This window comes from Agelaius tricolor, unplaced genomic scaffold (genome assembly GCF_023055355.1).
Source record: "Agelaius tricolor isolate 1412-34295 unplaced genomic scaffold, bAgeTri1.0.p SCAF_1, whole genome shotgun sequence".
NCBI lineage: Eukaryota > Metazoa > Chordata > Aves > Passeriformes > Icteridae > Agelaius > Agelaius tricolor.
The window spans coordinates 44,492,614-44,552,136 of NW_027269261.1; the positions used below are offsets into that span (position 1 = coordinate 44,492,614).

Below are 59,523 nucleotides of genomic sequence, written 5' to 3' on the forward strand. Positions count from 1 at the left end.
TCTGAGCTAGTTCATTTCTTTAGTGTTAACACAATCCTACAAATAACAGGTAATTACCTTTCTACAAAGATATGGCACAACTTGGAATATAATAGGTGTGAGGAGAGAGGAGTTGGAAGAAGCACGCTATATATATATAATTATATAAGACCATATATGTATATAGATGGGTGTGTGTATTTATGTACATATATGCAGCCCTCATCCCCACTGGACCCATACCTCTTAGAGAAACCAAGCTGCTTTCTGGATAATGTCATTGGTAAACCCGATGGCAAATATACGTGACATTACTTTTTCCATGACATAAAGTGCTTATCTTGATAAAACAGTTATCTATCAGTTATTCTACCTGTATATACCAAGATCATTGGATAGATATGAATACTTATTGCAACTCTAAGGAAAATTATATTTGCACTGAACAAGGATGACTCACTCAAGAAAGAAATTGTGCCTGACGATGCATATAAACTTCCTCGATTCTTAACACTACTACCTCATGATGCAAACCTTTCCCTAAATATAGGTCCAAACTTGGCACATTAATTCTTCTGCTATCACACAGCAGTGGTCTTAACCTTTGTGGACAGCGTTGCACCATAAAGTAAACAGCATAAACCAGGTTTTTTTTGAGGAAACCACTAAATCTCAAGCCTTCTCCCTTCCCTCTCAAATAGAATTTAGCCAGGCAGGTTTTGTTGGAAATGGCATGAACACGGACACAGAATTTGCTGACTCTTTTTCTTCCATAGCAATATTATCTACTATCACGAGTATGCTGCTGATAAATTTTAAAGACCTAAATACATCTCTTATTCCATCTCCATCCTCCTGCCAAATTAAGACGGGAATGCATCCCCTCTTCACAGGTTACTTTTTTCCCTGAAAAGTCAGGGTCTGTTGTTACAACTTTTGTAAGTTTTACTTTATCTGACCCAAATCTATATGATTCCATTTAGCCAAAATAGAACACCTTACCCATTGGAAACATAACACATGGCAACCCATCTGACTACTTCTCAACTTAACTACATTTGTGTTAGTGCCTGTGAGGATGTGATTCTTATAAATTCACATCCTGTCTGCCAACAGGGCCATGACATTCAATCAGAGCCACTAGCCAACCTTGTACTAAGTTCTGTAAAAGCTGGCAAATGGGGTATTTAGAAACAATTGATCAGAAAAATTTTCTTCTATAAAAGGAAATGTATTATGTTCCAGCCTTCGCTTAACAGATAGACCAAATCATGAAGGATTCTACTTCTTATCAGTGTCATTAAAAAATATTCTAGAGGCAGAATCATTAGGAGAAGTGAATTCAGAGAATCTCACATTTATGGCAATCTTTCTTCATGTATACATAATTTAGGACTGATCAGACTTCAAACTTGTCATATCCACTGAATTTATATCCATGCCAAATTTGAAGAAAGGTTCTGAAGGACAAATTAGTTCCCTGCTGCTATTCAATATTCAGCTGTCAGGGTAACACAGCTTTGATACTGCCTCATATTTTCCCCACTTAAGTTTCTATTGCCTCCCACACTGTCCTGGTTCATCCCACCATTCCTCACCACCACCTCCTCTGTTCCCTGTACTGTGAGTTCCTGCTGTACCTATGCCAGAGCAGAACAGGTTTGGCAGGATAAGTATTGCCTGGTAACTAATTTTATTTACCCAGCTTCTGGGACTTAAGGTTCTTCAACGTAATGAGAGGAAGGGCTTTTTCTTCCAAGACTGATGGGAAAAGTTTTGTGATCTGGCTAAGAGACTACTCTTTTGGGGGAAAAAAAAGGAAAAGAAATAATCTTTTCAGTCAACTTGAAGCTTCTGTGCATATGAGTAATTTTCACTTTTCTTTCTGGTGCTGAAAATATTCTATAGTCTTGATAGAAGTAACAGTGCCAAACATGGGTGTTTCCCTTTCCCCAGATTCATTCCTGCTCACTGACTAGAGCTCAGTGATTACAGCAGCAGAGTCTCCATGTCAAATCTCCTCTTTGGCCTATGCCACCCAGCACAGACCAGGCTCTGGGCACTGGAGCACTGCTGTGAGCTATTCTTGCTTTTCACTGAAGCTACTATTTTTATCCATTGTCATTTTCAGTCACTGGACAAAAGACTAGAGTCCAGTGATCCCCCTCTGGTTGCTGTCTGCCACCAGGCTGTCCTCCTCCTCTAGCCACCATCTCCTTATCTTCTGATGTCTCAAGCCCTTCAGCGTTTCATTGGAAATATTTCTGTAATTAAAGATTATTCTAGTTAACCAAAAACCTCAAAGAACAGACTGCCATTAACACAAAGCTGCTTTGCTTCAATTTCACTTCTCCCAACAGAAAATGTCAGTGATTCATACAGCTCTGAAAGAGCCTTACACTTACATACAGGAGAGGGTTTTCTCTGCCTCTGGACTATGCCATAGAAGCTGCTAGCCCAGCGATGTGACAGGGGAGTTGTCCTACCTCCCTAGGCAGCAGAGTTGGAGACTACTAATTTTCTCTGTGGTTTTCTAGCACCCCAGGACACAGCTGTTTCTGTCTCAGTTCTATGGTGGATTAGAATGTCTGCCTTCTTTTCTGCCCCTGTAGACAGGCAGCTTGTATTTGCATTTTCTGTAGCTCAGAGGGAGTTTTGTGTAATGGAGAGCACCAGTACCTACCAAGAGTGGGTTTCTTCACTCTGCTTGCAGCTGGACTTCTCCAATAGTAAGGAGCCCAGTCACCACAGAGCATTGCTGATGGACAAGCAATGTGATGATGTTTATTAACTGGATAATCCACTTATTAACTGGATTTATGTTTTACTAAGAGGGATGATCACTGTAGAATAAAACTTCTGCTGGGGAAAGGCTGTTCTTTAACAGCATGCTCCCCAGTTCCAGTCACTGCCTGCTGAAGATGTTGTGATGTCCTGTTATACAGGATATAACACGGAGTTCAGTACACTGAATCCTTGACTAGCCTAATCTTTGACTAGCAGAACATGTAAATGGATATAGCATGCTGTGGAATGAAGCTGGAATGCCATAACTGCATTCACATGTGATATTACAATGGTAAATATCATCACTCAAAATTAGAAAACTGAATATGAAAACACTTTCCTATCCCAAAGAAATCTATAATTAAGTTATTCGTTGTGTTAGGCACTTTTGAGTTAAAATATGGATATCAATAATGGTGGCTAAAACTCAGACTGTCCAGATGTTTGCTTTGGAAACAAGAACTGAATGCTTTGGTGACACAGCTGTGATGCTCTGCCATTGTTCCCCTCAGCCCGTGCCTCTAAAAAGCTTTGGAGATAAAATTTGAGTTAGGAGAGTATTGCAGGCTCTGTTCAGCAGAGTCCTCCTTTTCTCTTCAGCCTAACAAACCTCCAAGTGTGAGAGGCTTCTAAAAATGGAGAGTGACTGATTCATAAAAATGGAAAACTGAAGGAGGCTGGTTCAGCTTACCCAGCCACAGTTTCCTATAACTGAAGAGAGGTGTGTTCTTAGGCAAACATTTTCTAACCTTTAAACAAATATTTGGCTTGAAGGCTAGGAAAATTCTGTTTCAGAGCAAAGACATGACCACTGCCTGTCATGAAAACCACACATGTGTTCTCCCAGCACGTCACCGAGAGTCTGCCTGCTCAGCCTGCCCCTGTGTACCTCCCACATCCCCCCAGTGCTCTACTGACCAACCATTCAAGCAGCTGCTGTTTGCATGCAAGAGCACATTTACATTTTAATGAAACACGGGGGTGGGGGATGTGTTCAAGGCCCTGGAATGACCCAGCTGTGGCGGGCAGTGGGGAATAAACCAGGAACTGGATGAGCTGTTCTGTCAGGCCAGATTTATCCCATAGCTTCATGCAGCTGTTGGATAAAAGGAAATGATGACATATAATTTTAAGTTTTTTGCCTGAATTTTTTTTTCCTTTCATTTTTCTATTATTTTCCCACAGTAGTCCTTAAAGCTTAGAGGGGTACCTCACAGCTTAAGATAGGTTGCTGGATTTTATTTACTCTGTCCAAACTCCCTGGCTCAGCCCTAGTAAATTTCTAATTTGCAAGTTACTCCTTTGTGTCTGTAAAAATTGCCATTATCTGAGAGGTGGAAGGGCCATGGCAGAACTTGTGACCAGGGAACCCTTTTTCCCTCCTTTACTAGAAGCTGTCTTTATTCACCCTAAGGGATAGTTTGGGAAGCTGTAATTTTTACTGCTCTTTTTCATCTGGTGGGGAGCCTCATCTGGCAAGTTTACTGTGTGGTTGCTGGTTGGAGTTTGAGTTGGATGAAGAAAGAAGCATTCACAGTGAAACTTCTGAAGATCTCTGGCTGGGGCTACACAGAGGGCTGGCTGCACAGCACATTTGTATTCACCGTGGATGCTGCTCTGAGCACTAGCCAGGCACTCCACACTATTAAAAAGAAAGTGTCTCACAAGAGCAAAGACTCCTTTAGCTTGTTTGGGGAGCTGCTAGAGGTCGCCTGGTTCAAACCGCACCCCCAGACAGGCCCCATTTTGAAGTTATAGACTTGAAGGAGGACTTCAACACCTGACATCGGGGTTTCTCCTTGAACTCGTCCTGCACTTTATGAAAGTCAGCCTCCCGCTTCACACTGCGTCACCTTATGCTGCGTGGAAATGTGAATGAATGAATAAATAAGTAAATAATAACAACAAATAGTGGAAGGAATTGCTGTTTTGGGGGTTTCTCACCGCAGGGGGCGGGGAGCAGCGGGGCAAGGAATCTCTAGAGACTTTTGTGCGGAAAGGGGAATAAACCTCCGCCGCAGCGCGGGGCGGGGGGAGGCTCTCGGGTGGCTTCTCGGAGCGCCAGGGGGGGATTCCACGCGTTACTCGGACACAGGGAACAGCAACGAGAGAAAGCGCCCGCGTCCCAGCACGAGGCGGCGGGAGCAGCAGGAGGAGGAGGAAGAGGAGGAGGGGGGAGGCCCTTCCTCCCTGCCTGCGTCCCTCCCTCCGCCGCGGTACCTGCGCCGCGCGTCCACGTGAGCGCCACATCAGCGCCGCTCCGCGCCCTCCAAGTCAGCCCGCGGCCACTCGGGGGGCAGCCACCGGCCGCACTCCCCCTTCCCTTCCCTGTTTCCTTCAGCCCCCGCTCCCCTCAGCGGCCCGGCCCGGCCCGGGGCTCAGGCGGCCCCGGCTCGGGAAGATGCTGCAGTCGCTGGCGGGCAGCTCCTGCGTGCGGCTGGTGGAGCAGCACCGCTCCGCCTGGTGCTTCGCGCTGCTGGTGCTGGGCTACCTGCTCTACCTGGTGTTCGGCGCCGTGGTCTTCTCATCGGTAGAGCTACCCTACGAAGACCTGCTGCGCCAGGAGCTGGGCAAGCTGAAGCAGCGCTTCCTGGAGGAGCACGCCTGCCTCTCGGAGCAGCAGCTGGAGCAGTTCCTGGTGCGGGTGCTGGAGGCCAGCAACTACGGCGTCTCGGTGCTCAGCAACGCCTCGGGAAACTGGAACTGGGACTTCACCTCCTCCCTCTTCTTCGCCAGCACCGTCCTCTCCACCACGGGTAAGGCAAAGGCGCTTCTCCCGCTGCCGGAGGCCTTCCGGGGAGGCCCGGACCCCCGAGGGCCCCGCGGCGGCGGCCGGGGCGGTGTGGGGCAGCCGGGGCTGCGGGCCGGGGCCGGGGCCGGGGGCACGGAGCGACCGCCGGTCCCGCAGTCCTGGGAGTGAGGGGGGCTCTGGAGGGAGCCCCCCTTCCCAAACGCTCCTGTGCCACAGGCGTGTTTTGTCAGGGTGCATCACCCATCACTGACCCCCCGTGAATTCGGCGCCAAGAGCCAGGCTGCCCATTCCCTCACCCTGAAATCCTTGGCGGTCTCGAAAATCCGGCGAGATGCCCGGCTCTTTCTTTGAACTTTTAAATGCTTCTAGAGGTGACTCCTTTGCGTTCTCCTTTGGTGGTGGTTTTTGGTGTTTTTTTTTTCCTGGCTGATTCTTTCCTGGGGGGGGGGATACACACACAGGGATGGACGGGGATAGACTGCTAACCCGGTTATAATGAAGTTAAATTTCATTTTCATGTTTTACTGTCAATTTCCATTTAATATTTGCATATAAGTGATTGAAAGATAATGCTGCCTTTCTTCCAGATAGCAGTTTGTATTGGTGTTTTGAAAAACTCGAGGAAACGTTCCTCTGACCATAGTTTCTACAAACACTTATTTTTACAGTAGTTACATTTCACATACCATCACAGTGAACAGCCTTCTAAAGGATGAGTGCAGGCATTTGTGCTGGGAAGCTGGCTTCTGGTGATTTGAATGCAAGTCACTGACACAAATAATAAGGGCTTGTCAAATAAGAAAAGCTTTTAAAAAATCACCCCAAAATTTGTCCAGCCAGAGAGGGCTTTGTGTCTTGGCGGTACATTGATATTGCTATAAAAGATGCACTGTTTCTTTATTTTTTTTTTTTCCTCCTTGCCCCCAAGTTAGCACTCTTTCTATAATGGGAAATTTAATCAGCTGATACTAATAATGACATTTAATAATTTGCTTACCTGTTCATAAGTTAGTGCTTCCTGAATGATCTCAAACAGGCAGTGCTTGTCCTATAAATAGTTGCCACTGAGCATACAGACTAGGGTTATAAGGAAGTTGTGTTTTTAAAGAATAGGACAGGGTTATGGGTGTCCCCCCCCCAACACCTCCCCTCCCCACTTCTTAATTACTAGAGTTTGTAAGAAGAGAGAAAGTTACACACTTAAAGCAGTTAAATGCTTTCAGTGAATAAATTTCCAAGTATTAATCAACATTATAGGAATACTGCTGATGAAAAAAAGCATAGAACTGTGATAGTACTTCAGCACCCAAATTTTTTCTTTCGTTTTCTTTCAGTAAAGCTATAAAGCACTTAAAACTTAAGGAGCTGAATTGACCTGCTTTTTTCATCTCTAATCAGTTGTACTGTTAGGTACTATAAAATGTAAATTATTTTTCCAAGAGCTATTTTTATATTCAAATTAGTTTTTCTGTAGTGTAGTAACTCACATTAAAATAATAATAAAAAAGGAATGAAAAAAGGTCCTACTTTTCTTTTAAAGGACTCAGTCAAAAAATGTTCACAGTGGGGAACATGGACAGTGGGGCTGGGTCTGAGTTGGTAACACCTTACCACTTCCTGCTGATGCACAGCTAAGGATGTTTGGCTTGAGTAGTACTGCTCAGGCAGGGATATCTCTTTCCCACTGCATGTCTGCTGAAGGGCAAGGCATAAGCTGGCCCTGCATGTTTAGCTGGCTTGATCATAGATGCCTTGCCAGGGAAGAAGACTCAATGTACCATTGTCCAAATGGAAAACCTTTTAGAAAATGCCACTTACGTGGCATGCGTGCAGAAAACCCGGAGGTCTGTCATGCATGAGGTGAGTTTTGTTATTTCTGTGAGCTTCATAAACTGAGGTCATCCAGTTTGGTCATCCAGATGTGGTAGACTAGGCATCAAGTGGTGGTACTTCCTTCTGTGTCTGATAGTCCTTTGACTTGGGCCCTTTTTAACCAAATCCATCTGTTTCTTGTTTTATGCAGTGGCCTTCAGCTGCTCTTAATCACTATTTAATATAAATTAGAGTTTGTACAAGTAGACAAGTATAAATCCAGACCAGTACAGTACCTCCAATGCTTGTTCAAGTTCTCCCCAGAGCACAGGTATTTCTGGTGAGGTGCATTTTTTCCCCTCAATTGACTCTGCACCTGTGCAAGAAATCTTTCAAGTCTCTTGAAATGGTCATTAAAAGCGATGACAAGCACAAGAACCCGATTGGCCACCTCAAACAGTTGTTCAGAAGTGCTTGAACATTGAAAATATGCTGTATTGTTGTAAAGTGTACACCTGAAATGCCCTCCCTTTTCCAAGTACAGTAAGGGCAAAAGCAGAAAAGAGAACCCTGCTACTGGTGGTGCCAGCTGAGGGTTGTTTCTGTGTGTAATTGAAATTCCAGGGAGCAGCTGGATGCTCCGTATGTTCAGCTGACTGTATTTGTCTCTCATATGTAAATAAATGCACACCTACCCCTTGTACAGACGACAAGGCTTCTTTCATAGCCTTTCAGTTTTCTATATAAAGCACGTGGGGAAGTGTTTAAATTTGGCAACCCTGACTTTTCTTCTTGTTCCCTCCTGTCCTTATTATAGTCTTTGGCTTCTTACTCACTAGAGAAAATCCATGAAGAAAATGATAAAGCCAGTTACAAATTAAAAAAAAAAATCTTAAAGGAGATTGCAGAATAAGGCAAATTGCTACTTGAAAGCAATTAATGTTGCTGTGCACATGGGCTGTCACAGGACTGTCACAAGCTGCCTGAAGGACGGGCAAGCAAAGGGCAGTGAAATGGACTAGTGGTGAGGCTTCAGCAGATTGTAGCAGTGACAGGTAGCAAGTTTCTCTTCTGACTTTATTCCTCCCTATGCAACTTAAGCAGTTGTGCAGAATGCCATATGAGCAATGTGTAAGGTGAAGCACTTTGGTCATTAATAATTGACAACTAAACACTAAGAATATACAGTTGTGTGCATTTAAGTAGTATCTGCCTTGGAAATGCCCTGTAATTAATACCTGACACACATCTATGGTCTGCTTGTCTCAGTGCTAGATGCCATCAAATCATTATGCTGAAGCAGTTCTTTCTGGTTGGCTTTGTTGTGGTGCCATCTGTACTAAAGTCTTTTATTTCTAACAATAAAAATGAAGTAATTTTTTGCGCTCACCCTTGCAGGTGGTGTTTTCACTCATCTTGGTGTGCTGTCAGTGTCTAACATCTTATCCCATATTGGTACAGTATGGAAATACTGCATTACACGAGTTGTAAGCAGAATGAAGCAACCAAGGAAATTGATACTGGTTGTGTTGACAGATATGAAAAGTACACTGACTTCTGCTTGTTGAAGGAAAGTAGGGAGGGAAAGAAGCTGCCAGTTTAGGAACTTGGGGCCTGTAGTTTTATGTTTGTTTCTGGAAAGTCTTCTCAGTGCAAGGATATTCCATGGCATTTTATACAAACGGGCTGTAAGACTTAATCTGACTGTCCAGCTTTGAGTATTTTTGCCTTCATCTGCAAGCCTTGCCACCTACAAGTATGGCTGGAGGTTTTATATAACATTGAGACACCAGAGGGATGCTGAGGAACAGCTGCTTTGTATCCTTCTCTGCTGTGATAGGCTTGGCAAGATACCCATTAGAAGGAAGTGAAGATAGCCTTGTCCTGATGTAGGGATTTGCAGAGGAAAGGTGAGAAGTTGCCTCTTCTATGATGGCAACACATACATTAAATTTTTTGATTGAGGTCAGCTGACCTGTCATTTGAACCACAGGAGTTAAGGTAGTGAGAGAGGGGAGGATTGTCTGTATTCAACCACTTCTGAAGCCTGTAACATGATTGTCTGCAAAGTGGTTTGTGAAAGCAGCGTTTTCTCCGAAATTCAGCCTGTACCAATCTCATTGTTGGTGCTGAGCATGGGTGTATTGTGCTGCATTCAGAGACCATCACCCAAGATCCACAGTGGGCTGAATTTGGGGTTCTGCTCGCTGTATTTTGAATGGAGTAAGGAGCAGTAGTAATTCAGTAGTTGCAGATAAATGCTGAGCAGAGGCTGCTACTTTGAAAGTGTTTGGTTGAAGGGCTAGTAAAGATACAATATGGCTTTCAGGAAAAGTTTTGCATTCAAGTTATTTAACTGCCAAGCTGTATGAGGAGTTAATGCATCTATCATTTGATTTATAAGGGTGTTCTCTGTTAGATCTAACTCTCATAAGCATTGCTACTGATGATTTGCAAGAGAAACTAAACTATGCCTTTATTTATGACAAGTAGCAGGCTGTGAGGTTGTGATGTACTGCAAAAGAAAGTGCATTCTGTATGAAGAGACCAGGGAAAGAGAAGCCTGCAGTCTGCATAATTTTCTTCATGTTCTTCTCACAAGTGCTTGATTTTCTTGCCTTTCTTCTCCCTCAGGGGAACAGGCCCCACATCCAGTGCATATTTAGTTTGCATTACAGATCTGAACAAATCCATAGAAGATGAGTGAAGGCCATGAAAGCATCACAATGGAGCATTACAAAGACAGCATAAGGTTTGTAGGCTCTTACAGTAGAGAGGTACATCTTCAGGTGGAAGAAACTACTGGGTTCTCTCAAACCTGTATAGAAAGATGTGAATATAACTTAAGGTAATAAATAATAAATAAGAGGACAGTTTACAGAGGCTTTAGGGAAAACAAGGTTTTCTGTCCCATGCTTGAATTCAATGTAAAATGCTTATGTTATTTTTGCTGCTGTCAGAATATGTGGGCTGTGTCCCTGGTGATGCCTGTATTATCTCATTAATACACACCAAATAAATGTGTTTCATAATTCATACCAAATGTCTGTCTAGAGACCTGACATAAGAGTCTCTGTTGCCTCTTATCTGAAAATATACAAACTTGGTGATGGATTAAACTCAGATCTGTCTCACTGGTAGTCACCCCTGACTCCAGCAGAACACTGAAGCTCCATTGTGCTGTTGCTCTGACTGCAGCACTCATAGATTATTTAAATTGTTGTGATGAATTGCAGCTATTCACCAGGGTAAGGATGCCAAACTTTGGGAACTTTGTTTTTCTTTTAAGAGTTGTTTGTTACTTGGAAATAACATCTACAGGAAAAGGTAATTTGCTGGGGATGATCTCGGAAGCAAAGGGAGGTTGTGCTGTGCTCTGCAACAGAGTGGTTTTTATACGGGAGACATTCTAAGAGCAAAGGTAGGTTGAGAAAGATGCCAGAGGAAAAGGATTACATTCAATAAGCTAACTGTTTGGATCTGAAGCCAAGTGGTTGAAGCCTACAAGGTTTTCTGGGACAAGGTAATCACAGCTACTGGCCCCAAGGCCTCCAGATCAATAGACTGTCCTGGAACCAGGCATCCTACCTCTTGCATTAAGTGCTATAAACACAAAGAGTCATTCTGTCTGCCCGTGTGTCTGCTTTCTTCTCAAGGGAAGTTCCTTCATTCTATACCCATGGAGCAGTTCCAGATTTGCTGCTGTCATATTTTAGTCTGGCCCCAGGGTCAAGATGCTGTCTCCTGGGATGTGGGAGATTTCAGTTGAGTTAGGCATAGTGTTATTCTCAGTACAAGGATTTGAACTAGGGTTTTCTAGAACTCCTTAGGAAGAAGAGACAAAAAGACCACCATCTAGGAAATTTCTGAAAGTTGAGTATGTATGGAGTCATTCTGAGAAAATAGCTTGGATGCTTCTGGTATCTCTGCCTTACAACACAAAATAATGGGAAAGTTCGATGAAATAGTAAAAAAGAAAAAAAAAATCACATTTACAACAAGAAAAGAGGGGACTTGACAACTTAAAAAGCCCAAGCAAACTGAAAAAACCCCCTGAAAACACAAAACCAAGCAAACCTACCAAAATACACATACCAAAAATGTGTGATGTGAATATCTCCAAAACCCCTGTATTTTGTCAAAATCCATGTTAATAAACATTTTTGAGAAAGGCATTAGGTTCTGGACTTCAGGACAGAAGGCACTCAGTTACCAGAGATGAGTAACAGAGATCAGCCAGCAGATTGGACACGTTATCTCTTGTATGCCCAGGACAAAGGTCTTGTTTTCTTCTACTGCAGTAAGCAGTGGCAGAGAGGAAATCTGGGTGTCTCCCTGTCTTGTGTTCCAGGCAGGGTGGTAGTTCCTGGTTTCTCATGGGGCTAGAGCAGTCAGCTAAGCCAAAAATCCTGCTTGTGCTTGCTGAAACAAAGGGCGTTGAGTCACTCTAAACCAATATTTGGCCTTCTTTACAGGCCAATGAGTAGGAAAAACATCTCCTGACAGAAACTGGGGAAGCCATGGATTACCAAGACTGTATTATTGTATTACCAGCACTGCTGGCTGCTGATGGGTGGAATGTCTTTCTTACACACTCTGTCCTCACTTCTGTATCCTCCAGTTCCTCTTGCCTTGCTAAATTGCCAATGATGAGGAGCCCCACCAGCAGCTCTCAGCAGGTGAAGGACTGCAACTGCTGCCTCTGTAGTCCTTCTGTGTTTGGCCTAGGGTCATTCCTCCTGTGCTGAAACACAAACAGTTGAAAGCAAGAGTCATCTCCTGCAAAACTGCCTTTCATTAAACATTTTCTATGTTTCAACCCTTTTGTAAAGCTGGAATTCATATTATTATTCTACCGACATCTCCAAATCAAGTCCTAAGTTAAAAGTCATGTATACTTTCAGAGGAGGATTTCTAAAACTTAACAACCAAATCCTGCAGTTCCTGGCCATTACTTGGTAGGATTTTCACTTTATCTGAATATAATTTTTAAAGGTCTCTTAAACCTGTTGTTTCTCCTGTTTTCATTTATTTGTTGGTTTTGGTTCTTCCCTTGTTTCACTTTGGCCCACTGCATCATCATTTTAAGAATCTGTGGAGTTTTTTAAATAGAGTAACATCATATCTATGGACTAATGTCTATTTTAGTCACTGCTCCTGGTTAATTATAAAGTAGGTTACAAGCTACTAAACCGTATGAAGACAAGAGTATTTCTTGCCCTGTGAAGAAGTAGAAGTTTAGCATTTTGAGGAAAAATTAAGATTCCTATGAGAGTTTTGATGCCTTCAGGATTCAAGAAAAGTAATAAAAAGTTTCTTGGGAATTGGCTACCTAAATACCTAGTGCCTCTCTGGGTCTGACCTCAGCAGCTTGAGAGTTAGGATATTTGTATGGAATTCAACTCATGACCTACAGTAGTTACTGATGGTGACCCAGAAGGTCTTGGAGAAATGTACCAGCCATCTTTTTCATGGAAGAACCTGCCTAAACCTTATACAGATTGTTTTTTATGAGGTCAAAACAGCAATGTGGTTCTGGTTAAGAGCAGCACTAAAAGGAATCAATGGAGCAGAGCTTTTCAAGTGGCTGTGCTTCGCAAAAGTATCCAAGTGCCTCTTGGAAGAACATATGGATTGGAAAGGAAAAGATACACATTCATCTCTGAAAACAGAATGTACCAGCATCCTTGTAGGAAAAGCACATATGAATCCAAGCGGTACACCAGCTGTCACCAGACTCCAAACATTTACTAACTGAGTATTACCATGGTCTGTACTCCAAACTGATTCTGTGCCAGTCACTGCAGCAGCTTTGGAAGCTATCACATCATCTTTGAGGAACCAGGGAAATGCCAGTTGCAGGTTGGGCTGGGAAACAGGTTTTGCCAGTGGAGCAAGCTGGCCCTGTAGTCTTCCAAGTACCCTTTGCTAGTGTGTGAGAAATTGAGACTGTGCCCTGTGACAAAGTTGCATACTATTTAATGCTAGAAACTTTACAGCAGAACTCCATTTTTCTCCTGCAAATTGTGAGTCCAGACTGTTATGATAACAGCAAGTAGAGGCTTTCTGCCTCTAACCACAAATTGAAAACTTCTGGCCTGACCAGAATCTCTGTATAGAATGTTTTCAAGCGTAATTTAATATCATTGCAAGTGCAGCATTGGTGCTCTGAGAATGGGGTTTTGTCATATATTTTGTTCCTCATGCATTTCATGTCTGACACATTGAGGTTTTTTTCTGAATATGCTTAAAATAGCTCAAAATTAAATGAAAAGGCTAAAATGAATTTCATTTTCCTTGCAGTATGAGTACCTCCTTCTGTGTCTTTCAATTATTTAAACACTGTTTAATTGACTGAGCTGAATAACCTTAAATTCTTTAACAGTAGCTTCTTCACAGAAGGTTTCTAAGACTAGACATATAAGTGGGTTTAAGGTAAAAGAGAGACCAACCAGAATTAGATACTGAAATATAAGGTTAAGACACATCATTGCTCATGTTTGGTTTTTTTTTCCCAATAAGCAGGATGAGAGATGAATTTAGTTATAGAGGCCCCATCTCTGGAAATATTCAAGGCCAGGTTTGGATGGGGCCCTGAGCAACCTGCTCTAGTGAAAGGTGTCCTGCTCATGGCAGGGGGGGTTGGAGCAAGATGATCTTTAAGGTCCCTTCCAACCCAAACCATTCTATGATTCTATGAAATGCATACTAAAACTATAATTATTTCCATGTATGAGAAGATTTCTCAGCATTAAGAGGCAAAAGTAATCCTTCAGAAAATCTCAAATGATGCAGCACTGACTGGAATGGGACTTAGGTATGATTTTATTTTAAAGCCTGTATTGAATTTTCTCTTATGTGACACTTGGTCTTCTACTTTCTTTGATATTTTAAAACTATGTGGCACACTATGAACACCTGTTTTGCTCAGTTGAGTGATTGGCAGCCTCAAACATTGCAACATGCAGTACTAGTACCAAAGTCCAGAAGCAAGTTAGAGTAGGTATCCTCTTTTGCTTACAATATAGTTTGAAAAGAAGATGTTACTTCAGAGTCACCAAATGCAAACACAAGGCAAAAATCTGATTTGACCTCTTCCCTGATAGACTGAGACTCTACTGTATGTGGCTTTAAAGTGGAAAAAACCTCATGTTCAGAAAGTAGCAATGTGTCCAGAGATCTGCTAAAAATTAGTTTGGATGTTTATTTAACTCCTGGGGACTTCATTATAGAAGTCCAAACATCTCTCTCCACAGAAAGGGGAAAAAAGCCTTAAAAATTGATCATTTTATTTAATATGGGAAGGCCTTGGAATCTCTGCTTTGTATGTTAGTCAAAGTAGCTATTTTCCCAGCCGTATGCTGTACAAGAATTGCATAGACCTTTTCCTTTGAAGCCTACAGCCTAAAGGAAATGAGAAAACTGTAAAGCAAACCAAAGAACTTCTATCTCTTGTAGAGTTCTGGAAGCTCTAGGCTGTATGGTTTACTAATGGACAATTAAATTTTAAACACTTCACAGCAGGTCTTGTTACTTATATGTTATATAGGTTGATGGTTGGACTTGGTGATCTTGGAGAGTTTTTCCAACTTTAACAGTTCTATGATCAGTCATTTCCATGGCTGTGTTTTGGTTAGTGTTGGGATGCTGACTGAGCAGTATAGCAAATGGACAGGGCTCAAAGAAGTATAATTGTGTTATTATTTGAAAATGCCATCTACTGTAAACTCTTAATTGGTGCACAGAAATCAACACAAAATTCTGTAAATCATTTGAGTGATTAGTACTTAGGAATTAATTTCTTTAATGTGAGGATTGTTTAATTTACCTCTCTGCATTTACACATCTGTTGAGAAATCCAGGACTTCAGTCAGGCTTCTGGTCCACTGCTGCAACTCTGGTTGGGTATTCAAGGAACTGTGGACACTACAGGATGCAGCACTGTGTGAATCAACAATTCATGTTGATAAGGAAAAAAACTAAATCCAAGACTAATCTCAGACCTTAGATTTAGGCCTCAGTGTTATGTATTTTCATTCTGCCTACCTATAGTGGAAAGATTAGTCTTTAATTTTCAGTTGTATCTTTTAGTGCAGCTCTATGTAGTCAGTGAAAGCCACCTGAATGTTCAGGTCAGGTTTTCTAGCTGCCACCTGAGAGTATTTTGTATGCTGCTTCAAGGAAAATGTCATTTATCCTAGGAGTTATTGTTAGCTGTGAATCTCAAAGCAAAAGATGGAAGCTCACTCAACATCTCAAACAGAAGTTTGAGATCCTGGTTTTAACCTTGCATTACACCATGTCCTTAGATGTCATGAGAAAGATGGTGATAATCTTTCACATTTCTGGATAATGTTTTATCAGTGGATCTTGAAGCATGTGCATACGAGAAACTGCTTTGCTGATTAGTGCACCACTGTTATGTTCTGTATCTTGAGAGATCAGTGACATTTCTGTATGTATTTTGCTAAAGGATAAGCTAAGACAAAGGAAAAACAATTGTGAAAGACCACGTATGAGCCATTAGTATGGTTGAGAATAGGAACTTGTGTGTTTTGTCTTGCAGTTCTCCATTTCTGCTGCTAGGCTGTGTTCCCATACAGTAAGCTGATCTCCCATCCTGTGGATGCACTTCAGCAGGCTTTTATTTTCTTGCATTTGATGTTCTTTCTTCTTTTCCTTTAGTAACAGTTTTTCTGCTCAGTAATATTAGAGGAAATCACAGCTACTTGAACAGAGTTTTACAGAAGCCACATCAAAGTGTGCAATGCACATTTCTGTATCTTTACTTCAGTGGCGAATCCAGAAATGTTGCCTCTCCCTTCTAGGGAATTGTTCAGTTGTGTACTATGTGTAGAAAACACACTACACACCAGATAATGCTGCCCACATAACTGATCAAATGCCTGAGTAGCCTTTGTGAGAAGGTAGCAGCATTTTCTCTGCTTTAGCATGCTGGATGCCTCTCTTTACCTAGCAAAGGATTTGCTCAGGGCGTTGTAAAACAAAATGGGCTGAGCCTACCTAACAGCTTTGCCAGTGGTAGGAAGATGTTTTGGATCCCTGATTCTCATCCTAGGGTCCAGCCCTGTGCTAGGTCTGTGGCCAACAGGACCACAATGGTAGGCCAAGTCAGTTTATTAGACTGGAAGGAGCATATTCTCTTCCTGCTGGATTAGTTTGCTCTGAGTTACACTATTTGAGCAAACTGCAACCAATACAAGAGGGGGCAGAACCAACAGCAACCTTTTTCCTAGCAGTTACCCTGGGATTGATTAGGCATTTCATGTAGCTATGTGGTAGAAGCACAGAAAGAATTGAAAAAACACAGCCAAATCAACAACAGGTATAAGAAATGAGCTGGTAACCTAAGAAAGTGTATCCTGTACTGATAGTGTATCTGACAATTGCTGGCTGTCCCTTGTAAAGGAGCATTATTTCACACTGGATTAAAATGTCAGATAGCAAAGCTGAAAGAGTTTTAACTGGACTCCTTTTTGTTAATTCAGATGCCATCATTAAAATATTTCTTTCTGGTGTATTTCAGGTCTGCATATCTTCAGGAGAGCTTCATTTTTTCCTGTTGGGTAACTACTGTCATGTGGTAAATTGCATTGTCTTAGGAGTTAGTAAGAAAGTAATGCAGTCATACCATTGTACCCAGTTTACAAATTCTTATCATTGACAATTACAAGAAACTGGATGTGCTCATGGGACCAGACACTTGCAAAGAAATCTGTCCCTTGTAAAGATGTGTTAACTATCAGTTTACTCATTGCTGCTCAGGCTCTTCAGTGCTAGGTCTTTCTTTTGGAATTACCAATAATTTTACATTCCCCTCTCTTTTATGCTGAGGTCTGAGGCGTGCCATGTACGGCACACTGGTTTCCTTACAGAGTCACAGGTTGTGTCAGTCCAGCCTTTCCCATGTTGGTCACTGTTTGCAAATGCAAGTGCTGGCAGGAGGGTGCTGAACATGAAACCTTCAGCACAGAGGATGGCTAAGCATTTCTGATATGTGTGCTACCTTACTGGAAAAGGATTTAAGGACACGGGTCTCAAAATCTTTGGTCGGTGTTGATGGTCTTTGACTGACTTGGTGAGTCCAGAGTTGTGATTGGGCAAATGGAGTATTTTTTGATGAATTGTCATACTGATTTAATGTTGCCTGCTTTCATTGTATGCACACCTATCTTACTCTGGCCCTGAGAGGTTAGAATGTATTCCCACTAGGAAAGTCATCCTATAGTTGTAAGAATTTTTGGAATCATCAACTATCCCACCAAGAGGAATTTTTGTAGCAAAGTGAAGTGCATTGTTTTAAAACAAATTGCCATTAGTCTAAACAGACAATACAGGTTTTGAAAACCACAGAGTATTTAAGTTGCTCTGTCTGTGTCTTTACATTGCTGGCTAAATGTCTTGTGTATGTAGTGTACCTTTCTAAATGCTACATTCTTGTTTATTTCTAAATAACTTCTAGATAAGCAAAAACCTCTACATTTCATCTGCTTGTGAACATAAATCGTATGTGCAACCACAGTTCTTTTCCTTTCCCTTTATTTAGTGATAGGACATACAGAGCTGTGATTATCCCATTTGTCCTTATTCCAGTGTAACTAATCAAATTTGTGTTTCCCACGATTATTGTTTGCTATGTGGGATGTCTTAAAGATGTAAGTAATTGAATAAGACTAGTGTATCTATAAAATCTGTTTATGGTTCAGTTAACTAGTTCTCACAACTGTTGAAGTATTTCCCCACTGAGTTTTGCAAATTTGTGTTCTATTTTGAGCTTGAAATAGTGAATATATTCAGCTTGACAGTATTCAGACGTGAGAGTATCATCAAGCATCATATTTAGGACTGTAATTTAGAGTTTTGAATAAGTCATCTCATCTGAAAAAGTATGTCGTTTTGGTCCTTATGTAAGTATTGTCTCATAATTTATTATTCCAGATGGAACATACTTGCATGAAAGTGGAGTTTGATGCACTTCAGTTCTGTGTGTTTTTAGTTGCTTTAGTGATGTTTTTCCTATTTGTGTTAAATTGTTTTGCTTCTATTTGGCGTTGTTGTTAAAATCTTTATGTTTCTGAGAAATAGCTATTGAAACAGAAGATAGTAAAAGGATTTATCCACATTCAAGTACATTATGGTGACTGACTTATATATGAAATATTGAAATATCTTACAAAAATAGGCAAGAACTATGTGTCTTTCTCTGTCAAACAAGGGAGTTGATGCTTGTAATTTCCCTGAGTTCCAGATGTCAAATCAATAACAAGATTAGAAGTAAATATTCCTATTCCCCTGCTACATCCAGTAGATAACACTTTCTTCCACGTGAGGTTGCATTTTAATGCAAAGATGCTGCTTACAGATTTGATTTTAACTCCAAAGCGTGAAATGGCCTAATTTTTTAATGTTGTGTAATAATTCCTTACTGCCCACAATACAAGTTTCCTTCACTGTTTCATGCTCTGTAATTTCTGATTGTGCAATAAAGCAATCTTTGTTTCACAGTGGAGGTGGAGAGCCTACTAATTTGCAGCTGGTTGTTTCTTTTTATTTCCAGATGGTAGGAAGAAAAATTATGGCTCATTTCAATGCGAGAAATTAAGTTTGCAATACTAGATAGGTATTCTTCAGTAACTGGAAATGTGATTAAAACACTGCAGTAAGTGCCACTGCAACACATTCAAAGCTTTTGACACATCCCAGGGTGCATTTGGGATGGTAACAGGTGTGAATTATAAATTTTTAGAAATCTCTTTTCTAGTGAACTGTACCAGTCTTCAAGCAGAGCACTACAGTGCACAGGTGCTGGGTTCAGCAGTAGCACCTGGCACATCCCTGTGGTACACCATGCATACACAAGGTCTTTCAAGTGGTAGAAAGCTGACATAATTGATAGAACTTGAAAACCTGTAACATTAAAATTAGAGGGGCTGTGGAAAGACAAAGTTGCAGCATGGAATGAATCTGTGGTTCCAGACCTTTTCTGTAAAAAGAAAGATCCATCTTCTCTCAGTCTGTTCAGAAAGTGTGTGTCCTCTGAACTTCACTGCCATTTAGATGCTAAATGTGTCTTAGCTGCTAAAAGGAATTTTTCCATAGGTGCAGACTTCTGGAATTACAGACAAAATCTGGATGTGTAAAATCTATTGTGTGAGATATACCACTTCTATGCTGCAGTCAAGGTGAAATCCTCATAGTGTTGTTTTATTGAATCAACATGAGAAATGAGAAGATCAATATCGTGGACAAGCTGCTGGCTAAGTCTAATCATTAATGACATTTTACCTCTGCCAAAACATTGTCCATGTTAAGTTCTTTTTGTCCTACTTTGAATATTTCAGGATGTGAACCTCAGGAAGAACTGTGAAAAGGCTTGTACTCTGCCCTGGTTTCAGCTGGGATAGAGTTCATTTTCTCCTTAGTAGCTGGTACAGTGCTCTGTTCTGTATTGACTATGAGAGGAAGGTTGATAACACACTGAAATTTTAGTTGTTGCTCAGTAGTGCTTACCCCAAGTCAAGGACTTTTCAGTTTCCCATGATCTGCCAGGGAGCAGGTGCACAAGAAGCTGTGAGGGCTCATGGCCCCCTGACCTAAACTGTCCAAAGGGATATTCCATACCATAGAACATCATGCCCGGTGTATGAAGTGGGGGAAGTTGGCTGGTAGAGACCAATTGCTGCATGGGGATGGCATGGACATCAGCCAGCAGGTGATGAGCAACTGTGTGTGCTTCTTTTGTCTGTCTTGGCTTTTATTCCTTTCATTCTCCTTTTCATTATAATTATTGTCATTATTATATTATTATTGTATTTCGCTTTGTTTCAATCGCTAAAATTTATTATCTCAACCTGTAAGTTTTACTTTTTGTTCCTAATTCTCCTCCCCACCATGAGGGAGGAGTGAGCAAACAGCTGTATGGTACCTAGCTGCCACCTGGGATTAAACCAGAACAACCCTTTTCAATAGTTGGTATTGAAGTTCTTAGGAAGGTTTTTCAAGAACTTGTTTCTTTGACTGCTTGTTAATCTTGATGATCAGTGGCTTTGAAAATCCATTAATATGGGAATGCTGCTGCACACACATATCTGAACATTCCAGTGCAAAAATCTCATCTTGTTTTCTAATGTTTCAGAGGACTACAAGTTAAACTTTCCTAATAAAACTCACTCACATTTCTCTTTTAGCAAATACAAGTTTCTGAGACTTAGGTAGTTTGTTCTATTAGGACACCTTAATAATAAAGTAGTCTGTTGGAGCCCCTACTGTGATACAGATTTTTGACCATCTGTTGCCTAGCAGGCAAGTAAACCAATAAAAGAATAATTGGAATTTTCCTGGCTGGATTCTCAGAGTAGCCCTCAGGAAGTCTCACCTTGCTTTTGACCTGTTGGTTGAGTTTTATTCAATTTTGTAATTTTTACTTCTTTCTCCATTGGAAAATGAATCTGAGATAACAGAATTGTTGAAACAAGATAAGAGTTTGTTTATTTATGCTAAATCTTTGCTAGAGGCAGATCTAAAGATGTGATGTTTGTGTTTTGGATAGGTATTTTGAGAAATGTGCTGTTATTAAGAGTTCTCTGGGGGAAAAATAGCCCAACACCAGATGGATCCTGGTTGGATTGCAACTAAACCCTTACAGGATCTTAAATCCAGGATGACACTAAGAGGAACCAATTTCCAGTATAAAGATTCTGAGCTTTAAAAAAAGGAAAAGTGCTGTTAGCTTAAAAAAAAAAAAAAAAGAAAAGAAGAAACACAAACCCAAATGGCAAACCTGGAAATTCATGCATACCTCTTGACTATCATCCGTGATAGAAGTTAAGCCTGAATGCTTTGGCACAGAGGTTTAGCAGACCTCTGCCTGCTGAAGCCACTCACATTTAGTCTTTGCTCCTGCCCTGCAGCTCACTGTGAAGCTCACAGAAGACAGGAAATCTTTAATGACATGTCCAAAAAACATGACTGAAGTTGTCAGGGCTCTGTGGAGCATGGGTCCAGACCACACAGACTGCACGACAGGCTGGAAGTTTAGCATATCCCAACAAGAAGGAGTTTCTCAACAGGCAGTCTGATGGGAGCCATGTAGCTGACAGGCAGGGTTTGAAAATACCTTCTCTTGCAGGGAAAGTGGGAAAGCTTTGCCTGCTGCTGTCTGAGTGCCTGGAGAGCACAAGCTCTTCCTGCAGGGAACATGTTTTTTATACAGGCATATTTACTAGCCCTGGAATGGCAAATGTGCCTCACCTGGAGCCCTGTCTCACACATGGTAGACATCTTTCTGGTGGCAAGGAATGTGTGTTTTCATGTAGGCTCTACTGGAAGGGTGTAACAGTTCCCTTGGCTCGATAATACCCGTTTTGGTCATACATAATCTATCCAGGCAGGATGAGCAAAACCCGGTGTCGGGTGGCGTCAGGAAAGAGTGCTATCATTTTCCAGTTAAAGTTACTGTCTTTTGAGCTATGTTTTCCTCTGATACTTTTGTTGAGAAGAGATAATACTGCACCAAACACTCATAATAATCATCTCAGATGTGGGGGGGAGATACTGATTTTTGTACTTAATCTTATGTCTGCATTTGGTTCCTGTGCAGTGGATTCCATCTGCTGTTATGCTGCTCTAGTAACAAGTCCTTCCTTGTACACACCCCCCACATCTTAACTGCTGATATGGGAATCACTTCATCATTAGCATCACTGCTGTAGGGTTGTGATGTTTTTCACTTACTTGCTGTGGGCAAATACTGTCTAAAACAGCAGTGAGTGTAAATGGACAAAATAGTACAGCTTGCTGCCATTTGCAATTCCCATCAGACTGTAGGTGTGCCTTTCCTTGCGTGGTGGTGTGAGAGAGACAAGGATGGTCTTTCTGATGACAGAAAATGAGAGTTGGGAAATACTAGCAATTTGTTTGGTTTGGCTCAGAGTTGTATTTAGTTTCCCTTTAATTAACAGAGTGTTCTTGTGCGTTATCAGGTGACCTGGGGTTCAGGTAGCCTCACAGACGTTTAATACTGTTGTTGTTCGTCTTACTGAGCTATGATGGAAATTCAGAAACAATAACTGAAAGTCTTTCCTCCAAAAATCTGGAGCCCATCAGGGAAGTATGGGGAGCTGTGAAATTAAGCCGGTCTGGCATAGCTCTGCTGTGGATTACCATTGGAGGAGCTGATGTTAGGGAAGCACTGAATTCAGCTTCAAATTCTGAAGACAGCTGAAGTCTGCCTATTTCTTGGCCCTCTGCTTGGGTTCAGATCAAGAGTGCGCTGCAGATCATTTCGACTTCCTGCTTTGGTTCACGCTTGTGGAACAGTTTTGGAGTGTGTAGACTGGACTTCTTTCTAATTAAACAACATGAAGCAGTAAAGAGTACCTCAGCTATTATTGGGCTTACAGTACTTGTGAACAGAGTAGAGCAAATCTGAAGTAAACCCTGGCTTCCCTAAATATAATCTTGAATTTAGGTACATGCTACCAAGTGTTCTGCACTGTGGATCAACACTTACTGTGCTACAATACTAATGTTAACAAGGTGATCATGCAAATTTTTTTGTTCCTTTTTTTCTTTTTTCCTGTGCCTATACTTTGCATTCCAGTGGTCAAAATAATTGATTTTGGGCAGGAATTTGCAGATATCTGATCTCTTAAGTAATATGATCAAATACTGCTTTTTTTCATGACATTCAGATATAAGATCTAAGCTCCTGTTGCAACCAAACTATTTTCATGTTTTAAAGTTTTGCTCACAAGCCCAATACAAAAACATTTTCTTTATCATGGCATCTTACAGTTTCTCCTGCTGCCTTGCTGGTATGTGAAGAGTATCAAGATGATCATGTTTTGAATAGTAAATTACCATCTATAAATATGTAGTGTCCAGGAATCCTCCTGCACTGACTGCAGATTTTCTCTTGCTGATTGAAATGACAGCATGTATCTCTCTAGAAAAATGTAAATGATCTTACAATAGCAAAAAAGTTACAGGACTTCTTGTTGTAAATAAATGGTTCAGTAATTTTTCTCTAGTTAAGAAAATTATTGATACATAATGTATGGCCTTATTCTGATCCTACTTCTTTGACTCATTTGAAAAGACTTAAAGCACTTTCAGTTTTCATTGCATAATTAATAGGGGCACGTGAGCCAGCAGCACGCCCAGATGGCAGAGAGGGCTGATGTTATCCTGGGCTGCACCAGGAGTGCTGCCAGCAGGCTGAGAGAGATGATCCTTCCCCTCTACTCAGCACTGGTGAGGCCACTCCTGAAGGGCTGGCTCCCGTTCTGCACTCCCCCCCCCCTCCAAAAAAAAAAAAAAAAACCCATGGAGCTACTGGAGAGTCCACCCAAGAGCTACTAAGGGATGAAGGGACTGGAGTGGAGCATCTCTCCTGTGAGGGTTGGGAGAGACTGGGACTGCTGAGCCTGGAGAAGAAAGGTTTTGTGGGGAGCTGACCAGTGTATATGCAGGTGGCATATGGATGCTGCTGTGTTGCACACTGCCCCTGTCAGATCATTCTTTTCCACCTTTCCATTCATGTTCGCTGGCTGGCTAGTATTTGTTTACTTAAGCTGAACATTTTGAGGACAAGGAAATATTTTCATTCTGCTTTGGTAGCACAATAAGTATTAAATAACTGAATTTTTAGAGGATACAAAAAAATACTTTCACATTTGTTTTAGTTTAGTTTTAAATACTTACATGTTAAATTCTATGGGCTTACTACATTTATCTAAAAATCATATATACACAAATTATTTGCTAAATTTTTAATGTATTTTTATATGGGTAATTATTTTCCACCAGAAGTGCCACTCTGTTCAAAGGTCCAAGTCAATGAGAACCTTTGTTGTCTCTTCATGTAGGACTCCCCAGGAAGTCAGAGGTGGGATGGGCTTATTGCACGAAGGCTTTTCAGGCAACTATGAACATACTCAGTAGGAAATTGGAAGTATTACTATTCTTGCTTCCAGCATAATATTTTGGGGTTTTTTATTATTATTACTGATCACCATGATTTCTGAATGAATGTCCATACACAGTAAACCCATTTTCACACCAGTTTTTTAAGCCAACGCAAAATGTATAAGAACAGGAAGTGAACATCAGTGGTTTGCTAGCACTGGTACAAATCCACAGGCAGTTTAAACAATGCCAAGCATAAGACTGTAGAGCAACCTGTTCTTTTTCATGTTAATATGAATAAAGTGTGAAAGTATTCCTTGTCCTCATACAAACATTCTCCCCAGTTTGATTCATTAGCATCCCCCTTTCCCAGCATCTGTGGATGCAGTTTCTTTGGGCAGGTGAAATATGGCTTCTTGTGCAGGAACAGACAAGGCAGATTTTGAATGCTTTGCAAGATAAAAATGTTCTGACATACAGCTGTTCTGGTAGACACTGGTTTTGAAACTGGCTTGGACCATAGAAGCAAATATATCCACGCCTTGTTTCTTTGGTTCAGATATTTCTGACAGTCAGCCAAATTGCTCATATGAGTATTTATTTAGTATATAGTATTTATTACTAAACTGACTGTGTTAAAAGCTATTTCAGCTTTTCTTGGTGCAGCACGTGACCTTTGTGAGTTGATTATATGAACACAGTCCTTTCCAGGGTCCAAACCTAGCTGCACGACATTGGCTCTGAGGAGTTAGCAGTCTTTGGCTTTGATAACTAGTGGCAGCAGAGAACAGCCTCAGAAGGAATCAAAACAACATAGGAGATGCATGTAAATCAGTGTGTTGGAATCTCTTTGGAGTCTTGGTTGCTTGGTGGGAACTTTCGGAAGAAGACCCTTTTTCTAGAAATTAACAAAACAATTCTATACTGAGAAGTGATGAGGTGAGATACTGCTGTGAGGAAGATGTAATCTTCATGGTTACATTAGTTTAAATACTGTTTTGCTACTTTTATTCTAGTGAGGTTTGAGGGGTATATTATTATTCAAGACTGCTGGATCAGCACCATACTAAATTACCTCAGCTTGAAGTCTAAATCACTTTTAAATCACGCTTACTGGTGCTGTGTGAGAATGAACTGAATGACTGTTTTCTTTAGTGGCAAAACTGGTTTTAGAAGTTTTTGCCACACCCTTCATCAGGTCTACTAATTGTGCCAGTGCTTTGAGAGCTGCATAGGAAGCTTTTATTAGTGAAATGGACTAGGTTTCAAAATCTCCTCCCCTTCTCCTTCTCCTTCTCCTTCTCCTTCTCCTTCTCCTTCTCCTTCTCCTTCTCCTTCTCCTTCTCCTTCTCCTTCTCCTTCTCCTTCTCCTTCTCCTTCTCCTCCTTCTCCTTCTCCTTCTCTTCTCTGTCCTGTCATATCCTTCCCCTTCCCTCCCTGATTATTTCATCAATTTTGGTTTACAGCACTTCTTCCTCTTCCCTCTTCTAATGCACACAAAATCAGTTTCATTAACTCAACGGAGGAGATAGCAAAATGTAATTTCCAAATGGATTTCCTCTGCTTAGAAATGCCTGTCACAGTGGAATTTTCCCTCCTCATTTCTGCAATGTAGGGTGGCGTATTTCAGCCTGGCTAGAAATCCAGGTTCCCTGATTTGTTTAGCAAAACGGTGTTAGGGAACTTTTCCAAAGTGTTTCCAGTTTGGTAGCCCAATAAGTTTAACAATGAAATACATCTTTCTTCATAAAACTAGGTCTCAAACTATTATTTTCTATTGCAAGGAAGAGCATAGCAGCAACCAAGGTGATCTCTCTTACTGCACAGATCTACCATCACCTGACATTTCCTTTTCATCTTGGAAGATAATTGACCAGTTATAAAGAAGGATGTATTTCACTGTTAAACACAGTGGAAAATGTCAAAGGCTTATAAAATGAAAGTCTAGAAATTATGTAAATATTATCAATGACCATCTTCATCATATTCCAGTGAGTCATGTTATGCTTGGGATGAATTAAAGATTTTTGCATAACTTAAAAATACATAGTACATGATGCACTTAATTTATTGGGGCATTTTGAGATTATGAGCTGATTTAAAGGTCTGACTTCTCTTCAAGGACACTGACTCAGACCAGCAAAAGGATGGGCACACCTACTGTGTTACGCTGCATGGTGTGATTCTGCCATCTGAATGGGTGTGTTGGGGAGGACACTGGATGTGCTGAACATAACCCTCTCCGTGCCCTGACAATCTCAGGGTGCTGCACAGGGCTGGTGGTGTTGCAGCAGGTCACTTGGGGCTAGAGGGAGCTGTGGCTTGACAAAACCTCTTGTAGAAGGAATAGTACCTCTAAACTATGAATAGACAATGGAAGAGAGAGGCAGTGCTGCAACCTGGCACACACCTGCCAGGTTTCTTCCCCATAGCCTGGGAGAGGCTGGCTGGGGGAAGCTTTCTGTGGGCTGTAGCAGTTCTGTTTGTCTATTACTTGCCTCACTTGATGTAAGATCCATCTCCACCATTCAAACATCCACCCTTTGGGGCACCATCTGGGCATTTGTGTGGAAGTCTAGGCTGGGTTATTACAACACAGAACCATGGCACCTCTGCACTCTGGCACTAATTGCTTAGTTTGGGGTCCTGAAAAACCTGTAACACAGCCACTGCCTCTTAACACAGAGAAGAGCTCATTAATGAGCTACAGGAGAGACTGAACTATAAAGAGACAAAGCAGTGATGATACACAACTGCTTAGATTGGTCAAAGCAGTGTCTGAGAAGGATGGAAGGGAAAAACACCCACTGCCAACAAGTGCCAAGCTAACAGAGGTTGGAAGAGTGTGAAATGCTCAAAGGCAGTGCTAGGTTTGACACCGGTTGTTATGAATTGGACATTGTTGGAAGCTACCTGGAGACTCTGGAAAACAAAAGTCTCATGGTGTGTATAAAAATGGAGGGAGAAAATAAACCTTACCTGGAATATAATGGCCAATTCTATGTATTGACCTACAGAGTGATCTAACAGGAGCAACTAGTCAAAGCTAAGACAGAAGACAAAATAACTGAAAATTGGAGCTTGCACAAGAGGGATGCAACATACTGAGAAGTGTAGAAAAGTCATGACTGAGCCTTTTTAGAAAGATGTAAGAGCAGAAGTTTAACTTGAAGTACAGCAAGAGGAAAATTTTTTATTGAATACGTCATTGATGTGTATAACTCAGCACCAAAGTAAATGTAAAAAGATATAAGTATTTTAAATTATTTCTAAAAACAAACACTTTTGTATGTATGTTTTTACTTTTGTGACAACCTTCAGAATTACATCAGAACTGCTAAAGACATTTTCTATATTTATATAAGCATATAATAGTAGAAATCCTCCAAGCCATAAGAGATTTTTAAGGAAAAAATCCCCACATGTGAACAGAACTGAAACTCAACTGTCAACATCTTGTGGAGTTTTACTCTTTGTGTAATCAATCCAGTATGGTCCATCTCAACACATTGAGCTAGATAGATCATTGGTCTTACTTACTTGGCAAATTCTGCTGAATTCTTTTCCTTTTTTTTTTTTTGAGTGATATCCTTTATCTCTAGTGTCACTGTGAGTAGCAGTGCTTGGCCAGGTTTTCTGAGGGTTTGATTTTTCAATGGTCAATGCTTTTAAATGGGTGATTGTTATCTGGTATTTTCATTATACTGTATGAAAATATAGCATTCAATAAATCTTGTTTTCTTCATAATCAGTAATACAATTATCAGACAGGTTGCATTGATGATTTAATTCTGGTCAACCATAGCAAGTGCACTGGATAGAATAAAAAAATACCTTTGTAAGTAGTGCCCTTTTCTCATAGCAAAAATAATACCTTGGGATTGCAACTGTAATGCTTCTGATCATGGTTGTTTCCACTGAAAAAGGCTAATGGGCGCACACACCTCCCTGAAGAGGACACAGTCTGAAGTACAAACAGGTGCAGGAGCAGGAGCAGAGATGGGAGGCAATAGAGCACAAGTGTCTGAGAGCAAACAGTGGAGTAACTTGGGCCTTGGATCTGTAATTTCCTCTCTTTTAAAGTGTAGCTGTGTTGGTTTGGGGTGTTTTAATGACTTTTGTACAGTGATAACTAAGATTATAGGCAACTTTCTTGACACTCAGGATTGTTAAGAAATGTTACATAAAAGCAGTTGCATACTGGGAAAAAATAGAAATCCTTTTCTTCTCCACTTGTCATAGCCTGAGATATGTAAAGGTAGCAAACAGAGTAGGAGAAGTGGTTAGTTCTTGAAGGACTGGTTTGTTCATTCCCCTAGGGATTGTCACAGTTCTACAAGGAACAATCTACAAGGATTGTTAAGGCAGTAAGGATGGTGGAAGAGCCCTATGGCACCTGGGCAGTAATGTGTCACATGAAAATGAGTGTGGATAAAATCATGCTCTGTCATAGTTTCAAACATTAAGTGATGGGATATGCCCTGGTGGATGTAAGATCCAAGACTTCTGATAGGCAGGGCCAAGAAAGCCTCAGCTTGGCAGTAGTCAGAAATGCCAGTCAAACCTCCAGCATTATTAGGCACAGAGTAGAATACTTGTCTACAATTTCATAAATCTGATTGAACTACTCTGTGCAGTTCTGATCCTCTTATCTCAAAGCAGATAAAGCTAACAGAAGGTGAGCAGGAAAAAAGCCATTAATTAATACAATTTACTGGGACTCAAAAGACTGAGCTTGGGTAAATTATTCATAATATCATTAAAATTCAAGTACAACTGAAATTTCCTGTTGGGTTAGCTAACACAGAGAAATTACACCTCATGTGTTTCTTCTACAAGACTTTGAACATTGTAGTGATAAGACATTTTGTCTGTCTCTCATTGTCTGGAAGTGTCTTTGTACATCTTAAGAAAAGGAAATGTTATTTTTTATTTAGTCCCCTGGAAAAATTAAAAAGTAATGATTCTATTATTAAATCCATCAAAGTAGAGAAGAAATCTCTTTTGTTCGTATAAAACTTGAAGGGACTTGCAGAACAGCCAGTTTCACAGGAGAGCAGGCAGAGAGTTCCCAGGGGGCCTCATGGAATGTCTGCCTGGTCTAGTGCTGCACTGGGCAGACTGGAGTGCAGAGTGCACTTCAGAAATCAGAAGCAGCATCACCCTGAATTCACTGTGTGTTCTGCCTGGGCTGCTCAAGATAACTAGTTGCAGTAGCTCTGCTCTGGAAAATGCCTTGCTGTACAGCAGTAATGTAACCCAAATGAGCTGGCTGATCTGGGGTTGCAGAATTGGGAGGGCCTGTCTGCACTTGCTTGGTTTGATAGCAGTGTAAAGGGTGCCCAGACTAAATTTCAAGGGATTTCCTAGCTGCAAGGAAAACAAAATACCTTTTTTTTTTTTCTTTTTTCTTTTATTGGTTGGCAAACAGAAGAAAGCATTCCTGGTTTAGGTTGGATTTGCTGTTCCCTTCTGTGATAATGACTCACATTTAGAACCAAATGCTGTCTGTCAGGGTGTACTTTGGCAGTGTGGCCACTTGCCCTGGGTACAAGTACAATTGCACAGGTTTGTGACATTGGGATTGCTGGCACCAGCAGGGGATCTATTCCTGTACTCTGAATGCAGCACTATTCATCCTCCTGGTGTGTAAATGGTGAGGTAAAAATCTAGCCACAGTGGCTAAATCCTTGGAGTTTTGCTGTGAAAAATGTTTGTTCTGCTTTTAGATACCTTTTGATGGATTATAATCTGTGGAGACATGGAATTAGATAGCTTTGAATGTTGCTTATAGCACTTCTATGTAATTTAAATGATTTTCACAAAAGGTGTTAGTGTGTTACTACTGTAGATGTAGGAACATTTTTCTGAAGTATGTATTATTCCAGTTTACAAGGTGGGTAGAAAAGTTACATCACTTTGTAATACTAAATAAAAAGTTGAGCAGGAAAACCCAGAATCAAATACAAATTTCCTGGCATAAGCTTCCACTCCTGACTAGGCCTTTCTTCCTTCTCTGAAATAAGCATTTATACAATGATGATCACAATTTTGGAATATAAAAATATTTGGATTTACTTGCTCGTGGCTAGTACTGAGTTTTGTTTGCCAGCTTAAAACAGACCATTGAACAGCATTTGTCAAGAGTAGCAGAATTCAGAATTACTGATAGTGCATTTTACTCTTCTCACTCAATACAGCCAATATCAGCCTGGCAGCTGAGCTCCTAACTTTCACTCAGCCCATGCCTGCTGTGCTTTGTTGCAGGTTATGGACACACAGTGCCTTTATCTGATGGGGGAAAGGCCTTCTGCATCATCTACTCGGTCATTGGGATCCCGTTCACGCTGCTGTTCCTGACAGCCGTGGTGCAGCGCATCATTGTGTACGTCACCCGGCGCCCTGTGCTCTACTTCCACATCCGATGGGGCTTCTCCAAGCAGGTCGTTGCAATCATCCATGCGATGGTCCTCGGCTTCATCACTGTCTCCTGCTTCTTCTTAATCCCAGCAGCAATATTTTCTGTCCTGGAAGATGACTGGAATTTTTTGGAGTCATTTTATTTTTGTTTCATTTCCCTGAGCACCATTGGTCTTGGAGACTATGTGCCAGGAGAAGGCTACAATCAAAAATTCCGAGAGCTGTATAAAATTGGAATTACATGTAAGTGTCAAACTAACCAGCTAAGTAAAAGGCATTTTATATTAAAAATAAAAAAAAATCACCATCAAACTGACAATCAGACTTCTCTCCATTCTGTGAATAATGATCATTTGTCAGCTGGCAAACTGGGCGTTAATTTAGGTAGCTCTGTAAAGAGGAAACTGTTCAGTAAGGTCAGTTTTTATAGTTAAGGAAGAAAACGCTAAAACAAGAATTCCATTTTTCTAACCATAGATATTTACTCTCTTATTAATAGTAGGAAAAAAACAAAACTCATGTAACTGTTATGAAAATGGTTAAGAGCATCTTGGGCTAACATTTCAGTGCATCGCAGGGCCAAGATGATCTGTGCAACCCAAGGCCATCCCATAAGGTTAGATGACAGGTGGACAGAAATGAGTCAAGAAGCCATGGAAAACGAGGTGGAATAGCAAAGCTTCTGACTCCAGTTGTAACAGAAGGTAGCTGAAGCTGGCACTGGTACATACCAGCTGTCAAAGACAGACAAGTAGACTGAGATGGTAGAAAAGAAAGACCATGAATGCTAAATTTAAATTGTTTCATTATATTTGACACAGAAGAAATCATAGTGATCAGTGATTTTAAGAAAGTGAAGATTTTAAGAAGAAAATTACCTTCATTTTGGTATACTGAGTAAATGTATGCTGAGGGCAATATTTTCCAGTGACATTGTTTTGAAACATGGCAGTTTCTCATATAGCTTCAACCTGAGCAGTCTTTGGGTCATCAAGGGCATCAGTTAAAAGATCTAAACACCCAAAGCAAACCTTTCCTGTCAGGTTCTTTTCTTAGGCTGGTCTGCATTCAGCTATGCTTCTTTGCATGATCCAGCAATCATAATGTAGGCAGAGAGTCTGTTAACTTGGTTTTGTGTTTTACCTGAAGAGAGATTTTTTCATTCTTTGAAGCAGGGCCTTGAACTAGCCAATAGAACACTTTGTTGTATTATCCTGCCAGGACTGTGGCTGTTGCAGATTTCCTTCTCTCCCTGTCATGTTTATCTTATGAATGGTATTTTTAAATTATAACCTGCTGATCTGCAGAGTTGGTTTGTGGATGCTGAGTGGTTAAGTGAATGGAAAGTCACACACGGCAAAGGCCTTGTTACAGGCTTGCTGTTCAGAAAATTCAAAATCTGAAGAAAACATTATGGCTCAGATTAAAGGTTTTTCAAGCTGTACAACAATTAGGAAATAAATTGCAGGAAATGCTATAGAAAATACTAAAAGGAAAAGGTAGCTTTTAGGCAAAGTTATGACCTTAGAATATCGAATTTCAATATATTTTAAGGTTATAACTTTTAAATTATTCTTTTTCCTTTCATGTGAGCAATTCAAGGAACCAAATAAAATGTTTTCTCCTGAACCTAAATTTTCTATAAGATATTTTGGACTTCTGCATCAGAAAATGCTTAATTGAGTACTAGAGGCTTTTCAAGAATTTTTAGAAGAACACAAGTCCTGTTCTAAATCAAGTGACAGTTAGCTGGACTGAGGCTCAGAGATAATTACAAATTCTCAGTGCAGATTTTTAGATGCTTTTAAATTGATACAGCTTTGTCAGTTCTTCCTTGTGTTAATGCATAGCTTCCATTTGATGTTATGATATAAAGTTTAAAAACAATTAATAAATTTTAGCAGTAGTGCTGATTTAGATGAGTATTCAGTATTAAAAAATTGATTAATGGTTGTCCTGGAAGGAAAAGGAGAGTGTTCCTGTCAGTGAATAATCTGTAACTACAGGTGAGATATTTATGCCTTTAGGTAACAGAACAGTGACCATATGGAAATTATAATCATTAATCTGTGTTGATTTTTTCACCACACTTGTGTTGAAAAATGTCCAATGTGCAGCCCTTGGACAAGTGCATTCTGCTAATGGTTATACACTTAGCTTCTGCTTCATTTACTTCATTGAAATTATAAAATAAATAAGTAGTCATGCTCCTCATTGAATTGTAATGATCGGAAGTAGGGATCTAATGAAACACTGAGATTAATAAATATTTATTTTAATACCTTCCTTTAAACTATACACATTTATGTTTGGAGAATAAAAAATAAAAAAAAAAACCTCAGTGTACTGCTGGTCATAGAGATCTCCATTTGCAAAAGTCTCAGTCTGTGAGAGCTGACCATTACCTCTAAAATAAGTCAGTCAGTACATGGCTAAAGTCATCTGTAATACATTTTAGATAAGACTTCCAGGTTTTGGGTAATCTGTGTACCTTAGTAAAACATTGCAAATGCACCCAAAAGATGGAGTAACTGTGTCAGGTTTTTCCAATTCCAGGAGTAATTTTACAATAATTTTTCATTTTGGTTTTATTGGGTTTGTACACATTCCTAGTTGCTTTTTTTCTCCAGGTATTTCAGTGTGTTGTATGCCTAATAATTTTAGAGGAAAATAATTCCAACGTTTTTATGAAGTAGTAAGTGATTTGTCCTGCTAAACTGATACAAATAACCAATGACCATAATTAGCTCCCATATTTTTACTTCTGCTTGTAATATATAGGAATATTGTGGTAAAAGTTTATTTTCCATCTTTTGATCAAAAATCTTTTGAAGGCCACTTAATCATGGAAGTCATAAGTAAGGCAGTGTGCGTGTTGTAAATTTTTATTACTGTGGTTTTTTTAATACCTGTACATGGGTTTTTTTTTTCTCACACCGTTGTAAGGGATTTGAAGCCACTAGTATTACTCTTTCTGTTTATGTGGGGTCTTCTGGTTGTAGAATTAGTAAAGGGAAAAAACCAAGGATATCACAGTTCAAAGCTCTGAAATTATGTCATAAAGAAAATTAACGTAATGGTCAGAGATGACAGGGGTGAGAAAAGTCACAAGCTCGAAACTGGTCCAGCCCTACCTCGTTTGCTAATATAATTAATTTTTAAATTTTTTTTTTTTTTGCACTCAGGTTATCTGTTGATGGGCCTTATCGCAATGTTGGTGGTACTTGAGACTTTCTGTGAACTCCATGAACTCAAAAAGTTTAGGAAGTTGTTTTATGTGAAGAAGGACAAGGAGGAGGACCAAGTGCATATAATGGAACATGACCAGCTCTCCTTCTCTTCCATCTCAGACCAAGCAGCCTCCATGAAGGACGATCAGAAGGCAAACGAGCCTTTTGTGAATTCCCAGTCCCCAACTTCCAATGACAGCTCTCTAAACAATTAATACACGGGTATCCATACCAGTGTTTTGGTGCATTTATGCTACTTACCATAAGAAATAGAAAGCCTCATATTTTTTTCTCAAATTATAAAAGCTGGAAGACTGTGCTACTTTAACAAGAATTTATCACTTCTGACATAGAAAAGACTTCTGGGAAAAATGTGGGAGCCACCCTGGGAAGAGGGAATAAATGTAAGATGTGGCTGGGAACATAAGGCCATTTTGGTTGAGGGATAAGGATTTAGGTGTACCACATTCAGAGATGCCAGAAAGAAAGGCTTGCAGGAGCAACTTTGTTGAACATCTTTAGGAGACTAGGCCTTCACTGACATCCAGCTCATTGAGTTAAATGCCCCATCTTGCAACTGGTTGACAGCAGATTTTGGGATGTGCACTTATGATAGTCACAGTTTTAATCCAATAAACATCTTAATCTGGAAAACATTTTCAGAGCAGTATCTCTAGATCTGATGGAGGGGGGAATATCTAGTTGATCTCTCTATTACTTGCAGGTGTGAACAATTATTCCAGGAAGGAAAAAATAATACTGCAATCCCTCCTTTGCCCATGCCATTTACATCTTAATTTCCTACTTCCTTAAAAGGGTCTCCAATCACCAGAAAAAAATGTTGTCCTGAAGAGACTGTGCCTTGGGTCTTCTATGCTGTTTGTTTTTTGTATGAAATACTTTTCTGAGAGATAGCAAAAGCAATTCAAAGCTCTGGATGAGGTGAGATGGTAGGGAAGGAAGACAGATGCATTTCAGTCTTCTGAAATGGGCAGGAGTGGGTATTTAGCTGCCTGGAATGGAATGGAAATGAGTCAGCATGTGCCACACATGACTGGCACAGTCATGTGTTTGTGGCATTCTCCTACTAGATGGTTGAAACCTGCTCAGCTGGTTGAAACCAGCTCAGAACTCCGGGCTGTTCCTCCCACAGTCCAGCCCAGTGTGTGCTCTGCTGAGCTTGCGGGTACACGGAGGAACAGAAACAGCATCACCTTGAACATAGCTCCTGTTTCTTCTTTTGCTTTTCTAACCAGTACTCGGAACACTTTGGAGGAGAAGGGAATGTTTCAGGGCAAAACAATTTTTCAGTTTTTCGTATGGCAAGAAAAAAGGAAAAATGTCACATTTGGTTCGGATGGAACCGAATTTTTTTCCCCTTGGGAAAAGTCACTAAAAAGTCAAGATCTTGCTCAACTTCTGAAACTGGAACCTCTTTGACTGTAACAGCAGAGGTGTTTTAGTCCAGCTACCAGTCACTGTGCTGAATGCAGGGACCTCAGTGAATTTCAGTGAGCACGAGACGAGATTTAAGTGGTTGTAGTACTTTCTCTTCTGGCCTTAAGAATCTTATGATAGGGGAATCTTGATAGTGCTTTGCAATGAACAAAAGATCTGGAGCACAAATAGCCATAATAGGACAGCCTCCCACATAGGAAAAGTGTAGAGGAGAGCCTTTTACCTGCAGTGCAAGCATGCCAGATTGCCTGTAATTTGGCTTTTAGTGTTTAGAGCTGAATAATAATTTACTGTAAAGAAAACAGATGCAGCGTGTCTAGATTTAGCGCACGTGGGAAAAATACTTGAAAGTAAATAACCCAAAATATACTGTGTTTGAGCTTAATTATAGCTAGCATCAAACAAATTTTTATATCTTTACTGGAAAAACTTACTTTATGGTTAAATCAGCTGAAAGTCTTCAATTGAAATTTATATTTGTAGAAAATCAGAGCTAAAGGTTTTGGTTGTTTTGAGTTTTATAGATTAGGTGAGAGCATATTGTGTTTGCATGTTCCCAGGAAAGTGGCTATTTTTATACTGCTTAGGTTAACACAGTTCTATTTATAATGAATGTTAACCAATATATATGTACATATATACATAAATATATTTATATACTGTACATATATCATAAATCACCAGAGTCTAACAGACTTAGGAAAAGCATTTTAGATAATTTTTTCCCCTAGTCTTCTCTTTATACAGTCAATATTTGAAAACTATGTCATTAAAATGACACTGACATAAAATTATGAGTACTGTACTATAAGAAACATTTATACTATTTTTTTTCCATGGGACTTTATTGATTGTTTTCGGTACCTTAAAATTCAAAATTTCTTTTAATTTCCGTGTAATATTAAGCTCTAAAGGATATGCACAGATGTTAAATGATATACAAAGTTACTTTTGCAGCGTGTACACAAATGCAAAATGTAGACACGTGAAATGAAAGCACAGAATTCAAAGCAGAAGCGATAAACTAAGCAGTATACTGTGATTGTAGGTCAATATTTGTTATTTTAAACTTAAATAAAAAGTCTGGCTTTTGCCTGCCTGCACTATGAAGTGGGAGTATTTTCTTTAGTGGCATGTGTGCCTTGAAGAAATCTTGTCTGCGTTTGTGCGTCCTTTAGTTAGCCTTCTTCAGCTCAAGGAGGCTCTGTTAATGCCAGTGTTGTACCTAACCTTGATATTAATTGTGGCTTAGTATTGTTATTCCTTTTAAAAAAAAAAAAAAAGAAGAGCTTGTTTGGTTTTGTTTCAGATGCTGACTGATTATAGCAAATAAAAAATAGAGACATAGCATTTATCCTGTCCTTATGAACCAGCTGCTCCACTCTGAGAAATCTGAAAAACTGGTTTCATTTCATACAGCTTTTTCATCTTCACATGAAGCCAGCATGTAAGATGAGTTGAAACTGGAATCCAGATCAGAAGAAGAAAGATTATCATGCAAGAACTTCAGTATAAAGTGCATCCCTTACCTAGAGGCAAACTGTGAAGCAGGTGCATGTAAACCCAGATGGAGAGCATGGCTTATAAAGCAATGGTGCTGAAAAAAAGTCACAAGAGAGAGATAGAAATGCAAGCAAATTACTTGTACACATAAAAGAATTGCCTGGGTTCTGTCCTCACTCTCCTGTCTTCAATTGTTCCAGGCATATATCCCATTAATAGCTTTATTCCTGTGCTACAGCTGACATTTGCCATCTTCTGGTTGTCTCTGAGTCATTAAATATAAACTTGCTTTATTGTTATTACAAGGGAAAGGACTGGCAGGATATTCATTGTGTTGGAGGAAAGAAAATGGAAAAGCCCACTTGAGTTTTGATTTTGGAGCTGAGTTACAGCCATGTTGTCCCTTAATGAACATGTTCTCTTCACAAAGTTTCTTCGTGATGTCCACCAGTGGCACCTTGTGTGGGTGCTGAAGACTTGCTGGAGGTTGAAATGAGTTATTTTCTAAGTAGATAATTCCAGAGACTGGGGTGGTTTGCAGCTTTAATGTCAGCACTGCAAAACCTCCCTAGCTGGGTGCTTATGTCAGAGGACTTGCATAAGACCAGCAGTTCTGGATTGCATTAAATATTTTTCTAGCCCAGTGTTTGGTCTCTGGCAATGGCCAGGAGCAGGATGTGAACTTGTGTAAGGAAGGAGCAAGTGTGTATCAACCATGGCCCAGGATGTTCTAGCTCCCAGCAGTGTGCAGCTCTGGATCCATGACAGTGTCTAGGAGGGATGGGAAGTCAATGTAGGTGTGGTGTGTGGAAGAGATTCTACACTGAGATGTCTGCTCTCTGCTTTGGCCAGTGAGAGATTGTCCTGCACAGGATCAAATGGAGATTTCCCACAAAGCTGTTTCAAGTTAGGTGCTTTGCAGTCAGCAGGTAACTTGCATGGAATGGGCTCTTGAAAAAGGGAAGGAAGAGAAAAAGGGGAAAGGGGAAAGCCTTTTATGTGCTGCTTCTTGGACAGTGCTGTTCTTTAGGTAGATAGGAACTTGCACAGAACCTGTTTGCTAATAGCAAATCTTGAATTTACATGTTAAAATTTGCTTTGTAAACAGTTGCCACAAATATAGTGAGGTAAGTTGTTAAAAATACCACTGCCCTAATGTTACTCCATTATTCATTCTTCTAGATTCTGCTTTCTACTGAAGCAAAATAAAGCAAAAAAAATACTATAATGGGAAGCAGTGTTATTCCAAGTGTGCACCATTACAAGAAAATGGGGTTTCTCTTCTCTGCACTACCATCAGTATTGCTGCATATATCAAAAAGCTTCTAGGTAGCAAAAAAAGTTTCTTGTTGCTTGTTTCAAACAGCAACCATATTTTTGAGATTCTGGAGACTGCTTCTGCAAAGCTACGTCTTGCTTAATGCAGATTAGGTACTTGGTGTCTGTAATTTTAATGCCTACCGTGTCAGTCTCATTGCTTCCATAGTTACCATTCTGCTTACTTTTTATCACAGAGTTCTTACCACAATTATCTTCAAAGGTCATCATGTTACCAGTGAGTGTGAGGACTGTGATGCAGTTATTTTGCTGGTGATGGTGCAGGTTTGCCAGGGCCATTGCCTTAGCTGATAACAAGACGATCTCACTCGTGGCAGTGAGATCATTTGGGACCAAATGACAGGTTTAGGTAATGAGGAGGGACAGTGTGGCTGGGAGCAGGTGCACGGGCTGACAGCCAGTGTCAGGGAGAAATCATCCTGCCAAACTGCTAAGTGACCACACAGTTTTCACTGGGCTTTATTGCCTGTCACTAGGAGTTACAGGAAGGAAGAGCAAGGACATTGCCAAAAGTCATCTGAAATGAAGTTCAATGGACGTTTTTCACCATTTATCTACATTTATCTGCAGCTCTCTGTTACTTCAGTTGCACCATATATTCTATGAATCAGGATAATGGTTTGGCATTTCCACAATGTATATGGTTCCTGTGGCCCCTGAGGCAAGCTATGCTTGTTATCCTAACAAGCTTTTCTGTCTTAAGTTTACTTGGTGTTCAGCCCCATGAGCAGGAGCATAGGTCAGTGTCACTGCTGAAACTTTCCAAGAGCAAATGTGGCTCAAGGCACTGCCTGGCCTTGGGTCAGCCTTTAATTTTAGTGCCTAGCCTGTCTGGAAAGATAGTAATGAACTCTCTACCTTAAGAAGAGAGAAACCCACTCTTCTGGGAGCTCAAAACTCCCCAAATCCATTTGGTGCTGATCCCAGGGATTTCATACCCTTGTGTGTATAGTGCATAGGTGCAAGTATCTGGAGGAGCACATAGAACTGCCACTTCTCTATACCTGATTTTTTTTTTGAGACTGGTTTACCCCCTTAACCTTCTGAATTTCTCTTCTCCATTCAGGAAGATGGCTCACAGTATTCTCTGACTGTCCTTAAGCTCTCACTAGTACCTAGCTGGGCCATCTCAATAGGTGGCAAGGTGAGATTCAGAGAGTAGAAAGGGACTTCATCATCTGCCCTAATGATGGGGACTAAGTGAGGGGACAGGAAAGCCCCATCCCCACCCATTAGCTTTAGCTGCAGCCACCAGTTTATTTCTAAAACCATTTCCACAATGTCTGGCACAAAAGGACTGTATTATTCACTCATCTGTACTGCATGTCGGCCAGTGCTTGTCCTAATGGTAACATAATGACATAAAAACTAATAGCTCATCTAGAAGAAATAAATTGGTTTATTTTTCTTTTTGAGTGTATTACTGCTTTGCTTATGAGCATTAGACTGATTGAATCCTGGCCTGCAATATTATATCTGGACATATTATCCTACAACTGTAAAGCTTCCATCTCAACCCCACGTGGCAAAAATTAATTAGCATGTTTGCATAAACAGAAGACAGCAAACTGTAGTGTCAGTTTAACTAGGAATTAGCAAATCCTAATTCTGCATTTCTGGGCTGGTTTCCTGATTATGGGCAAAGATCTGCTAAATTTGTTTAGCAATTGCCAGCTGTGATTTGAGGCATGCTTTCTGAAGAGAGATGCAAAAAATATCATTGCCCAGTAATGAAGTACAACATCACCTTTGGGATAAAGTCCCTCAAATGTTTAGTAGGCTACTTTTGCAGATTAATGCTATTTCCATGGAATAATGAAGCCCTGTTTGAAATTTATTGTGCAAAAATGAAAATCCACACTCCATTTAACTCAAATTCCTGCTTCATGTTCAGTGGAGGGAAGAATCAATATGAAAGAAGAAAATGACCCTCATTTTGTATCCCCCTCTTCTGAGGAGCTTGACTTGCTCTTGCTGACCCTGCTGAGAGCTGAGAAAATGCCCTGGTTTTCCATGCAGAGTGTGGAGTCAGGCAGTCTGCCCTGGGAAGGTTTGCAAACAGCATCAGCCTCAAGAAGGTGGAGTGGTGCAGGGAGAGCAGCTTCATGGGGCACAAGAGCAGAGACCAGAGCTGCTCTGAGGCCAAAGGTAAGTAGCAAAGTTGGCCCGTGCAGGGGGGCCATGGTGGGACTTGGAGGGTCAGGGGCAGTCAGCCTGCTCCAGCCCAGCCCCTGGGAGGAGCCAGTGCCTAAGGCACTGTGAAGAGGGGAGGGCAATAATTTGACAGCAGGATTATCAAAGAGGTGGTGTCACTAGAACAAAACTAGTCAATCTGTTACAAGTAGGAGGAGTGGAGGGAAAAGATTAATTTCTGTCTTTTAAAGGCAGAAAGGACCCTTTTGATGCTCTTCTGTGGCCTCTTACAGCAATCAAGACACATCTGCAGTGTTAGAGCGGAGAGGATTTACAGGTCTGACAGAAACAGTCCCAGCTCTCATCCTCTGTCCCTGATGCTAATTACCTTCCCTGTTAAAAAATTCCTGTCTTCTTTGGCTAATTGCACAATTTCTAATTAATTGTTCCAAACCCAGCATTGCTATAGGACTTTATTACGTGCTTGTCTGCTAAGTGACAGACCACATTATATTAGTTACCAGCTTGCCCTGAAAAGATGAGCATCCTTCAAATGTCCTCTTTAGTAGGTGAAGGAGGCCATGCTCCTCTGAGTGCTGAACATGAGCATCTTGTCAAAAGCTCAGCTCATTCCCAGTCCAGTTTTTCAACATGCATTTTTCAGCACACCACTGAAACCACAGTGCCACACTTATGCCAATACCCAGGGTGGTAGCTCTGCAGAGGGGCTGTGCTGTGGCCAGGGAGTAGAAAAGGGAGATGGTGTTAGCCACCATGCCCCATCCTCCATGCTTTCCCTCTTTTTGAGGACCTCCAGGTTTCCCTTCATCCCTCTCCCCACCCGTGGAGCACACCTGATGCTTGTCTCTACCCCTGCTAACCTAGGGGAGATGCATGGGGACAGAGAATCTGTGGCAGCATCTCTGCCCTAAATGCTCCTAAGTGTCTGACACAGAGACATTGATTTTAAACACAGTCTGCTGCACCCTACAAGAGCCAGGAGCTTTGTAAATGCCTCCTAGTCCATCTGCCCAGCCTGCTGTGCAGAAGCTGTTTGCCTCTCGTGCAGACCCTTGGGATACAAGAGCTTGTCAGAGCTCAGAAGAAACGTGGGCAGACCTGCCAGAAGGGTCAACTGCACATTTACTAAAGGCAGTCTCAGAGCACTTCATTTTGGGCAATAGGGCTATCTCATCAATCCTCCTGCCCTCCTGGCTGTGCCTCAGGCATCAACAAGGTGCTGAGAGCAAATATGAATGTATAAATGACCCTTGGTCAGTGAAGCCCCTTGCAGGGAGGGCCTTGCACAGAGTAGGAAGATGTATTTTTATTAACTTCAGGGTACAGGTCAAAAAAAAAAAATCTTACATGCACTGGAGCTGCTCCAGGGCTGTAGCATCCCCCTGTGATAGACAGTGCCCCTGTGGTGTTCTTGGGGACACTCGCACTGTGACCCCCTTGGTGAGCTTTAGTTGTTATTAAAATGCAACTGAGGCTGCAATTTCCTATTCAAGATGAGGCAAGAGACTTAACTCCATGGTACTGAGGTAAGGCAATGTCCTGAGTCAGGCAGTGAGGTCCCTAAACAATCCAAACAATCCAATCACCTCTAAACAATCCAAAACCCTCTGAGTATCTGCCAAGCTATTGATAATTTTGATGGTGCAAGTATTGCTACCTCATCTTCTCACAAAGGAGGCTAATAAGAGTAACAGTTTTTGATTTGCACGTCATGCATTGAAAGATAAACCAATCTCAACATGAAAATAGCTTTTTTGAGAAGTTGTAGTCCTGAATGCCCTTAGATGGGAGCTTGGTGATGAAACAGAATAAATAATGATTGGTACACGGACAGCAGACTGACCCTGAAAGCTTGGACAAAAATAGATCCTCATGGCAAATAGTTACCTAGCACTTTCTTTCCCAGCTGCAAAATGTAAGCCTGGATGAAACTCACAGAGCTGGTAGCCGGAGCAGAGAAGCAGGGATGAATGGAAAGCACACAGCCCTGGTTCAGCAAGACCCCCAGTAAGATAATTTCATTGAATTCCAAGATACAAGATGATGTGTTTGCACCAAACTAATCTAGCAGACAGCTAAGAGAACAATTTGCTTCTGCTGTATTTCTGCCTTTATGTCACTGTCACTCTTTGCACCATCCTGTAATCCAGAAAGTGTCACCCTTCTTGAATGCAATACAGGCTTGGTTTAAAATGTTTTCAGGGATGTTACATCAGCAGCACCACAGTGTGCTAATGCTGTCATGTTGGCAGCTCCATGAGGCATTCCCTGAGGTCATGTGGTCAGTCTGGCAATTTTAATTGCATCTCATCATTTAACCTCACCTCTTGTTAGATGTGAGATATAAAATCAGTGGAAAAACTATGTGTCAAGTATTGCAAGGAATTACCATTCCAATTTCAGCCTGTATTTTTGCACCTCTCTCAGAAAGAACCCAGTTTATCTTGTTTAATGATTTTATAAACCCTTCTGCTTGGTAGACCATGGCTCTATCACACTTTAAAAATGCAACCAGATTTTGGCAATGCAACAAATACAACCTTTGTATTTGTGCTGCTATTTTACCAGAGATTAAAGCTTTGACACGTTTATCCAAGAATCAGAAGCATGTATGAGACCTGGAGCTTCTCCCTCAATCTCAAGAGTCCAAATTCGTCTCTGTATTGACAAAATGGTCTCTAAAGGACTATGAGGAAGCAAGAACAGGCAGTGAGATCAGAGGTGATTTTCAGTTCCTGTCTTGCTTGGATTCAATTCATATTCTTGCCCTGATGCAGCAGCCACAGTGCACATTCCCATGGAATTTAGCAAACTTTACATAAATTTGGCCTATTTTGCAGCCAAACTTCAAGGCCGTGCACAAATCAGAACATTAACTTCTATTCTTCTGTGTGGTATTGTTTAGCCTCAAACCCAGCTAAGTGGATTACAGGAAGTTAATTGTGACAATTCAATTTGATGGACAAATTCAAAACAAACAGAGAGTTGGGCTTCATACCAGCTGCAGGTATGCATTTAAGCTATGGCAGAAAATATGTTTTTAACAGGTTTAAGTCTTACTCAGTTATCAGTCCTCTGAAAGATGCTGCTGTCAAATGGTTTAGGCTAAGCACATCCAGCATGTTTAATGGCTGCCAAGACTGGTTCTGAAGGAGATTTTCACTAAATAGTACTCCTGCTGAGGAAAGAAGATTTCATGCTTATTTAGATTATAGACTAGCAGCTGGGAAATATTCCTGGGTTAAAAATGTGCACTTTAAATACCAGCTCTGTTGGTTATGTGTAAATGGGTTGTACCTTTTCAGGCGTTTATATGCAACATTTTCAATTTGTTGTCACTTAATAGAATTTGGTTCTCTTGTTCTAATAAAACAAGAAAACCTGGATGAGTGTTCATCTTGGGAAGGGTACAGACTGAAAGCTGTACTTTACAAATAGTCATGGTTTCTGTGGGCAAACTTTCCCCAAAATGAGAGGATCTCTCCCAGCCCAGGTCTACTGATGTGCAGAAATCTTTGCAGGACTGGGCTCTCTTTAGATCAGAGGGAAAAGCCCCTCAGTTGCAAAGACATCTCAATTGCAAATGGCAGTGCCTTTTTTCATCATATTCTGTTTCAGTTTCATGCTCTGCCAGCTGCCAGACATGAAAGCCTTCCCCCATTTTATCTAATGCCACTTAAAATTTCATGGAAAAGAGCAGGCAAAATTGCTTGCTGCACTGCTTTGAGGCCAGTGGGAATGCAAATTGGTGCACTGCTGAAAAGTTGTCCCTGTGCCACTGAGGCATCCACACACCTGGACCAACATCCTGGTGCTGGCTGAAAAAGCTGTAGTACCCTAAAGAAAGTTTGAACAAACCCAAAACAAACAGAATCAAGCACAGAAAAGAAAATTTGTCCTGGCACCAGGGGATAACCAGGAACCTGGCCTAGGATGAGATTCAGCAGCCAAATCTTGTGTCACAAACACATGGGACTAAGTCTCCTTTCAAAGGGAATTCTGAATTCAAATGGAATTCTAAAGCAATTGAAACCCCATCTATTACACCATCATTTCTAAACCCAAGAACCATCCCAGTGTTCACACAATCTCTTCTGTAAATTAATCCAAGGCTATCTTGTAACAGTCAAATACCTTTTCACAGCATCCCTGTTCAAAGGCTGCTCTGGCACTTTATTTCTGAAAGTTAAATATCTCCTTCTTTCCAAGCCAAATTCTTTCAGGGTCAGTGTACAGCTGCTTAATCTTGTAGCAGCTTTTATCTAAATGGAAATAATTCCTCTCTTCCTGTATTTATTGCTCAAATGTAATCCAACCTTCTCTCAGTCTTCTGTTACACAAGACAGGCTATTTGATCTACCCTTCAGAAACAGAGGGACTCAACTCGTGAGAGCCCTTTTCCCATTTGTCTGTTTAAAATCCTCTTTTTGAAAGGCAGCTGATGAGAAGTGCACACTGACAGCTCAGTGAGGCTGTTGTGGTGACTTAGCCAGTGCCAGGACCTTCCATGACACCGTGGACAGCTTCCCACGTGACCCTTCCTGGATCCACTATCACATCTTTCCTGGCTGGGGCACTTAGCCTAAGCAGCAGTGTAGGGTTTTGCAGCGAACCAGATCCTCCTCCTCTTCAGCATCCCTTGAAAACATCTCAGCACAAGGCAACACACCTTGTTCTTTGGTCCCAGCTGAATTATGCCACACTTTTTTCCCATCACATTCCATACTTTTTCTAGCTCCAGGAGTACCTAGTTCTTCCTATGACAGAATCCAGTCATCCATTATAAATACAGGCATTGTCTTGCACCATAGGTATGAAGGGAGATGGGCTAATTTGTGATTTGAGACACCTCTGTGGGCTGGTAATTGATCTTTTTATACTGTCCTGTTTGCCCAAGTCCTTAGGTTGTTTGTAATTCTTGAAGTACATCCCAACTTTGCAAACAAACTCTTGTGACTCACAGTACTAAACTCTCCTGTAGAGACAAGGCCAACCAATCTGTGTTTTCTTCACAGCCCTTCCCATCTGTCTGTATTTGTATGTAACAGCCAGATATTTCTATGATCAGGTATTCTTTTCAGTGAGCATGATGGGTTTTGCTATCTCCCAGCTTTACCCCTGCTCATTGATAAAATGTCACAAAGGAGATGAAAAATACTTGCCATGTGTGCTTGAAAGAAAAAAGGAAGTGCCTTGTGTCTTGATGGATACCAAAACACTGGCTGGACATATGAAATACAAGACCTGAAAAGGTTTAATCCATTGGGTGTTTCTGCTGGCTATCCTTCCCTTTCTCCCAGTAAGAGGTGGTCACAGAGAGCCCAGATCTGCCTCTGCTCAAGTGAGCAGTGCCTTTTGTTTGTGCAATTTCCAACAGGTCCCCAGGTGCTCAAGAGTTAAATGAGATTCCCTGCACACGGGAAGTGGGGAGAAGCCTGTCTCACCTTCCCTTGCCTGTGAGGAGGAATGCTGGCCAGGGCCTGGGCTGGCTGGTGCCTTCCCCTTGCTTGGCAGGCGGATCGCAGATGGTCCGGAAATCAAGCCTCCTTCCAGGCCACTCTTCTCCCTGCCATGGTCATTAGTGAAGGTGCTTATGCCACTTTTCTCAGAAAGGTCAAACATATGCTGGCTAGCAGCTCTCACCAATCCATTTTTCCCCAGTAATGCAGAGTTGCCATTTGTGGCCTTTCGTAGTCTGCAGGCTCTCTGCAGAATTTGCTTCCCACAGAAGACGGCTGCAGCTCCACGTTCATGCTGCTTTAATAATTTCCTCCTTGGGGTGAGGGCTTGCTTGTTTGTTTGTTTGTTTGTTTGTTTAATCATCTCCTGCTCTGTTGTGCTGAGCTCTTTCTCAGTGCCTCACACTCCCCCACTCTGTTGCAGTGCCTGCTGTTATTCTTGGCACAGGAATCAATGCTAACTGGTATATAATCAGCCTGTGTTTCACCGACCAACATTTGTTCCACTGTCAGCTTTCATTTCAGCTTCTGCTCTCATGCCAGTTACTGTTTTCTGCTCTCTGGTGTGGAGCTCTGATTGCTCTGTGGGGTGCTCTACACCACTCTTTTGGCCTCTTCTCATCAAGTTCTTGTCTGTACCAGGGAAGCTTGTAGCCAAGTGTCCCACTCTCACTTCTTCCTTGTCTGTATACTTGGTCCACTTCTACTCTAGCTCCATGTCCCATCCTCTTGTATTTGCAGGTTCATGTGATCCTGTGCAAATCTGCACAGAATATTTCTTAATTTTAAGCCTAATATGGTAAAATATTAAATAAATGGCTCTTGAGAGGCACATGTAGATTATAAGATGACTCTTTGGGTGTCGTGGTATAGAACTACTTTATTACATTCTGTCAGTGGTAATGAAAATGCTAAAAACCTATTTTACTTGACCCCCACTTTCCCAAATTTGTGTTCTGTTGATCACTGGATGCATGTGTTGTGCTGAACCAATAGAAATGTAGCTACCTAGACATTTATCTATATATATGTGTATACATATATATATATATATATATATTTGTTATATATATTTGTTATATATATATATTTGTTATATATATATATTTGTTATATATATATATCTATATATCTATATCTATATATCTATATATCTATATATCTATATATATATATATAGCCCATCCTGTGTGGGACTAGATTGTGTAAATCAGACTTTGATTTTTGTGAGTAAGAGGCTGCAATAAAAATAAAGGAAATTGGTGTATACAGGAAAGGGCCATGGTGTTTGGGCTGGTGAGGAAGGGCACAGGGACCAGGACATTATATCTGTGGTTGATGAAGCAGGAGAAATGGAATAATGCAGACAGAACAGCTGGGCTTGTGCATCACCTGTTCTAGACTCCAGGAGTCTTTCTTCTCCAGCATCACTGAGCTGATAAGTTCCAGGCAAACTGGAAGGAGAACACAGCATTTGATCATCCAGAATGTGAGAAAGGTCTGCTGGGAAGAGCTGAGCAGCCAGGAAGGGCACTCACACTAGAGAGCCAGAATATAAAAGGAAGCTGAATATATATTTTTTTAAAGTTTCCTCAATTTAAGAAGCAATGAAGCAAAACACCAATAATCAAGTAAAATGAATTACAATTCTTTGCTTTTATGAATAAGGAAGAGATAGAAGAGTGACCAGGGGATAAAATATTCTGATAAAGATGTGGCAGTTCATTTTAAAATAATTAAAGATGACAGCCTGGATCCCAAGATAAGGAAAACGATGATACAAAAAGGAATCATCAGCTCAGTAAGAGCCTGGCAGCTCTTTTGTGTGGCCTGATGTGTTTTCAAAACTAGACAATACTGTCTGTTGGGCAAATACCAACAGAGGGTAAACAAAGCTGTATTTTTTTTTCAATAGATAAAGCAGATATTACCTCAAAGGGTGAGTTAATATTCCTCAGTAGACCAAATCCTGCCCCCAAATCATACTCAATGCTATCTTTAAGACGTTATCATTTTCTTTTAGCTGAACATATTTGCTAACTTTTCTGCATTAACATGAGTGTACAGGCACAGAGTGATCTGTGGAGCTCCTTAAAGAAAAAAAGTGTCCTCTGGGGTTCAGGCAGCTCCACCTGTAAGTGGCCTCAATGAAGCCAGGCAGCTGATGTAGGTGATGGCAATCAGTGGCTGGGTGGGGAGAGGCTGGTTTGAAGAGCAAGAGTTTCTCCTCTGTGGAGAGATTAAAAGGAATATCATGAAAATGTAAGGAAAAAAATCCAGCTGGTAAAACAAATCCTGACTGCCTTAGCTGTGGAGTGAGGGCTTGCAGCAGAGAGTGATGGTGGCTCTTGTCAGTGCTGGCAGGGGCAGGGGGTGTGAGCAGCTTTGCAGGCAGACTATCCAGGTCAGTGCATCCATGGATGTTCAACGGCTCTGGCCTCACTCCTGGAAAAAGGTAAGACCCAAATGTGCATCTCTTGCTCACTTGTACCTTTCTCCAGTCCAGGGTCAGAGCTGAGGAGCATCCTGGCCTGATCCAGGGGTGCCAGGGCTGGTTGCAACTGGTGCCTGGGGTGGGTGCAGCTGTGAAGGACTGAGGGTGATGCTGGGGAGTGAGGACAGAGACTAGAAAGGAATCAGAGGACTGTGCTGGAAGCAAGTGTAAGGTAGAAGATCAATTTTCTTTTTAGATTCTCACAAGTACTGTTTGGAGACCTAGACAAAAAGGCTAAACTGCCCTGGGACTAAAGGATGAGTTTCCTATCTGAGGGAAATAGCAAGGCAAGGATAAAGCCCTTGTTTTGAGAATAGCCAAATATATTCTTTTGATCTAGCTGGGTTTAAACCTCATTCATATGTTTATTAGCTCCCTCTTATCTGAGCCATATGCCTTCTTGCAGCTGCATTTCCCTTATCACACAGTAGTGGAAAAGACTCAAAATGCCTAAAAACCATGTCTCTCTTTCAAATGCTTCATAAAATCCCAGCTGTCACCCATATCACTGTCATAAGTGATCCCTCATCAATGTCTGTAACTGCCTTAAGTCCTCCTTGCTTTCCCCTTGACTGCCCATTCCTTTCTTCTCCCAGTCTTCCCTTCACCCCTGTCACCATTCTCCTCTGACCACCTCCTGCTGAACCGTCCTGTTCTGGGGAGCCCTGGGGCTCTTCTTTCCTCTGTCCCTGCCCAATTCACAAAAAAAAAAAACCAAAAACCCAAAAAAAACCAAAAAAAAAAAAAAACCAAACAAAAACCAACCAACCAACCAAACAAAAAATCCAAAACAAAAAAACCAAACCAAAAAAAACCCCCAAAAAACAAAAAAAACACCCAAAAAACCAAAAACCAACCAAAAAACCACTATTTAAAACCTATTGGGATGCAAAAGTGCCTCCATGGTGAGTCTCTGGTACCGTTACAAGCCCAGCTGCTCCAGACACTTCCCAGGAGAAAAAATGTCTCCATTGTGATGCCAAGTGAATACCGAAGAGCTGACTGCCATGGGGTGTCAGGCATTAGGGTTAAATGCTCATGAAGTTCCAAAAAATGAAACAACCTTCAGCAAAATGTAAGCTGTCAGAGACTGGAAATCTGATGTGTCTCTACTATGCGTATTTGTGAGAGATTTTTGCATGGGGCATCCCCTTGTGGGAAGGTGGCAGTATATATTTCCCTAAAGCACACCTGTGATGCTATGACCTCTGCCCAATCTCCTCCTAAGGCCAGCACTTGGCTGTGTTTAGGTTGAGTGAAATTTCCCACAGAAAATGTCTTTCCCACATGCACCAGCTCAGGTGCATTTCCTGCTTGGTGCTAACCTGTAGGATATGGGACAGCAGGATACTTGTGCTGAGCCTGTGAGAAGAAGATGATCCCCTAGGGCTGAGGCACAGCAGTGTACGCAGGAGCTGGACAGCCAGGTTGGGGCTGGGCTGGTATGAAACCCTCACCCACACTGTGGCTTGTGGAGCATATGGACATGTCCTGAGGCTCTGCTTGACCCCACAGCAGAGGAGGCAGGACCTATAGCTGCCACCTATAGTGGAGGGGACACAGCACCTGAGCACCCCAGGAAGTGGGAGCTGAAGGACCCCCCTCTTCTTTCCTGCATAAATTGCATGTCTCTTGGCCCAAGGTGCTTGTCACTACCTTCAGACTGAGGGTGTCCTCTCAAGACAAAGCACCAAGCCCAGACCCTGGTGCTGCTCCTGGAGGACCAACACAGGGCACTATGAAAAAGCCCACGTGGAATGGGGGTTTGAGCCTTTCTGAAGGTACCCTGCAGGGAAGTAGTTTGGGCTCCTGCAGCTGCAGTCACAGGCCTCCATGTGCCTGTAGCTCTTCTCCTTGGTTTGTTTTCCTTAAGGGAGGTTCATGCTCTGCCTGCATCTCACACAGCCCCAGCTGAGGGAGCTGTGGCCTGCAGGAAGCCGTGATGTTGGCAGGGCTCTTCTCTGCCCACAAGGCCAGGATGTCCCAGTGGCATCCCACACCAAACAACATGGCAGAGGAGGCAGGGGGTTTCAGTTTTGTTTTGTTTGGGTTTTTTTATTGTTGTGCCAAGCTTTACTGATGGAATTGCCTGAGATGTGCAGAATTACAGCTTTTGTATGACTAGATTGTGAAAAACCACCCTGCATGGCTGCAGCCTGCCAGAGCTCTTGCTTCTGAGTTTATCTTTAGCTGACTGTCAGCTACAAACACATCTATTTTATCGGGGGTTTTTCCCACTAAAGGATTTTTTTCTCTCCCTAACTTTCTTTGTGGGATAATTAGCAAAGTCAGCCGCTGGCTCAAAAGAGACTGCACCCCCAGGATTTTTCTGTGCTGCTAAAGTTTCATTTCTGCTCTGCTGACCAGGGAAGATACCTGACAGGGAATGAAGGAGGAAGAGGACAAGGGGACACATACAAGACAGACTGACACAAGCTCCCATGTACTTCTTTACTGAGGCAGCTCCAGAAACTGCCCAGCTTTGCTGAGCAGTGTATTAATAAAGGAGAACAAGTGTGACAGGGTAAAGGCAGAGCACCAAGGTATGGTTGGAGCACAGACATCATTCTCATGGCCATGCTAAGCCAAGGGCTGCTATAAAGAACAGTGTGGCAGGAGAGTGTACACAGGCTTGGAGCAGTGTTCTGCCTCAACAGAGCTACTTCTAAACACTTCTTGTGCCAAATCTTCATTAAAACAAAAGTAAATAACAAAGTTAGGTTGGTTAGGAAGATTTCTTAGGACCCTTGATGTTAAGGGGGTGTTTTTTCCATCCTCCAAACCCATCCAGCCTGACATTTGAGTTCACCCTCTTGCCCCCTCTGACAGGGGAAGGAAGCCAGATGCACAGAGCATGGTTACAACAGCAGGTTTATTATCCTGCTCCAGGCTGTGTTGAGATGTTGCTGCATGGATGTTTGATAAGTAATCCACAGAGCCCAAATCACATGGGTTGTTTCACCTAGCAATCCCTTTTAACACCTTCCCTTTCCCAAATAACCAACCTGCCTCTATTTAATTTTCACCTACAGGGCTCGGTTTTGTTGATTTGACCTCAGTGACAGCATCTCCCTATCTCTTGGGGTTTCACCTAAAGGGAGTTTCCAATGCTCCTGTTTCACTTGCTGAAATGCCTGCTAGTTTTTTCCAGTTCTTGTTGGATTACTGAGTCCCAGGTGTGGCTGACCAGTTGTTTTCTCTCTTCTCTTCTGGCAATATTTGGTGCTTTTCTACACTGTTCTCCTGTTAGTTCAGCCTAAGGTCTGGTCACCTGTGCACAAACCTTAACAGCTGATGCTTCCTTCTAAAGACTGCAGAGTATAAAGCCTTTTTGGCTGTATTTAAGTTTGTTTCTTTCAAAAAATGATGGTTTCAATTCTCTATTCTACCAAAACACTAAGGCTGAGTGAAAGGAAAAAAGGAAAAATACTGAATCCTGTGAACCCTGTGTGTGGAATGCCAGTGTCTCCCAAGCTGTTCAGCTGGCATTAACAGTACACCCAGATTCAAGGTTTCACACATTTGCAAATTATTTTAGTTAAAAAATACTGCCTTCAAACCCAGACCAGATTTCATAATAAATATCTGGTGTTCACTGGAAGAAGTAATGCTTTTTCAGACACTGTCAGCTCTAAGCTTTCATCAACTCAGCAGCTGGGCAATTTGCTTTTTATACTCTCTGTGGCCTCACTTGCTCTCTGTGCTCTGTGTTTGCTGTGGGACCAATTGAACATCATTTGACAGAGAGATGGCCAGGGCTCTTGGGCAGAAGAATCCATTGCTCTGATTGTTGGTCTTGAAGACAGCAAAAGAGAAACCACTCTCTTTGGACTTTCTGCCCATGTCTGTAGCAGCCTGGAATGCTGATTTACTTTCTGATATGTTTGGGAAAAAGCACTGCACCAAGATTTGGCAGAGCTGGGTGAGGTCCTGTGGGAGCAGATGGTGGAGCAGGAGTTTTGAAAGCTGAGCTTACAAGCTGAGGGAAGCAGGAGAGGAGAAGTGCAACACAGGATGGGACACCAAGGGAAGGAAGAAAGACCAGAAATAGGGACCATGCCAAAAGGGACCACAAAGAAGCAAGACACAGAGAGAAGGGGCAATAATTTGAACTTTTGTAGATCACATGGACAGAAAGACTTTAATTCTCTACAATTTACTTTTGCCAGTGACAGCTTCTGGAAGAAAAGTGCATTGTTGGTTTTCTTCATAGGAAGATGCAGTTTTGAGGGTCAAACCTTGCAAAACCCGTGTTCTAAGCCTCTATGAGAGGGAGCTCTCTGGCAATTAAATGCTGACATCAGGCAAAACTGCCTTCAGGCACTGAGCTCCCACCTGAATCACTGCTTAGACACTGTGACAGCTCTTGGGAACAGACAAAGAGTGGCCTCATTTTAGAATTACCTTGTATAACCACCTAGGAAGTGTGGTGCATTTGCTTCTAAAAGCCACAAACAGAACTAGAAATAAAAAGTTTTGCCTGAGTACATGGGCCATGAGCAGTGAACATGCACCACCACCTGGGTCCTTCCCTGTGTGACACAGCCTGCTTGAGTCTCCTTCTCCCACAGCATGAGCTGCACTCAGCTGTTTGTGCGGAAGCCAAAACACCTCATGTTGCTGTGCGGACAAATCCTGTAATTTATTCCCCCTATTTTCTGGTTTAAGACTTCCAAAGGCACTCAACACCCCAACATACCACTACTAAGTAGCCAGGAACTGGGCTTCAGGGCTGGAGGTGGTGCCTAGGTGAGGTGGCACCGGGTTATGAGCGGGCTGGTGCTCCCAATGCAGATCCTGCAATCCTTTGCTGCTCTCACTGCTGGTTCACCTACAATGCCTGAACTAGTCCAAGTGTCACCATGCCCACAGCACATCTGCTGTTACAGAACTCTCTCATTATCATGTGTTACAAGTTTGTATAATGTTAGTGCTCTGTAAGGAGAAATCTCACCCATCTGATACTGACCATGCCATGAATGGATGCTCTGACATTTCAATTTTTCTTTATTCTCCACCTAGAAAGGAGGAGAAAGCAAAATTCCCTTGACACCAGATTTCTGTGGCAGTAAATGTACACCCAGCCATTAGTGTGAGTGTGCAGAAAAACACAAAAGAAGCAACAGATTTCCTTTCTTTAAAAAAAACTATCAGAAATAGTGTGGCCAGACAAAACAATGAAGGTGAGATAAAATACTGAATAGCTGTATCAAGCAAGTTCCTACTTTGTTCAGTGTACAAATGAGTCCCACAGGAAAAGCAAAACAAAAGCAAGTGGAAACCTGTAATTCAATACACTGTTTGAAAAAATGACCTCAGCTGTAGTGTTTCCTAGCATCCAGATAGTTCAACCAATATTACAAGACCATTAATGTCACAGGCTGTGTTTTATTTTACTCATAATCCAAGAAAAGGAAAGGAGAGAAGAGATTTGTTGCAGGTGTGTTGAGTAGAAATTCTCTACAAAGGTAAATGGCTGATATGCCAGGAGATGGTCAGACTTTAATTTATAACGCTCCCCCTAGAGCTGTAGGGCTGGATAATGCCTGCACTGCCAATGCCATGCAGTTTGCTGCACATTTGGCACAATGGGTAAAAGAAAGAAAGATTGTATGTAGAAGTGATGCAGCTGACGCAACAGCTAAACAGCATTTTGGAAACTACTTTCAGTGTGGGAAATCACAGGGTTTGAGTGACAGGACTGGGTCAGCAGAAGGGCTAGGGGAAGAGGCATGGAGAGGTTCCATGTGGGTCTGGTTTGTCTGTTCATGCCTTGCCTGCTCTGTACAGTCAGCATCACACAAGGCAGTCTCTAACACAGCAGATTATTCTCTGCTGCCTACCCTTGGGGTGGTATTGCTAATGGAATGGAGTTCTTTCTCCTGGTTTGGTGACTGAGCAGAAAAGAAAAGAATGAAGTACTTTAATCTGAAAGGAAAAGTTCAGCTTTGTGAGTTTTTGACAAGATAGTTTGGTATGAAAAGTAATTCTGTTGAGAGGGAAAACTTTTAATCACCTCTTTCTTTATTAAATATTAACAACAGATTAGTACAACTATCAATTGGATATTTTAAAATTAATTAAAGGAATTTGAAAGTATACACAATTCAAAGAAACCGTTTCTGATTAAACCGTTTCTGATTTAAAAAATGATATTTCAGTGTGTTCAAAACTAACCACCTAATTTGACCAAAACTCATTGATGAAGTTCTCCTGAGGCATCTTTGAACACTGGAAGGGCTATGTGAGGTATCAAATAGCAGTGGCCAGCTTCATTCCTGGCCCACCTGACTAAAAAAATGAGTATGAGTGCCTCTTCTCTGGATACAAATACTTCTTTTTCCTTCTTTTTGCAGTAAGACCAAGGAAGGACATTAACTGAGCATGGCCACACTCGTGAGGGAGGGTGTTGTCACCAGTCTCATGTCTTCTGCCACCTTTCCATTGCACCAGTGTTAGCAGGTATTACCCAAGTCTTACCTGATCTCTTTCAACACTTTGCTGTTCCCTGCCCTTGTCCTCAAAAGGTGACACCTGCAGAGGATGGAGGTTTGGTTCTGCATCTTACCTGAGTGCTTTCATCCTCCAGCAGGTCCTCAGTACCAGCCTGGGACCAGGGCCTTCACACCCTGACTTCTCTCAATTAGTTGAGCATAAATGATGCCACAACTTGCTTTCCAGGTAGATGGTTTTACTTACTTATGAAAAAAATAGTTGTGCTGTCCTCATCACTTTGGAGGGAAGGTGTGCATTCACCTTCACTTAGCCCAAGTGTTGTACACATTTTCTTATATAAATGGGTTTTTATCTTCAAGTAATTGATAGGCTGAAGTTTTCAGATTCTTTTATCCTATTGACCTTTACCAGACACATAAGTTACCTTTTAGTTTGAATATTGGAAGGATGATTCTTGTCAAAATGTTGCTGGACTGCTCATTGACCGCTCAAGCCAGCACTATCCTGGTTTCACTTTCAGAGGCCCTCTGTCCCTCCAATGCTTGGGTCATGTACCTCAGTGCTCTTCTTCAATCTTAGCATGGATTTTTGCATTCTGTTTGACCTGCCAGCAGGTGTTTCCATCCTTTAATAGCAGCTAAGACACTCTTCTTCTCAGGCTCACACACAAGCCCCAGTTCCCACACCTGTTTCTCACAGGCAGACTGAGCAGCCACCTTAAGTTTCTGTTTCCAGAAGAGCATGGCTCAAAGTCTATGGGATATGGAAGTAACCTGGAGATCAGTGGAAGTCATATATTATCTCTACTTGTTTTCTGTGTTACTTAATATTCATAGATGATTTGCATCTACCTAATAATCATGAAGAAGTTCTACTGGGGTAAAAAAGGAGATCAAAGCATGCAGCTGATGTAAAAGTCTGGAAATAAATAGTCAGAAACTGGGCTTATGTGTTTATGGTGTATAAAAGTGGCATGTGAAAATAGGATTTATAAATCCCATTAGCTCTTGAGAAGTAGACCTTCTGGGATTGCACTTTCCATTGCAAATTTCATTTTTTTATGTCTACATATCACAAAAAGATATTTTCAAGTGCCTCAAGTGAGAAAGCAGCCTTGGGTTCAGAAGCTGCAAACCACTTGTGGTTTTTCAGAAGTCTAAATTATCTGTTTTGTGTCTAATGAAGATTTGGAATAAAAAACTCTGACAATTTGATCTATGTAATATGTGGAAACTCTTTCACAAACCCCCTTTCCACTGATATTTAAAAAAAAAGTCATAACACGCTGGGATATCATTTTTAGTTTGCCATAAATCTGGATCTCTTCATGTGTTGGGATTTCTTTTTTTTTTTTTTTCTTTAATTGACACTCTTGAAATTAAAAGGAAAAAGGTGGGCCTTGACTGAGCCACCAGCTGGTGAAAGGCAGACCAGATCAGCACTTTGCACAGGTGTGATGTTATCTGCTGTAATTACTGACAAACAGAAGGGGGAGGATGGTGTGTGCCTGGTTCACTGATGGGACTTCCTGCAGGGTGTCTGCAATCCTGCCCAAATCAAGGGAAGGATGGAGATAAGCAGCTCCTTTGTGTACAGAAAGGATCTGCATTGTCACAGGGAATTTCAGGTCACATACCATAGGGCTGTCCCTGCCTACGGCAAAACTCCTGTCAAATCTCTAAATATTACTTTTCCAAACAAGGTGTTGCCACTGGCTCAGGATTATTCTGTGTCTGCTAGACAGAATTATCTCTAAAAACATGTTTCTGCTTTAAAAATTAATTTCTACAGGTGCCTACGAGCAAAGCATGATCACACTATGGTTTTGTGGAGGAGGAGAATGTGATTCTGGAAAAGAACAAAAAGAGCACAGGGGTAACACTGAAAAGGCAAATGTGCTACAGGAAACTGAGTGAGGGGGGATTATGCCACAAAACCCCCCGTATTCATAAGTATTTTTAAAATAATTCCTTTGACATTTAAATATTGTGTTTTAGAATGGTTATGCCTACAAATATTTATTTAACATATTGATATCCCTATTAACACACATATATTACATATATGTATAAATATAGATGTCATTGTTATTTTTTACTTTCTATTTTTAGTACACTTTACTTATTTAGAATCTAAAGACATTTGCATAATAGAAGTATGAACAGAGTATTTAGTCAAGATACTAAACTGGCTGTTACAGTTATGGACCTGTTTCATATTCTGTAAATAATATTTAATTTTTAAAAAACGAGAACAACAGTCCATGATCAATGAATATTAAAGACAAAGAGAGACATCTGATTCATTAATGAATTTGTATTTTTTCTCCTGAGGGAAGAGGAATAACACAGTACTTTGCTCTGATGTGCATTATAGCATTCTTCAAATACCTGTTTGTGACAGTAAAGAAACCGCCTGGTCCTGGACCAAAGGATCTATAAGCAGAGAAATATCACATGAGCAGAAAGGACATGCTCTTTCTGTACATAATAATACCACCACTGGTATAATAAAACAACCTGCTCTAGAGCTAATCCTCTTTTGTACTATGCTTTGCTCAAAATAGTTTAAGAAAAAAAATTAAATGGTGGGAAAAAGATATAAAATTTAATCTATTTACTTATTGCAGTTGAAGGTTGAGAGGTAACTTGATCATGGTCCACAGGTATGTGAAAAAGAAAGGGATTTGAATACTTAGGGAGAAAAGCTCACACAAAAAAAAGAAAAATCTTTGGTGGTTTAGTGATAAACTATCACATCTCTATTTCCTTACAAACTGGAAGTCAGAGAACTTGTGCAACTTAGCCTGTAATCTACTAATATAGATGTGAAGCAATTCTGAAATTCTCTTCTTATCTCATGATTGTTCAAAGAAATATTAAGTTGTTAAACTAATGACACCAGGTATAATGTAAACAGGAGCATCCAAGTATAAAAATCATTTATCTCTCCAGCTTAAAGCAGAGTCTCCAAAGACAGTCCTTTAATTCTTGCTCTTGTTCAACCATAAATCAGGGTAATTTCTGGACTAAGCTAAGCTGTCATTCTTCTGGCTGAGGTGTTTCCCTACACTTCCAAAACCTGCATTTCAGGGATTCGTGAGAAGCACTGGAGGCCAGGAGAAATCTTAGTATAGAAAGGCACAAGAACATTTGTGAGCTTCATCAAGTAGCATTTTCAGAAATCTGTTTGGGTCATAAAGAGCTCTTGTTTACAGTCTCTTTTGGAGCTGTGTACTCAAACAAACAACATACAGATGAAAATCTGGGTTTATTTATTCTCCTGCAGGCTGGTGGCTGAGGAGAAGTCCCTAGATGCTAGTAGATTCCATCTATGCTAGTAGATTCTGTAACAACTGAATAAAGAAGAAATGTGTGTTCCCTAACTGGTGTCTCATTTGTATGGAAATGGGATTGCTTATATACATTTAACTCTCCCTGGCACCAGCATCTTTCCCATGATCAACCCATCACTGTCTTTTCTCTCTTCTTGGCACAAGAAGTCAAGCAGCTTTAAAACCTATAGCTGTTAATATAGCTCTACAAAATTGTTCCCCAAATGTACTAGTAAAGATCTGAAACATGACATGTCTTCATCTTAGTCAGATGGATGGGAAATAAATCCAAGCAACTCAAAAACATACTGTAGGTTGTTTTCATCAAATGTAAATTGCACATGGGCAAGGTCTGGCAGAAAGATTTTTTCCTATCATATACAAACTACAGCCTCACTGAATGTGTACTTTAAGATGTTTTATGCCCAAAGTCATCCTCTATGCAGGTTTGCAGCAGTCAGTTTGTGATTATTTGTGGCCAGGATGATTTCTCTACATATTTTCTGAAAGTACAGATTATCAGCCTAGTCTTCTGTAGAAGTGCCACCTATGTATGACACATTTTCAGTCAGATACATACAATCTGAGACTAATTAAACACCTGCTATCTGTACTTCTGTTAAAAGTGACTCCCTGATGTTTCTTGCTGCCTTTCACTTGCAATCATGTGAACTCAAAGGAATTGGCTTTTTCTCTTTCTTTGATATCATACAATTTATATTCGAATCTTGCAGAACGATTATCTGCAGAATTGACATGATTGCTCTGAAAATTGCACCTAACTCATGAATGCTGCAATTGATTTTAAAATGGTGACTATTCTCACAGTGATCTCTGATCAGGCTTGAATACACTGAATTTTGTCTAAATTTGCTGGGCATCTCTGTAAAAGTGTTTCACCAATGGGAAGCTACAGTTACCATTTCCAAATTTTAATGGGCTATGACCTCCCATGATACCACTTTGGATCACCTCTGGAAACTAATGGGAATTGCTTTGAGAGAATGAGATGCTTCCTAAGAGTCTCTGCAGAGACTTTCATGCAGCTTGTTAAGATGGCTCTGAGTTGTATTAACACCCACAGTGCACAAATAAATACTGTTCAGATAGAGTGTTTCTGCACAAATTGGCTATAATCTCCACCAGAGGCAGTCATTGCCTGCTGTATTTCACATCTTCAGCCTCCTTTGTCCTACTCTTGCCTCTAGCATCAGCAGCTACATACACCTGTGAGAGAGCAAAATGTATTAATCTAAGCCCACCTGAATCTTGAGTCTTGAACAATCTTGAAGAGTTTTTCAGAAGACCTGAAGCCAACAGAAACCAGTTCAACATAACTGTGATGTCTTGCAGAGAACCTAACCAGCAGAGTGAAGTCTGCCTGCCTGGAAGCCCTGTGAAATCTTCTTATTTTGTTA

At 41.1% G+C, this 59,523-nt stretch overlaps 1 protein-coding gene across 1 annotated transcript; it reads left to right on the forward strand.

The window, feature by feature from the left end:
- Positions 1-4,788: 4,788 nt before the first annotated feature.
- KCNK1 (potassium two pore domain channel subfamily K member 1) lies at positions 4,789-36,477 on the forward strand. The gene is made up of 3 exons (XM_071432014.1): positions 4,789-5,522; positions 30,527-30,922; positions 33,865-36,477. Exons 1-3 carry the CDS (start codon positions 5,168-5,170, stop codon positions 34,122-34,124), a joined length of 1,011 nt encoding a protein of 336 aa, XP_071288115.1. The 5' UTR covers positions 4,789-5,167; the 3' UTR covers positions 34,125-36,477.
- The last annotated feature ends 23,046 nt before the right edge of the window (positions 36,478-59,523 follow it).

Bases quoted from the DNA above. Each gene is read 5' to 3' on its own strand.
- KCNK1 (XM_071432014.1), top strand. From the start codon at position 5,168: ATGCTGCAGTCGCTGGCGGGCAGCTCCTGCGTGCGGCTGGTGGAGCAG. The intron at 5,523-30,526 runs GTAAGGCAAAGG...GCTTTGTTGCAG, and splicing joins CACCGTCCTCTCCACCACGG to GTTATGGACACACAGTGCCT. The intron at 30,923-33,864 runs GTAAGTGTCAAA...TTTTGCACTCAG, and splicing joins GTATAAAATTGGAATTACAT to GTTATCTGTTGATGGGCCTT.